The sequence below is a fragment of the Pinus tabuliformis genome, chromosome 8 (genome assembly GCF_031772625.1).
Source record: "Pinus tabuliformis cultivar Carrire ecotype Pingquan chromosome 8, CPIR1, whole genome shotgun sequence".
In the NCBI taxonomy this organism is placed as follows: Eukaryota; Viridiplantae; Streptophyta; class Pinopsida; order Pinales; family Pinaceae; genus Pinus; species Pinus tabuliformis.
The window spans coordinates 854,978,139-855,050,227 of NC_142294.1; positions in this window are offsets into that span (position 1 = coordinate 854,978,139).

Genomic DNA, 72,089 nt, shown 5'->3' on the forward strand with positions numbered 1-72,089 from the left:
ATGGACCTCTGTGGAAAGAAAACAACAAGTGGTAGAATGTTGGGTTGTGTTATATTCTTTCCACGACTAACGTCCCTAGTTAATCGGGGGGTTATAGGGGGGCGAAGCCCCCCCTTTGTTGCGGTGATTGCACAGTGGGAGGGTCAACAGGGGGGTGGCAGACCCCTTACCTTGAGGGTTTGGGGGGGAATGTACCCCCCTCTACGGGGTCCTAGGAAGCACCCTAGGGAAACTTTTTTTGGATCCTATATTAGGTGGGGTGAACCTACCTATGGCTTTGTGCATGGTTTTCGCACATGGTTTTGGGTGCGATGGTTTTTGGTCCATGGTATTGGATGCTTCGGCATGTATATATATGTATTGTAACATTGAAAGGAGCATAATGAAAAATAAGTTGTTAGTCTTGATTTTGGGATCCAGGGGAAAATCTCTGTGTGTATGTGTTTTATGTGTTATGCTCTCGCTATTGTTTATTTTATGTTTTAGAGTTCGTATGCAGGTAATTTCTATACGGGGTTAAAACCTACAAAAATGGACAGATTTAAAAGACGCTTTTCAAAAATGGATATTTTCACATGAGTTGAGATGGTGGCCTAGTCACCATCATTGACTTACATACTGCATTTACATTTACTTTCCTTGATGAATTAATTTGATTTCTTGTTTGAATGGTGAAGGAAAACATTAATGAGTAATTATAGTGTTGGTATTGCTTTTCCATCCTTTTTTGGTGTTTTAATTTTAATGCTATTGGGTTTCTTATTAGAGATCTCTAGTTCTCTTCTTCTTGCAATTCTCCAACCATCAAACCAGGTAGAAACAACCTTTCTTGCTACCTAGCCTTGTGACATATTTCACTAAGAAATAATATTTTACACAACCTAACAATACTTGTATAAATATATTAAATTTATTTTATTGAATTTGTTTTTTACAGCGATCAGAAAACCCATTAAACATGGTTGAAAAATGGACATTATGAATAGAAGTTTATTTTTATCCCAATCTAGGGAAAGCAATGATTACTTATGTGCTATGCAATATTGTTATGAACAAATTCCTCCAAAGAAAAGGATTGTACCTAGAAGAACAACAAACAATGAAGCATATTATATTGAATTGATAGAAGGCTTCAGAAAAGCTAGGGAGTATGGATCCAATGGAATTGTAGTCTTCCCCAATTCTGAACTTGTGTGCAAGTAGATGAAAGGTGTGTATCAAGTTAAAAAGGAGAGATTAAAACAACTTCATGGAGAAGCAAAAAATATTGTCAGTCAATTTCAATCATTTAGCATAAGGCATTGTGCAAATGTTAATAGGATATCTAGTGATCTATTGTATGGGGCAATGCCAATTCAAGATTTGTGCGTGAAAGACGAATTATTGTTAAGAAGTTCTCCATCAATATTTATTGATGGACATTATAAGATATATTTGATATGTGTGTGTTTTTTAGTTATCTGTCTGTCATTTTTAATGACCATGTGTTTTTTTTCAATCCTATACCAAGTGTGCCCCCACTATGGAAGCACAACTTGATGAACTTGACATTTTTAGAAATTTTGTATTTAATTTTCAAAATGTGCATGCTTCAACACTTGTGGTTTTAGTCTTTCAATGTTTTTAAATATCAATTTTAAGATATTAAAATGCATGATGTAATTTCAAGGGCTAAATCAATTAAATTTATGAGGTAACTTCAAGGGTTAACTCAATTTTCTGAAATTTTAATATTTTTAAATAGAAATTTCAATATTTTTAAATGCATCTTGTAACTTGAAGAGTTACAACAATTTTTTGAATTCATGATCTTTTTAAATAGATTTTTTTTTTTAAACTGTAAATCCAGAAGGTAACTTTTTAAATATCATGCATGTTTATATATCTATAGATATCCATATCATGGATGTGCATTTTCCACATGATTCTTCGAGGTGAAAATCAATAGAATCTCATGCATCTACTAGAGTGACATATCGAGGTCATGGATCAAAGATAATATCAAATGAATTGGGATAGGACTACCAAGGATTGGATCGGAGCGGTGTTTTTTGAGTTAGGGTTACAGACTTGCAGAGTTTGTTATCCATGGATGGACGTAAAGGAGGGAGCTCCACTCCCTCCTACAAGTAGGCAGTGGCTAGCACAGGTAAAAAACCAATAGGAGAAAATAGAGGGCCTTCAGATGGAAGGCAAGGAAACAAGGAAGAGGAGTAGGAGGGATCTAAATCTAGGGAGAATAACAACACTACAGAAAAGAAGGTAGAGGACAAGAAACAGGGAGCAAAAGACAAAGCTCAAAAGGGACCAAGCAAGGCCAAAACCACAATCACGCCCAAAGTAGTTTTGAATGATCCTCCTCTGTAGATGAATAGGGACCACATGCAGACATGTGCTATCATTTGTAAATTCATGGGCTTATGCCCCACTGAAAAAGCTTTACAAACATGGATTAAGTACCACTAGAAACCAAAAGGAAGCATAGAACTACATCTTGGGTCAAAGGGATTCTTTACCGTAGTCTTTACAAACATTGAAGATAAGGACAGAGTATTTGAAGGAGGGCCTTATTTTTCTACAGCTGCAGGCCTATACATGCGACCATGGGTTATGAATTTTGTCCCAGAATCAGAAAATTTTACCTCGATCCCGGTTTGGGTTAGACTCTACTCTCTACCTTTGGATTTTTGGCAACTGGAATCCTTATCTACCATAGGAAATAAGTTTGGGCATTTTTTCAAAGCTTCTGAGGCCACCAGAAAGGGAAAATACACATCCTTTGCAAGAATATGTGTGGAGATGGATCTTTCAGGAGCTCTACTAGATGATGTAATCTTGGAAGTGTTTGATGAAGAATGGGTGAAAATAGTGGACTATGAACACATTGCATTCATATGTCGCAAATGCTATGAGCATGGGCACCTATTTAGAGATTTCCCTCTCAGTAAAACAGAAAACAAGAGTAAAACCAACACCATGAAAGATACTAAAAGCTTTCATAAAGTAGTCCACAAAGGAAAAGGGAACAAAAGGGGAATGAAGCCACTGCAAACAGAAAAGCAACTCACTAGCCAAAATAGGTTTCAAGCACTCAAAGGGGAAGAGATGATAACAAAAGTAGATCAAGCCAAGGGAGGCAGTCCGGTGGAGGAGGAGAATGGAGATAATGATGAGCAAACACAAAACATCAATAAACAGAAAGAAGAAATGATGAGTGATGCAAAACTGGAGATGGAACAGGAAATGATCCAGAATGAGATGGAAATCTAAGACCACAAACTTCAGGAGATTCTTGAGAACGAAAATCTATATCTAGAAGGATTCTTGAAATAAGGAACCAGGGAGGGAGTGGATTCGTTACCTATAGAGCAATTCAATAGAGTGCAGTAGTTGTTCATATAGAAAACTCAGACCATAGGACTGGAAAAGCAAAGGGAAAATGAAATACAGGGTAGCAAAGGTGTGAAAGCTATGAAAACCACACCAGGATTAGCACCTAGAAACCCAAGAAAGAAAAGAGGCAGAAAAAAGTAGAATGAGCTTTTGATGGAATGTGGAAATCTAATGATAGACTCAGGTAAGATGAAAGAAATATCCAGTTACTCCTTTACTAATATTTAATAATGAAGCTCATTTCTTGGAATATTAGGGGTCTAGGCAGTAAAAGAAAACAAAGGTTACTTAGTAATAGGATGAAACAAGCAGCTCCAAATGTGATCTTCAACTAGGAAACTAAATGTTCCATTCAAAAAATAAAAGAGATTCACAACAAATGTCTCAATAGATTTGGGGTTCTAAAAGTCAAAGCAGAGAATACAACAAGACGTATTCTCATGCTTTGGAACCCCCTAAAAATTGACATTATCGATGCTGAGGCATATAGGGATTATCTTTCAGTGATCATGCAACCAGTGGGAGATAAGGATATTTACCCTATCACAAATGTATATGGCCCCCAAAGGATGGATGTCAAACTCAAGATTCTAGATTCCTTGAAGGATCTCAGGGAAAGATATGCAAGAATCCCTTAGATCGTGGGGGGTGATTTCAATATGATTAAATTGTTGTCGGAGAAAAAAGGGGGTACCAGAATTCTAAATAAAGACTCCTGTGGTTTTCAAACCTTCATAGAAAATATGAAGCTAGTGGATATAGTAATGAATAATGGCACTTTTACTTGGAACAATAAAAGAGGCGGAGAATCTCAGGTGGCCTCCAAATTAGATAGATTAATAATCTCAGAGGATCTCATGCTCAAGGACAAGGACATAGCTGCTAGAGTTCTACCCTTTGGAGGATCTGATCATTGGCCGGTATAATTGGAAATTAAGAGCAATGGTAACCCTAGGAATAGACCTTTCAGATTTGAAAATATCTGGCTCTCCCACCCAGATTTCAGCAACATCGTAGCCATATGGTGGGAAGAAGATTTGAATATTCAGGGCACACGAATGTTCCTTCTTCGAAAACATCTCAAACATATTAAACTCAGGCTCAAGGAATGGAACAAGAAGGAATATGGAAATATTTTTGTAGCAAAAAAATCTGTTGAAGGAAAAATGCAGGAGCTCAACCAAAACATTCTCATGGAGGGTTTTGATAAAGATAGAAGTGATCAGGCAACCAAAATTCAACAAGAATGGGAGAACTTATGAAACAAGAGGAGATTTTTTGGAGGAAAAAATCCAGGGTGCAATGGCTAGAAGAAGGAGAACGTAACACTACATTTTTCCACAGATCCACTATGGCAAACAGAGCTCACAACAGGATTTCTTCAATCAAGGAAGAGGTAGGTAACCTTCCCAATTCTCATGAAGAAATAGAAGCAATGTTGGTTTATCACTTTCATGGTATTGCACAGGAAACCTGTCTAGACAGAGAGCAATCCATCAGGTATATATCAAGACATATACCCAAGCTGGTCTCCATAGAGGACAAATTCAACCTTAATAGACCAGTGACGGAAGAGGAGGTAAATGAGGTCCTAAAATAAATGAAAAATGGTAAGGCGCCAGGCCCAGATGGATTCAATGTAGATTTCTTTAAAGCTTGCTGAAATGTAGTAAAACAGGACATCCTGAATGTTGTGGAAGACTCCAGGAGGGACAAAACTATATTGAAGGTGCTTAATACAACCTTTATCTCCTTGATCCATAAACAAGAATTGGATCAAACTTATGATACGTTTAGACCCATTTCTTTGTGCAATGTTGTCTACAAGATAATAGCCAAAGTTGTGGAAAATAGACTCAAACCTCTTCTTCCTACCCTGGCATTAGTTGAACAATCTGGATATGTGGAAGGTAGGCAAATACTCGAGAACATCATTCAAGCTCATGAGGTGGTGCACTCACTAACAATCAATAGGAATGCTGGAATGATCATGCAACTGGATATAGCCAAAGCTTATGATAAGATGAACTGAACCTATATTAGAAACGTTCTCATTGCTTTTAGGTTTGATAATGACTGGATTAGATGGGTAATGGCCCTAGTAACTTCTCCTAGCTTTTCAATTATTGTTAATGGATCTCCCTCAGAAACTTTTATTCCTTCAAGAGGCCATAGGTAGGGAGATCCACTCTCTCCCTTTCTCTTCATACTCATGATGGAAGGGCTGGGTTGATCTATCAAGCATGCTAAAATAGTTGGGAAAGTCAAAAGTATCCAACTTTCTAAAGATGTTTAAAACTTAACTCATCAACAATTTGTTGATGATACCATGCTGCAGGGTATCCCCATGGTCAATGAAGCTCTAGCTTATAAGAGAATTCTAAGAGACTTTGCCATGGCTTCAGGTATGGAAGTTAATCTCTCCACATCTAAGATTTTTTCTTTAATACTCACATTGCTATTCAGAGAAATATTTCCAGAATTTTGGGCTTTCAAAGGGAGATCCTCCCCTCAAAATATTTGGGAGTTCCTCTTATGGCCAAACCTTTACACAAGAGCATCTGGGAACCAATGATTAACAAATTGCAAGACAAAATCAGGAAATGGACTATTAGGTCATTAAATTTGGTTGGTAGGTTGGTGCTAACCAAGGTTGTACTACAATCATCCCAGTATTTATGTTGTCAACTCTCCTAGCACCATTACGAGTCCTGCACCAATTCAGAACCATACAAAGTGGCTTTCTATGGGGCAAGGGGGAAGAAAAAAATAAATGGGCCTTGGTAGCATGGGAAAAAATCTGCAAACCTAAAAACTATGAAGGGCTTGGTTTAGATGATTCTGAGATTCTAAGCAAGGTTTTAGGAGCTAAATTATGGTGGCGATGGGTAAAGGACCCAGGCCCAGTGGGCTAGAATTTGGAAAGAAAAATATGCCAAAAATTGGCATAACAATGATCTAATAAGAATGTCAGGACACAGAAAGGGATCACACATTTGGAATAAGGCATGGGATAACTAAGGATTAGTACAAGGAAATAGTTTCTGGGAAATCAAAGATGGAAACCTAGCCCTATTCGAGGAGGACAGATGGCAACGAGAACCTATTTTGTTAAAAGAAGATTTGAGGGATCTCAAGGAAGAGACAAATACCAAAGGGTTATCTAAAGTAAAAGACTTTTGGGATCAAACCAGCAGCATGGGAAAATGGAGAACCTGGAGGAGCTTTGATTTTAGGGATGACAGCCCCCTGAAGGCCAAAGCAGAGACTCTAAAAGAAATGGTGGAACAAAGGAAGATTTTGAGGTCTCAGGGGCAAGACCAGCGAAGATAGGGCAACAATAATGAGGGAGCCTTTAATCTCAAGGAAGCTAAACTCATTCTCCTTGACCTGAACTCTCAGGCTCTAGATAAGATTTGGCAAGGCCTATGGAGACATCAAGGCTGGACGAAAATTAAACTCTTCATGTGGCTGGTGTAGCATAGGAAAATTATAACCTGGGAAAATATTAGGAAGAGGGGTATCTTGGCACCTTCCAGATGTCAGCTCTGTGAAGCCCAAGAGGAAACTATGGAGCACCTTCTCAACAACTGCATTTTCACCTACAGTTTGTGAGATTCTTTAGCCACAATTTTTCCAACAGACTGATAGGGACAAAGGGAGTATCATCAATACCATAAACAACTGGAGAAGAAACTTTTCAGATAATGAAATTCTTAGCTTAGCATGGGCCATCATTCCAAGCTTCATTATTTGGAATGTTTGGAAAGAATGAAATAATAGAATCAAAATAAGCCTTTCCAATGCCTTTTAGAGCAGATCTTAAATCAACTCAAGGAAATGGTCAGCACTATTGTGCGGGCTCTCCCTAAGAACCCACCTTCAGGGGCTGATTTGAGAATTCTCAGTCAGTTGGGGTTACAGAGACTTATTCCTCAGGGACTGGATAGGACCGTATTCTCCCTAGATTCTGAGCAAGATTTCTGGCATCCTCCCCTCAAGGGCATTTTGAAATTCAACATTGATGGGTCTTCTAAAGGCAACCTAGGTACCGCAGGTTATGGAGGAGCATTAAGGGATGAGAATGGAAGTGTCCTTTTTATATTCTACTGTCATTTAGGGAAATCCACCAATAACATGGTGGAATTGATGGCTATGGAGGAATGCTTAGATCTCCTGGAACTAGATAATCGAAAAAATGTGATAGCTGAAGCCAATTTTGAGTTAATCATCAAATTGGTGAAGAGAATCAGTTGGGGATGAAAGTCGGAAAAAGTCTCTAGGAACTAGAGGCTGATCTAGGGCTTTCAACGGATTCAGCAACATCTCCAGAGCCTTCATACAATTCCCTTCAAACATGTCCATAGATCGGCCAATAAATTAGCGAATCTTCTGGCCAATCAAGGTGTGATCAGCACACAAAATAAGATGGCGATGAGCTAGCAAGAGTGGCCTCAAAGTAGGATAAAAGTGATTTGTAATGACCAAGCATATGAGGATAGGTTTGTGTTTCAGAGTAGACCCATGGAGGCGGTGTCCGGTTTATTCAGTGACTTCCGACGACAGCGAGTTGGGTGGCTCTGGCTCTTCGAAGATGGGCAAGTCAGTGGGAATTTCCTCTTTCCTCAGTTCTAGAGGAGAAGAAATTACAGAAGGATGGAACCCAGACAATATTAGTGGTCACATTACCATAGGTTTTCTGCCCATGCATGATATATCGGGTCGGGGGCAGTTTTCTGGCGATTGCGGGCCTCGTAAGTGAGAAATGGTATTTCCATTTTGGAAGAAATTCCATACAGTAGGTGACATGTGGCGATGGGGTCAGCTAAAATACCACCCTCATTGCATGGTAAAGTGCAGTGTTATTGGCTAGCACGATATGAACCTCTGCCATCGGATCCAACGAGGCAGATCGACGGCTGCGATTGATCGTGCAAGTTGGTTGTCTAGGTGAGTAAGTATAGCACTTCTTCACTGGGAAAATTAGTCCTCTACCGTCATTTTGGCTCAGCTGGCTTAATGGTGACGATTAAGGCGGATTGTCTGGAGGTTAGTGAGAAGCGTTTATGCTCCTTTTTCTTGGCGGGAGCAATTTTGTCATAGGCAGGAGGCTAATTGTTATGGTTATGTTGCAGGCTTCATCTTTGTTTTGGCTTTAAGAGTTCAGAAGTTGGGTTTTTCACGGTAGGGGCTTTTGCCTCGGGCCTGTTCTATGTTTGGCTTGTGGGTCACCTCCTTGGTCCACAACTCTTTGTGGATAGATGTAAATTTTGTACTTTATTTATGGAATAAAAGGTCTCACTCTTGCAATAGAAAAAAAATATATCAAATGAATCAGGGGAGGTCCATCATTCACATAGTGATATCTATCATATATATATATATATATATATATATATATATATATATATATATATATATATATATATATATATATATATATATATATATATATATATATATATATATATAGAGATATATATATATATATATAGAAAGAGAGAGAGATATATGTTTTTCCATTTACTTAAATGATAAATAAGTAGAATCATATGTATGTACATATAAATATTGAAAAATGATTTTATATTTTTTTAGATGATTCACTCACAATGTTGTCGCATGTCGGTGGTCAACATTCTCGAGGTGGTCAAGATCATTTTGTTAAATTATACATGCCTATATTGCATACATGTATGAAGACATTTTTTCATATGTTTTTATATTTATGAAATTGTATATATATATATCGATGCAGAGGGTGAAATGTTGGTCCAAGTAGACGTAAGAGAAGTCAGATTGTTCAAGAAGAAGTCCAGACACCAACTACATTTTCTCCACTTGATATTTCAAATGAGCTTCCTTGGGAGACAAACCTGTTACAATGCACATTACAAAAAGTTCAAATCTCATTATTCTAAATTGAGGAAATATCTTGGCAGTTTGGAGCTCCCTATAGATAGTAGAGAAAGCTTAGAAATAGTTACAAACTCTCTAAGCTCATTTCTTGATGTTTACAAGAAGCTTGGGCCAACCACGGATTCATTTATAAATATGATGAGGCATAGAAAGGAAGAAGTGATGGGTCATGGTAAATTGGACGGGGTTAATAAAAGCGTTACAAAAGAAGATTCAAAATCTATGTTTAATTTCAAAGAAGGGCCAAAAACAAAAATGTTTAATGTGCAGTACTTCAAGCATCCTGATATAGCTTGCCATATGTATGATAGGCTCCTTGCAGAGTATAGAAAGATTCCATGGAATGATGAGGTTCCAGTTTATTTTGAAAAATTATTTTATGCAAAAAAAAAAAATTGGTATGAAAACTCATTACAATGACCTTCCATCTGAATATTATGGTACTGGGAAAGGTTTGTTATATAATCGTAAGCGTGCGTTACATGATGCTGAATTGTCTCACCCTCAGCCACCTTTGGTACACCAACCTCCTTGTCTAGTAAATTTGTGGTCAAAGATTGATGTCACTTCTCAAATTAATCAAGAAGGAAGGGATGCCATTATACATAACATACAAAGTGCATTGACTGGAATTGATATCGATTAAATAGGCAAAGAGAACAAATTAATGCACGTGCAATTTATCTATATAAAATAGATGGGGAGATAGATAATATGAATACTAAAGAACTTAAATCATATGCAAAGGCTTTTCATAATGATTGGCAAGACCTAATTGTTCATGAAGAAGAGAGTGTGGGATCGATATGTGTCAATGTTCAGGGTTGATATTTTCATGTAATTTGTAATGTATGTGTTAATGTTTATTCACATACATTTTGTTATATTTCTAGATATAATCTAACAAAAATGTATCATATGTTCACCATTTGTGGTTAACTCATTTGTTGAACAAAAATTTTGATAATGTCACGGTCTTAGGTTCAAGTTCCAATGAAGATATTTTGAGAGATATTAGTTTTTTTTAATAGTTCATGTTGATACGGTTATTATTCTACTTTTATTATATCGGTATATTTTGACGTGACATAATTTTAAAAGAAGTAATTAAATGTATATATAATTAAATGTTCACAGATTTTGATTCCGACCAATATTTTGGACATAGTGCCACCCTCTTCCTCCCTATTAGGAGATGTGCCACAAGTATTGAATATTTCACTTATGTTTTGTTATAAATTGAAGTGCATGTTTTATTGAAAAATGATTTATAGATTTATCTTATAATTATAAGATTTTGGAATTTTAGGTTTGGGGATATTTCCATTGTACAGGGACTTTAGCAATGGAGTTGACAATGGGGATAGGATCATCTAAACAATTTGAAAAAGTCATGTAACGTTTTTTTGATATTGTGCGTTTATGAATTTTTATACATGCAATTTAAAATTTCTAATATATACATGTACATGTATTGTACATGGCATCTAGGAGGGTGAAATGCAAGATGAATACCAAAAGGGCACAATGGAGGGCAAACACCATGAGGTATTGCATGGAATTTGAATATTTTATAATTTTTTTTGATGATATTACATTCTCAATTCATTTTAAAACATTAAAATTTAATTTTAAAGTACATAATCGTCTGTATATATGCAATTACAAATGTTGTGCAAGTTACCCATGATTCAGAGGATAGAATCAAGAGGTTGATAGACCATATATTAGAGCAAGATTGTCTAAATTGATGCAACTTTTTATTTGACAGTTTTTTAATGTTATATTTACTTTTATCATGATATAAATTTTGGAGATATTTAAAGTAAAATTGTTTATTATGAATTGATGCAACTTATTATTTGACAATTTTTTAGTATATATTTTAAAATTTTGGACATATTTTAAATGTTGAACTCTTTATTATGATTTAATACATGCTAATTTTGGAGTTTATGTACATTTTTAATGGTACAATTGATGTATGGTTTGATGCGTAAAACTTGGTTTTACATATTTAAGTTCATGAATATGTAGTGCATTGAAAGTAAATTTGCATTTAATACATGCTAATTTTTGAGTTTATGTACATTTTACATGATACAATTGACGTAAGGTTTGATGCTTAAAACTTGGTTTTACATATTTAAGTTCATGAATATGTAGTGCAATGAAAGTAAATTTGCATTTAATACATTCTAGTTTTGGAGTTTATGTACATTTTTCATGGTAAAATTGATGTATGGTTTGATGCTTAAAACCTGGTTTTACATATTCAAGTTCATGGATATGTAGTGGAATGAAAGTAAATTTGCATTTAGTTGGTATATTTTCCATTCAATCATTCTTATAATGTTAGTAGTTGATTCTTAGGTTTTGTTTAAAGTTGTTTTGTCTTGACTTATTTAAAATGAATCTATTAAAATTGCAAATTACAAAATGTGGTCTACATTTTGCATTTGAATGAATAAGTATAATTCGATGTAGATGTCTAAAAAAATGATAACTTAAAACTTCATTATAAATATGGTACATGTACATTTTTCATTCATGTATAGAAAGGCTACTATGGATGTTGGTTGATTGTTGACTTTTGATATAAAGTTCTCTGAATGAACATTTACATAAGTTAGATAAAATTGCATTATAAAACATGGCCCACAATTTGCATGATGCATGCATGACTTGATGATTTTAAATGTTTTACATATTCTCATTTAGTTGGTACATTTTGCATTCAATCATTCCTATAATGTTAGTATATGATTATTAGGTTTTCTTTAAGGTTGTTTTGTCTTTACTTATTTGAAATGAATCTATTAAAATTGAAAATTACAAAATGTGATATGAATTTTGCATTTGAATGAATCAAGTATAATTTGATGTAGATGTCTAAAATAATGATAACTTAAAATTCCATTACAAAATAAGGTACATGTACATTTTGCATTCATGTATAGAAAGGATACTATGTATTTCATTTCATAGTTAACTTTTAATAAAAAGGTATTTGAATGCACATTTACATAAGTTATATAAAATTGAATTATAAAACATCACCCGAAATTTGCATGATTCATGCATGGCTTGATGCTTTTAAATGTTTTACATATTTTCAGTTAGTTGGTACATTTTTAATTCATTCATTCTTATAATATTAGTAGATGATTCTTAGTTTTTGTTTAAAGTTGATTTGTATTCAAGACTTATTCCAAAGGATTCTATTAAAATTGCAAATTCTAAACTGAGGCCTGCATTTTTCATTTGAATGAATCAAGTATAATTAGATGTAGATGTCAAAAAATCATAAAGATTTGAATGATTCATGTGCATTTTTTGATTATTTTAAAGGTTTTACATATAATTTAAGTTCATGAATATGAAAAAATGAGAGTAAATTTGCATTTAGATGGTACATTTTTCATTAAACCATTCCTATAATGTTAGTAAATGATTCAACCAACCAAAATCACAAATTAACAGAGGAGTAACAGTGCTCGACTCAACCAACTACAATCACAAATTAATAGAGCAGTAACAACGTAGTATACATCACAAATTAATAGAGCAGTAAATCCCCAATACATGTCTACATAACAAGTAGTTTACATATAAATTTGTAAATCAATAAAACACCCAATGACTATCACTTTCACATCATCACATTCTTAATAATGTACAACTTAAGAGTGCACAAAAAAATTACTGACAATGTACTTGAGTCTATGTTCTCAAAGAAGAATCCAAATATCTAAGAAATTGTTAAGTTGTTCAATTCAAAAAATTCTAATGGAATTCCATCTTCAATGATCCGTTCATGGTCAACTTTTGACATTCCCCATTTTTTAACTTTCAATTTTTTTTTATTTAACTTATATCAACATAATGCATGCTACACGCACCTAGTGACTATATTGAAAACTTATAACATTGGGTTGATAGTGTTGAAACTAGACATTACTCTCATTTTGATGAGTTTCCTGGAAAAAATAACCTTTCAGTATAATAGACCCTCTTTCATATATAACATTGTTATTATCATACTCTTCCAATAACTTCATCTTTCGTTCAATGCACCACATCAAATAATACTTAACTTTTTCTATGTTGTTAGTGGGTGAAACTATAGCAAAAACATCTCCTGCGCAATAAAACAAGTCTAAATTCAGATCATAATTTACATGAAATTAACTTTATCAATATGGAATTGATTTTATTATCTATTTCTAGACATCTATCTTTTCAATATTATCTAGATACTTATACACATTGATTTTAAAAACATAAAGCACACACACACACGCGCGCACACACACACACACACACATATATATATTGAAATCAATTGAAATGTTATCTTCTCTAACGAGATCAGAAACTCAATCACCTTCAAATGATATTATACTCTCCTTTGTTTCCATCTCTTCAAAGCTTGAAACTCACATTTTCCCCTTTGTATTTAGTTTTGTATGTTGCCAAGGTTTTACATACATATTGTTTTCACAAACATCATTGGGTTGTGTGTGCTCTATGCAAATAAGACAAAAAAAAAGAATATTTTATTTTATCAAATGCAAACACTTTTTGGTAATCCTTTGTTTCAATTGAATGCAATTTTCGAGTCCCTTTTACTGTTTTAGCTTCATATGTAATCAATCTATCTACATCTTCGACTTGAATATGCCAAAAAAACCTATAATAAATTCAAACAATAGTTTAAATATGTTACTTAAAATAAAATTTATATATCTTGAAGATAATCATTGTCATACTATTTAAAATATTTAATTTATAAATGTTTAAAATTAAAAAATTAATAAAAAAAATCATATATTAAAACTATGTACAAGTTGATTTGTACATATACGTACATACCTTCATACCTCCCTTGATGGGTTAGTCTAATATCTTAATGCAGCATCGCACCATTAGACAAGTTGTTTAGCCGAAATAAGTATGTCTGCAAAGTGTTCCATTTGATATCTTTGAAGTGCTCATTTTATACATGGCCCTGCTCCACCATGTTCTCCTTTTCCATGACCAATCTTAAAGAAATTCCAACAATATTTAATATGGTTTTTCTTATGAAGACGACACAACCAAAAGAACTATTGTGAAGATTTGAATTGACCTACCCATCCATATAACCATATCCAATGTTTATTGAATTTTATTCCACGACATTTCAATGAGTCATAAATATTATCAAAACAATGATGTACAAAATGTATATCATGTGTACTATCATCATTTATATAAAAGTGATATTATTTAATAACATGTCGCTTCTGACTAGTGCTTTCCATATCCTCAACATTTTGTTCAACGTGTCTATATAGAATATGGACAAGCATAGCAACTTGGTCAGAATGATAATCTTCACTTTGTATTTCATTTTGTGCAACAAATGTGTAATTCTCTACAAAATCAAATACTGACAATATAGTCCCTTCTGGAAACATTTCATGGGATTTTTTCAATTCTAGGTCCCACCATCGAGCTCTATGTGAATTCTTGGTGTACTTATAAATTTTTGTCTCAAATTTCTTCAAAAACCCTATAAAGGGAATTTCCTCTTCTTGTAATTCAATCCTTTTATCACTTGTACTATTATTTGAACTAATCGACGTATGGATATATTCATATCTCTTCCATTTTACTTTTAGGTTAGACAATGATTGACCATTTATATCAATAGAATATTTTTTATGAAATGAAGTTAGATTTCCACAATGATCACATTTTTTACCACTAACACATTTCTTTTGGTAAAATAATTCATGACTTTCCCTTTCACATATAATTTCGGATATGAAACCATGGATGGTGGAAGGAGGAGGTGAATTTTTCCAAAATGTTTTACCAAAATTAAGGTGTCATAATATAAATGAAATTCCACATGATAAGAACAACAAAAAGTGTCACATACAGTGATAGGTTTAAAATACCATTGCTTTTATTGCACAAAAGTATTGATTGAGACATTAATTCCAAAATTCTCTTGTATGAGATTATTGAACAAACCTATATGAGTGGTGTCCCAGATATGTATTGTACATTCTTCATACTCATTTCCTGTTATTCTTCGCTACATCACATCCCTTAATTTTGGTGAAACACGTGAATTTCTCATCTAATATTCATATATTAATTTTTTAACTTCTTCTCCCAGTCTATCTTTGTATGCTTGCCTACAAATAACTATCCAAGAAGTGAGCTCATCATTTACATCTATTTGTAACCAAAATTTTCTATTTTTGTGCAATGTTTCTCGTGAGGTCCCTAATATTTTTGCCATAGATTTTACCAAATTATTTTCTTTAGTACTTGATGAAACCACTTCCATTTTTATTCTATACGTGCATTTATATTACTTGTCTTTCTAGATCTTTCAATTGATTTTAAAGCATTATTTATTTTTTGAATCACATTTTCCTTCACCTTTTTATCTTTCATTGATTTTTGAATACCCATTAGAGTTGTAGAGTCTTTTAATTTCTTTAATGTTAAGATACCTCTCAAAAATTGAGTTTTAAATGTCACACTTTCATCTTTGAAGAACTTCTGAATAATGACCTTAACACGATATCGTAAAATATGCTCAGATTTTTATCTCCATAAATGTCAGTGTCAACATTTTCTAACATCTCATCATCGATATTGATTTCATCTGTATATATGAAAATTAAATGTAAATGGGTATAAAAATTCATTAAATAATAAAATTAAAAAATAGATTTTGAATGAAATTTAAATTAATAAATATTTATAACTTCAATAACACACATGACATGTGTAGATATATATATATATATATATATATATATATATATATATATATATATATATATATATATATATATATATATATATATATATATATATATATATATACTTGGTGATTCAACTTCTTCATTTGAATCTCTTCCAACATTTTCAATCTCATCATCAATGTTATGAAGAATATCTCTCTATGTTTACATTGAAAAATATTTTTCAAATTAGTTCATCAAATAAAAAATGAATTTCACAATACACTAGTTAAATTTTAAATGTCATTTATAATATTTATATTTACATACATGCTTCAACTTCTAGTTGATATTGATTTCCCCTTTCAATATTTGTGTGTTCTTCTTTCCTTCTTTTGTAATAGTTTCTCCCATATTCTCTATGCTCCTCAATATATCTTGTTCGATCATATTTTCTGTTCCAATTTCTTTGATTTCCCATGATAATTCAATCTATGTATATAAAAACCAACCCAAAAATGTCAATTTCAAAAAATCTTGCAAAAACAATTCACTTTCAAAATTTAGAACAAAAAGCTCAATTTAAAAAATTCAGTACAAAAGAGTTACCTTAAAAAAGAAATTCAAATTAAAAATTCAGCCAAAAAAATTTTCTTTCAAAAAACCTCTTTAGAAATTCAACGCAAAAAGTCACTTTAAAAATTCAACCTAAAACACATAATTAAAAAATTAAGCCCAAAAAACTTACCTTAAAAATTTAAGCTAAAAAATATCAACTTAAAAATTTAGCCGAGAAGAATTACTTAAAAAATTAAGTTAAAATATCTCACTTAAAAAATTCAGCCCAAGGAACTTACTTTAGAAATTAAGCTAGAAAATCACACTTGAAAAGTTTAGCTTAAAATACTTACTTTGAAAATTAAGGTCAAAAATTTCCTCCAAAAAGTTCAGCCCAAAAAAAGATACACCTTAAAAGTTTACTCCAAATGAGGAAAGTGTGTGAAAATGAAGTTTCAACTCCACGTATTTATATTGTTTGGTGCAAAACATCTTTTCAGAGGGTCGCGTCATTTCAATTTTGTTGCGGATGGAAAATATCAACACATTTTTGGCCGAACTTTCAAAATTAATTTGGCCAAACTTTTAAATAATTTGGCTGAATTATTTTTCCGTTTAGTTTAATGGGCGTTGACAAAAAACACAGTTCAGGCGAGTGTAATTTTAATTCGGCCGAATGGTTTTAACTTGTAACTCTACAACAACTCGTCTCTAGTCACATTTTTCCAATTTCAGAATGGTTAAACTCCATCAAATATGATGAATTTGTTGTGGGAACAAAAACGAAAATTTACAGAACTATATCTTCTATCAGTAGATATAAATTTTATGGAATTTCATATAAGTTTGCTAATTCTAACTAATTTTCTAGGAAATTGTGTGCAAAAAAATTCTTAAGGTCATTATGATTCAGTGAAGTAAAAAATTTGAATCTTCTAAAATAAAATATGAAAAATATGAAAAATTTATGGTTCGTTACATTGGTATGTCTTTTGTAGTGGGTAGTTTTTATATTTTTTGTTTATAACTAATATGTTGAAAAATTGGACACTTAGCTAAAGGTCTTCAAAATCTATAGTTTTTTCATATTGGTTCAATTCAAAAAATTCTACTAATTATGAAGTGCATTAGTTGGTTTCATATATATAATTATATCGAAGTAGAGTCTTTCTAAATTGTTTCAACACATTTTGTTTTTCAAAAATGCCAAGTTAACAAAGAGTACACTAGTGCTTAGAAGCATGATGTGTTATGAATCCTTTTATTTTTTAAAAACACACAGTCAAACAAATTCTAAGTTGACATATCAAATGTGAATAAAAAAAATCCAAAAAATATGTAATATAAAGCTAATAAAAATTATAACAAGTTTCACCTTTATTGTAAAATGAAATTCTAGACAAAATAATTGCTTTGGCTTGCTAAAAGTTAAAGAACTTCTAAAAATGATATTTTTTTCTCAAAAAAGGGAAAAAACTGTAACCCAACTTCACATTTTCACCACACAGCCAAAGGAACATGAGAACCAACTAGAAAAAAAAATTAAAACCAACAACACCATGGCTATCTAGGAAATGGAAAGGCTAGGCAAAACCATCATCAATCTAGTAAATCCTCCACGACCAAGAAACCACATGCAAGTACCATTAATGCAAAAACTAGCAAGGAAATCATACATGCAACTCGATACCTACAAAGTAATTCCATTGTAATCATTGATCCTGTTGTTCCTTGCTTGATATTTTCTTCCCTTTGCCTTCTTCCTCCAAATCCCAAGTATGCCACACTCCTCCAAGAGTGCTTCAAACTCTAAGTGTCCAAGAGTATGAGAGAGAGAATAGAGACAAAGCTCCAATCTAAAACTAACAAAATTCTGTGAACTGATCCTCATAAGAATTTTTATTCATAAGGCCTCTATTTTCTTCATTTTCCATTATTTTCCTTCATTTTTCTCCTCACATGCAACCTTCGATCTTTATCCTTCCATTTTTCCTATTTATAGCTTTTCTTGTAGATTAAAAACCATGTAATGTACTAAAAAACAAGACAAGGATCTACTCTACTCTTTAAATAGCAAAAACCAATAGATTGATGAAAAGAATAATTGACAAGACGAAGATAATCAAAGACTCATAGCACAATTTTTCTATAGGGAAAGCCACTGCTCAAAACCCCAACTACCTATTTCATTAATCACAAATCTTAGTGATAATACAAAGCTTGTTCTCACAACAATAATTCTTGCACAAGTATGATCAAGTCTCTTCCTCACAAGCCCGCACTAACCAACACTTGGCTAATTTTAGCTACCTTCCAAGCCAATATTTCCTTGCACAACTCCTGTGGGGATCATCCCATATTTAGTTAGGAAATCATTCCTCCATAACTGCACAATCCAAAACTACGCCATTCTTTAATTGCATTCATGACCTGCACAACTCGGATCATCATATAACTCACAGTACACTGTCCCTGCACTCTAGTCCCAACTGGGTCTTTCTTTGAGTTGAAATGCATGAGTTTCTCATGTGGGAATCTTCAGTTAGCTAGAGTAGCACTAAGGATGCACTAGTGCACCAACTCATGACTAGACCTCTACTATTTCCACAAACAGTTAGAACTAGTTTAACTCACTATAACTCAGTCAAACTGAGTTATCTAATTACAACTCAAATAAACTCATCCTGGACCCCTATAATTTAGGGAGAACATATACATGAGTACAAAAAGACTTCCAACTCGGAATTCCTAAGCTAATTAAGTCAATTAAACTTAATTAGCTATTTACAAGTTGCTATGAGAATAGAATTCGATTTTAGTTCACAATTTAATTCAAAGAAAAAATGCTGGAATTTCTTGTTGTCATTTCTCAACAATCACTCTCAACAAGAAAGGGATTATCAGCTACAATGATCTTGTCTCTGTGAAACTCAAATTTACATTTTGACAACACCTTTGTCAAAATGTCAACATCTTGCTCATCCGTGGGGATGTAATCCAACAACATAATCTGCCTCAATACATAATCTCGAAGATGATGATATTGGATATCTATATGCTTGGACTAATCAGGAAAAAATTTATTTTCAGAGAGTTTTATACAACTCTAATTATCGGAGTAAATCATCGTTGGATCCATGTGCTAACCAAAAAAACCCACCAGAATCTTCTTCATCTAGAAGGCCTCACATGTTGCTTGACTTGCAGCCATGTACTCTACCTATGTTGAATTGAGTGCAACAGATCTTTGTTTCCTAAGGAACCTAGAAATTTTTGTTGACCTAATACTGAAGATCCCTCCTGATGTTCTCTTCCTATTGGATGGAATCCCTCCCTAATCTACATCGGTGAAGCCTTGAATCTTCACTCCCTTTGTCCGTTTATACCATAATACATACTAAGTAGTGCCCTTTAGGTATATCAACGCATGCTTTGTCACATTCCAATACATCTTGGTAGGCCTAACCATCGCTTGGCTATGTTGGTTAACTCCATAGCACATATTGAATCATGTGTTCACAGAATACATGAGTGAACGCACAAGCTTCATGTAAATAGTAGCTTCCATTATTTCCCTTGATGTAGCATTCCCCTTCATCCAGTTACCTGCTAGAGGAGTAGCCATGTATTTCCTAACAAATTAAATTTCCTCTGCATAGATTTCCCATATTAGTATTGGTTTAAGAGTTACACAAGGTTCCTTGAGCGAATTTAAAAAAAAAAAAAGGTTTTTTCCAAAATTCCAAAATATGCCCAAATTTAAAAAATTCATATCAAATTTGTGTTTCTTGAATTGGATCATGGCTGAGCTAGATCTCCCATCCATGGAATATTGTTGGGATTCAATCTCGATATTGTTTTCAAAGGATTGGCTTGTCTAAAGCCAAGCTTGTATGTAAAAAGGTTACAAAATAGAGTCATGGCTCCAAGCATATCTAGAAAATCTTTCTTTGTATTTTCATGTCGCTAACCTGAGTGTTGGGGGTCTTCCCCTTCCTTAGATCAGTTAGAGTTGGATTACTGAGCTCAAGATGTACTGAAGAACTATACTTTATCAATATCATCAAAATGTCACATTCATATATCTAGTTCTTATTTCCTGTAATGTTAACCTTGATTCATAAGTTAAGTGTTCTCCTTAAATGGAAATGAGTTGATTGGCTAGGGCCTAGCCAAACCAGATCGTTCTCCCAAAATTTTTAACTACGTTCTAGTTACAAGAATATATGGTGTGAAGATTTCCTTTTAACGGTGACTATGCAAATTGTCAATGCTCTTGTGTGCTTAACTTTTTCCATCAATTGATCTTAGAACTGAGGGTTTCTACATGTTAGGTGTGTTCTTTATTTATCAAGAATCATTTTTTACTTTCCTTAGCACAATAATATGTCTTTTTCTAAGAAGCATCCTCTCAAATCATTTTTGGTTTATTGATTAGGCTCGCAAGGTTTGAAAATCTGGAGTTTTTACTTAACAATTTATTTCCAGCATGTGTACTCTAATCTATATACATTGCACCTCTGTGGAGTCATTAGCCCACTTGTGTAAACCATTAAATTCATATTGTGTTCCTTACTGTATTAATCATTCGATTTTAAGGGTATAAAGTACAGGAATCATTGATTATTATTATTTTGATTCAGGACTAGAAGTTAAATCTTTTCGTTCAATGTTGAATTCGTTTATGCATAGGGTGTACTTAGCACAGTGATATAAGTTCAGAGAAGGTAAGAGTAAATAAGATTTTTAAGTGGTAATTTTTAATTTAAATACAAGAGTTCCAGTTTGCACTTAGATCAAAGGTTCCCCATTTATTTTCGCAAGTTATGGTTTCAAGTTGCAATTTGTATTTAGTTTGGGATTTATTTCATATCGCCTCAGTTGAAGATTTCATTTTTTCACTTTTAAAATTAATGTTTGGAAATACATAATTTCAATTTATATTTTAAGGAATGAAGGATTGTTTAGTGAAGATTCATTCTAGTATAAGAACAGAGCCATTCCAGTATAGGAACAATAAAAATGAACTCACTCTGTTTTCTTAGTACATGAATCACAGTATAGGAGTTGACCTACTTTTTGAATATTTTGAGTTTCTCAATTGATTTATTGAGTAGCATGAATTATGAGTTTATTTATTTCCTTTAAGAATTATTTTTTCGTTAAGTCTTTGACTATTATTTCCTAAGTGAGAGTCTAGGTTCTAGAGTAGTGTGTGGTGTCATTGTATTAACTAGTGGTGTGAGAAATTTTTTCACAAAGTAGGGTTTTGTTTTACACATTACTGAAGTCTCTCTCTCGCATTTCCCATTTTGCGAATCCAAGTTTACAAACCCATGAATTGATAATTAAATGTTAGGTTGTTTATTAGACCCACATTTTGGTGTCATTTCTAGGTAGGTTCTTAGGGGATTGACCTCGGTGACCTATTGCTTTAGGTTTGCTTTTTCACCTAGTTTTTCTTGCATGTTTTCATTCTTTCTTGCAAAATTTTCAAAGTTTTTCTAATTTAATTTCTTGGGTGTTGTAATAACCCCCCTATATACTTATCCATTTGATGACATAATATACCAATTGGCTTGTTGAAAATAGGAAAATGGTATTTTGACGAATCATTCAATGAGGAGTTTTGATGTTGCTACAGAGACATACAAATCATCCAATGAAGAACTCACAGGTGAAAAATTTAGTATTTTTCTTGAACATAAAGATAATATTACCAAATCTTTAATTTAAACATTGGATGATTTGCAAGAAGAACAGAAAAGGGATGAACAACCACCATTGATCTATTGTGCCAATTGTATGAAGGAGCACTTCCTTGGAAAGTGTCCACTTAAAAACCTAAAAGTTTGCAGAATTTTTGAAGAGGCTCACGCAATGGAATATTGCCTATCACTGCAACAATTACTAAAGGTACTTAGGAAATCAGGTAAGGAATGAAATCAACTTAGGTATAAATCAAAATTTATCATTATTCAATACTTGGATTAATTCTTATTATTCTAAGCAATTTCATGAGCATGTTTATAATCCTATAGTTTCATGGAAAAAATTTAGTCCTCCTCCAATTGAATAACCTACTTCATGGTTGTGGTGGCCCTCTCCTTGGACCTCATTCTCGAGCCAAATATATCAATGGCCTCAAGAATGGTTTGGATCCTTTTCTCTAGGGTAGTCTCCCATGCAAATTCAAATACATGAGCATCAACAACAACCAAAATATTTTCCCAATGCACCACCAAGTTATCCTCCTACATGGTCGTAACTAACTATGTAACCTTATCCTAATCCATATCCTAACCCTTACACCAATCCATATCCTAGCCCTTATCCTAACCCATACCTTAGCCCTAATCCAAACTCTAATCCATATTTTAATTCAAACCCTCGACCTAACCCTATTCCACACCCTAATATAAACCCTAACCCTAGATCTCACCCTAATAAGGAGGTTTCACAACAATTTAAAACATGTGTTCTTCCCATTGACTCCCCTAGTGAGTGTAATGATATACCTTGGAGGTTGGGGGAAAGGGTGAATTTGGAAACTTCCCCCATTACCATAGAACCTTTACCCCGGGAAGAAGCCTTGATTAAAATACCATTAGAGGAGCAATATTTAATTGAAACCTATTCTAAAATTGTCATTGAAGCTCAAAAACCTATAATTTCCCTTAACCATCCTTTTCAATCTAAAAAGAAGATATTTAAGCCTAAACTTGAGGGATTTTTCTTTTGTCTTTCACCATAGCCTTCATGCCTCCTAGATAGTGATTATCAAGTTGTGGAAGATTTGTATGAGTTGGAGAATCATAAATATGTGGATCCCATTGAATCTTGGTTTCAATCAGTCATCAAGACACCTTATCCCCTCACCATTCAACAGCTCTTGGTACCATATCAATTAAAGCAACTAGTTTCTCATACTTTGGTATGTCTTGAAGTTTATTCTTTAAAACTGAGTGTGAGTATATTTATCATTTTGTTATGCACATGGATACATTGGAAGTACTCCTACACTTGAAGGAGATCTTCCCTTCTCTAAATTAGGGTAGGGTAGTATAAAAACTGAAATAAAATTGTTACAACAACACTCTTAAAATTGCAATTCCTAAGGCACAACTATTGAAATTTCTGTCATAATGCACTCTTGTGGTAAGACTTATCAGAAGCAATTCACTCTTAATGCCTCATATTTTATAAAGTGACTTTGATTATTGGCCAAGATTATTCATTGTGTTAGTTAGGGGAGTTTTTATTGTTATACCTTCCATTTATAAGCTTAAAAACATACTTTTGGCATATTCATTCTAACAGTCTGTCATCCACAAAACCTTTTCAAAGTTTCTGTTTGAAGGTATGGATGAAAATCCTCCTATGGTGGACCACTACTATAAAACCCTAGCAAGATTTCATGAGAACCCTGGCATGGTCAACTCAAGGAATCTTTCAGTAATTATATAAGATGTTTTCTTTAAAATGAGTCTTTAGGGTAGAAGGAACAGTCATTAAAGATTAGTAAGCAAAAGATTTTCACACCATCCTCTACTCTTAAGAAGTATATGTTACTCCCCACCTATTAAGTAACTTATTTAAGGTTAATTTTAATTAGAGTTTCATTTTAAATGATTAATTGGGAGATATCAGGTCTCATTACAAGTCGATCTACCATGATCATGGGTCCTAACGCGAATGGAATTACAGCTACTGGTCACCAAGCGACGGTAATGGCTTTTAGTTGAAAATATGGAAGACAAGAGGTCTCATCATGAGTCATCTTGTTCATTCTTGTTAGTTCTTGTGAATGGAATTGTTGTTATCTAGTTACCAAGCTAGGACAACAACCTTTAATTAATTTCTAACCAAATGTAAATGATTTCAATGACTCTGAATTTATATTCAATAGATGGAACATAGGCATTTCATGGGGTTAAAATTCATCCTTGTCAAGAGTATAGATTCTTGTTGGTAGTAGGGCCATGCTTGTGGTATTACAATTAATTTTACACTGTGATTACTTGGTTTTTTTTTTCTTTTGTTGAACTCATTATCATATCTCTCTTAGAATGGCTTTAAGATCCTTTTGGTAATGTGATTTGGAGTTCTATCTTTCATAAGTGTGAAGGTTTTCATAGATTTGGGACCCTTATTGCAGGGGATTCACTTTGTTTGAACAAGAGGAGCTTCAACTATATGCTTGGGTAATGGTAATATGGTCATCGTGGGAAGGTATCATTTTGTCATATTTTTTTTCCCTATTTCCATCCATTTGAATGCCTTGGCTTCCAAATAATGTCACTTATATTTATAATAATGAGGCTATTGAAAGTGAGGACCTACTGATTTGGACTGCTCTTGAGATGCTTTGTGGAAATTTTGACAGTTGGTTATTTCATTATGACATTATCCTTGCAGATTATCATTTTTTATAGCAACTTTGGTATTAGAATTTATTTGGATTAGTTTTAATGAATAAATAATATAGTACATAGATGAACCAACATGCATTATCTTTTACAACAATCAAATCTAGTAGGGAACATTTGTTTACACATGGTTACAAGAACATTTATGGTTCGATTTTTGTTTTTTTCAAGGAAAAATCAATATAGCAGTTGATTCACTTGCATGAGGACATGCAATATGATCAGCATGGGGGGATATGAGGCCCCAAATTTTTTTTTACTTAATGCACATTTTTATTCATATGATTCCCTACTTATTCCATTTTTTTACCAGTTTATGAACTCTTTCTACATTATTTTAATGCAATAACGAAGATTTGCACTTAGGTTTTTTTTATACAAGAATACTTTCATTATATGCATTTCTAGGATTAATTCTCATTAAAACGTTGTTAATGTAGATTATCTTGTTCTTTCACCGCATAGGGTTCCTGCACCAAGTATACGTTGACCACCTCATCATTCAATCTTTCCACGAAGAAAAATGCTAGTTGGTGGTACAAACATGCATTTGGAATGATATTGGATCTTTTCTTATAGCCATAGGTGCACCTATATTTTATTGACTTGTTTGTGCACGAAATAGAAGCATTCATGCACTAGAGAGAAACCAAGTTGGGGCTTTCATACATCATCACATTTTTGAGAAAATTTGGGAAATTATTTTGCTCAAAATGTTATTTTAACACCTACACATCAGTAAAAATACACCCAGGTCATACAAATGGCTTTTTATGGAATAATTAATGCTTCATCCCCAAATTCACAATAATTTTTAAATTGGGAACTTCCTCCTAGATTTATGTGCAGATGAAATCGAATATCAAAATTCTGGAACATGGGTTTTTATGTGAGTATAATAAATTGAGTAAGATGCAAGTATTTGTCAAAAATACATTAGGGTTTGCGAGATGAAAAGGGGTTTTTGAGGCAAAATTTTAGAGAAATCAAGTAAAACCCATATTTGCAAAATTAGCGAAACAATCAACTTCACGCATGGTTTACGACGCAATGGAGATGATCAGAAAATTCGAAGAGAGGTTCTTGTTGAAAACATGAAAAATTAGGTTTCATGTGAATGAATTTCCTAGATTCTCATTGGTGTAAGAGTTACACAAGGTTCTTTGATGCAATTTTATAAATTAAAAAAAAAAAAAAAAAAAAAAAAAAAAAATCCAAAATTCCAAAATATGCCCAGATTTCCAAAATTCATATCGGATTTGTGTTTCTCGAATTGGATCATGGTTGAACTAGTTCTCCCATCCATGGAATATTGTTGGTGTTCAATCTCCATATTGTTTTCAAAGGATTGGCTTGTCTAAAGTCAAACTTGTAATGTAAAAATATTATAAAATTAGAGTGATGGCAACAAGCCTAGCTAGAAAATCGTTCTTTGAATTTTCATGTCATTGAGATAAGTTTTCGGGGTATTCCCCTTCCCTAAATTGGTTCGAGAAGGATTATTGAGCTCAAGATGTACTGAAGGATGTACTTTATTAATATAATATGAATGGCAGGTTCATGCATCTTATTATTATTTCATGTAATGTTAATCTTACTATCATAAGTTAAGTGTTTTCTGATGAGTTAGTTGGCTAGGGCCCCACCAACCCAGCTCATTCTCCCAAAGTTTCTAACTATGTTCTAGCTACAGGAATAAATGCTGTGAGGATTTCCTTTTAACAGTTATTATGCAGATTTTTAATGCTCTTGTGTGTTTACCATTTTACACTGAGTAATCTCGTATGTGAGGCTTTTCATGTGTTGGGTGTGTTCTTTATTTATAAATCATTATTTCTTACTTTCCTTAGCACAACAATATTTTTTTTTCTGAGAAGCTTCCTCTCGAATCGTTTTTAGTTTATTGATTAGGGTCGCAAGGTTTGAACATCTAAATTTTTTTCTTAATGATTTATTTCCAAAAATTGTACTCTAATCTATATAGATTGCAAATGTGTGGAGTCATTATCCCACTTGTGTAAACCATTACATCCATATTGTGTTCCTTACTATATTAATCATTTGATTTTTCAGGGTATAAAGTACAAGAATCATTGACTGCTATTATTCAGATTGAGGACTGCAAGTTAAATCTTTTCGTTGAATGTTGAATTTGTTTATGCATAAGTGTACTTAGCACAGTGATAGAAGTTTAGAGAAGATAAGAGTATGGAATATTTATAAGCGGCAATTTTTCATTTAAATATAAGAGTTTCATTATGTACTTAGATCAATGGTTTCCCATTCACTTTATCAAGTTATGATTTCAAGGTGCAATTTGTATTTAATTTGGGCTTTATTTCATTATTGCATCAACTCAGATTTCCCTTTCTACACTTTTCAAATTCTTTTTTGGTAACACAACATTTCGATTTATAGATTAATGAATTAAGGATGGTTGAGTGAAGATTCATTCTAGTATAGGAACAGAGCCATTCCAGTACAGGAACAGGGTGGTTCGAGTACAGGAACAAACTCGTTCTGAGTACAAGATTAGAATCGTTCCATCATGAACAAAATTGTTCTACTACAGGAAAAAATCATTCTACTACAAGAACACGGTAATTCTAGTACAAGAATAGAATGGTTACAATAACGAAAATGAACTCACTTGTTTTCCTAGTACAGGAATCATAGTACAATAGTAGATATACTTTTTGAATCTTTTGAGTTTTGCAATTGATTTATTGAGTGGCATGAATTCTGAGTTTATTTATTTCTTTTAAGAATTATTTTTCTGGTTAATTCTTTGATTGTTATTTCTTGAGTGAGAGTCTTTTTTCTAGAGTAGTGTGTGGTGTCATTATATTAACTAGTGGTGTGAGAAGTTTCTACAAAAACTAGGGTTTTGTTTTGCAGGTTACTAAATTCTCTGTCTGGCATTTCTAGTGATGCGCCTCCAAGTTTATGAACTCTCGAGTTGACAATTAAATTTTAGGTTGTTTATTACACCCAACACACCTATCACCATCAACTCTCATAAAACTATAAAAGAGAGAAACTTGTTGAAGTGTTGTTGACACTCAAACCCTAACCCCACTTACTAAAAAATTGGGAATAAATATTAGATAAAAATGTGAATCGCAACCTCTACAAGCCTTACCACCTCTAAAGAACTTGATGGTTTTCCAACACTTAATGTTTCCTCCTCCCATTACTAGCAATTGATGGACCTTGATGATGGAATCTCACTCAAGACAAAGACTCAAACTCTCCTCATGATCTCTGGTGTTGAGAAGGATTTAAAACTCTAACATCTTCTCATTCCTCCATAGCCTTAATCCTTTTCTAGGTTTTGATCTTGAGACAAAATTCAATTGATAGGAATATTTTTGGTTCTCATGCTCATCAACTGAAGAAATACATGATGCGTCTAAAATGTCAAACTCCAAAATACTTCTGAAACCTCTACACCATAATGTTTTCCTATGTTTATAACCTAATATTGACAATTTTGATTGATGTGGGTGTGTTTAATTCTTGGAGCTAGTAATAGAAAAGTCAATTTTTGCAATGTTGGATTGTCATTAAGAATGGTTTTTCGGTGCAATATTTCAAATGCCAACCTTTGAGATGTGAAGGGGTGGAAAAGTCTCGACAAAAATGTTCCTAACTCCATTAGCTATCGATATTTAGAAGGAAATTGGGTTTTTATTGATCTCTTCCACATTATAAAGTTATCAGCTCTATCATAAGCTTGACCCAAAACTCACAATTTGTCATATGCTCTCAACATATTTCACTCCAGCAAATATCACACAGAGAATATTTAATTCGTAGCAAGAAACATCAATCCAAATTCTTAAAAATGTGTTTCAACCTTTTCTATAAAAATCTCATAATCTTGTAGGCGATTACCATTGAAAAAAACTCGACTATCAAATCTCATTGTTCACTCACTATTATAGTAAATAGACATAATTTCCTAAGTAAAACAATTATGTATACATTTAGTTTTCCCTTCACACTAAAATAGAGACAATTGTATCACTGTAAGTTACATAGACATTGATTTCTCATAATAATAGAGGCATGTCACTATGCTCTCAATAAACCAAATTAAAAAACTCAAAATTTCCATTAAGACATAATTGTTACATAATACTTAATGGCTTGGTCATGAAAATATTATCCCATTTACTTCCTCTTGGGAATCCTTCTTGGAGGTTTGGCCCTTTTTCCTCTCGTCTAGAACCTCACACTTTTTCTCTCATCCTCCATACTCTTTATTAATCAAAATATATCTACTACATAGTGGAAGTTTTAACTAACAACAGTCTCAGTCTAGTGATATTTGTCCCTCTTCTAGAAACTCAATGCCACTTTATCCTAATAATTCTCTACATCTATCCCTCTAAGGACACTTCAACATAGCATCCTAAATATACATATTAAAATATTACAATTTAAAGAAACTGCTAAAGAGAACCAACTCCCTTGGTAAAATTTGAAGATCTCCCTTTTAGGCTTGTTCAATAGGGTTAATCTCAAGAGAATATACTTCTACATCAATTCCTCTCCCATTCATTTGAATTTAAACTTCTCATGAGACACAATGAGTGGCTTTCCTAACACTTTGGATGTAGTCATGGAAATGATGTATGCATCATAGTCCATAATGGATGAATCTCATGGATGATATTGATTTCTAATTTAGAAAAGTGAGCAATTTTCCTTTGTTTCCTCTGTTGTTATGATATATTGAATAACAGAGGAAAATTGCCACGATCTCATGGCTAGATTTGTCAGTAAACCTAGTGCTAAGGAGCACCAATTTTGGATATCGTCCATTGGTTGAAGAGTTGATTATTGATGGAAATGAAAATTAGGAAACTGCTAATAATTTTATTTAAATTTATTCTCAATGCTCATGTGTTTCATGTGAATTTACATAGTAGATAATGAATTATGAATCTCTTTTCTTAACAAAGTTTTGGCTTGGTAATTTTTGTTACATGTCACACTATATAATATTCTCTAGTTATCCAAAGAGGGAGGGACTAGCAACTTTACAGTTTATCCCACTTGTCCTTCTTATTAGAAACTAAGTCCACCAGTTTAACTTAAACTTATTTTGTATTCGAGAGAAATGTGAGAACATTTTCCACCTCTAAAGCCCCTATAATTTGGTAGATATTAGTAACATATAATGGATGTTATAATTTATATTAAAAATGATTTATTAATTATTATAATTAATATATAATTAATTATCATAATAAAAATATAATTATTTTTAATTAATAATAAAAATATAATTAATTTAAACTATTAATAATAATAAATTTAATGATAAAACAAAACTATTTAATTGAATTGGGTAGATATTAGTGGATGTTATAATTTATATTAGAAAAGATTTATTAATTATTATAATCAATTTTAATTAATATTAAAAATATAATTAATTTAAATTATTAATAATAATAACTTTAATGATAAAGAAAAATCATTTAATTATAATAAAAATATGGGAAATATTTTAACAAACAATTTATTAACAAATTTCAGTTTTTTTATTTTCCCTCCAATCAAATTATAAATCTTTAAAAACAATTTAATAAAGCTACGTTCTTCTAGCTATATACCATATATAAATCAAAATTCCTAAAAAGTAAAATATATTTTTTTCAATTATCATTATTTATTTTTAATATATTTTAATTTAATTTATAATAAACTTTAAGTAAAATATTTGTAAAAAAAATAAAATCTAATTGTTATAAATTATAATAATTCATCATTATATTATTTCATAATCGTAAAATTTACCATTAAGATGAATTTATTTTAATTATATATATATATATATATAATTTTAAAAAAATACATGAAAGAAATTTAATTACCTCGAACACTTCATAAAAGCCAGATTAAAATGAACTTAACGTGATTTTAATACATTATATTCTTATCATATTAAATTAATAATACTTTTTTTCATTTATTTTTTCAATTACAGCTCTATAATTAATAAATTTTTGAATAATTTTTTAAATAATACAAATTCAACATGTTCATTGAAAAAATTATTATACTATTTTAGAAAAATTATTTTGTTACTTTTAATTATAAAAAGGAAAAGAAATATTGGTTTAACTTCCTTGTCCTTAAATATAAATGTAAAAGAAGTATTATTCCATACAAAATTATGCGTTACCTAGAAACATACCATTCTCGTATGTATATGAATTAAATTGTGTTTTTATTAATTTCAAAATTTGTAATATTTCATTAATATTTTATTTTATAATTCGCCATTATACTATTAAAATTAGGGCGAATCTATCTTTATTTTGTATTTAATGTTTTTGGCACAAGTCGCATTAAATTTTGATATGTAAGTTTCTTTGGCATATAAAACTTGGAAACAAGTCTTCTCCCAAAAATAGTGATACTTTTAACGCTTCAAATAAACTTAAGCTGGTAGATATTAAAATACCTTATATTTTTACAATATTAAATATTTAATATTCCTTTTCCTTTATCTTTTTAAATTACAACTGTATAATTAGTAAATCATAATAATGTAATAATTTATTGAATAAATTTTTTAAAAGTAATAAAAATTCAACGTGTCCGTTGTAAAAGGATAATAATTTCTTTATCTTTTTAAATTACAACCATACAATTAGTAAATCATAATAATGTAATAATTTTTTTAATAGTAATAAAAATTCAACGTGTCTGTTGTATAAAATATAATAAGATTGTAGTTAAATTAGTGATCCGAATTCGATCCATGAAGAATAATCAAAAGAACCATGGCTGTATTAGGTTGGGATAGACATCAAAGAATTCAAAATAGCGATCAAAAAGACCTCAAACCAGTCGTAGTGGCAGCCAGCTTGGAACGACAACGACCTTTGTCAAAGCGCGCTGACTGAGGCCCATGGAGACTGCACCAGAGGTAAAATTAACCCCTAGGAGGCCCATATTAGGAAACATAGGAGGTTTTTGATGCGTGATTAACAGTAATCGTGTATCGCTAGGAGAAAACCCTCAAAATGGAGAAGCCCCGAACTCATGGTCGCATGGAGAGCCGAGAATCAGAGGACAAAAGGCGAAAAGGCTAAAGGACAAGGTGGGACACACGCTCTAAAAAAACAGTGGTATTGATCGGGAGATCCTTGGGTGGTAAGCAGTTTTGGAGAAACTGGGGTGATCCCACTCAGCGCCCGTGTGGCGAGGAGAGGAGAGAGAAAGCCACCTCTCATTGCACGCTAATGGTCAAGCAAGTCAACCATGCGGAATGAGCAGATGGAGTTGGATCTCGGGGATCTAGATCTGACAGTTGACATCGCGCCCAATGACAAGACTTGATTTAATGAGGGAATAAGCCATGATTTAGAAGGATTTGATGTCTGCCTTGACCGCCATGGCAGAGGAAGACTCATTAAACGACATAACCGAAGAATTGAACCGACGAAGCAGGATGGCATAGTTTACAAGAGGACATGTGGCCACTCCCTATGAGCCTGATGATGATGCCGAACAGGGAACTCCCAGCGCAGCTGTAGTAGGTAATTCGACGGAGGTGGAAGAAGAACTTAACAAACATGGGAACGAATGGCCTTAAAGCCATGCACAAGTAAAGCAGAAAGACACCAGAACCATGAGAGCAGCACAAAACACAGAGAGGAAGAACAGAGAACAGAAGAAGATAGTGAAGTAAAAGAAGAAAGAAGACAGAGGGCTGAGCTGACCAAAGGTAGCGTCGAGCACCAGAGAGATTGAGAGATTCAAGCCATCCCCAAGAGGATCTGTCAGACCAGAGAGGTCAAAGAGCTAGTAGGCAAAAGAGTCTGTGCACTCCAGTGGCTTGGGGAATCCAAGAACCACCCTGCCAAGCAAATCTATTCCAGGAGACTTATATTTAGCTCCTGCATTGTAATTCTCTACTTAAGACACAATAAAGTAAGGCCAGCACTAAGAGTTGGACTAGAGATGTAGCCCTAGAGGATAGGGTGAACTCCTTATTAATTTCTTGTGTTCTTGTACTTGTTTGTTGTATTTCTCTGTTGTCTTTCCATTTGAAGTGTCCGTGTATTTGCAGTCTGATCGATCCATTGCTTAAATAACATAGACACACACACCAGCACATCAGTCTGTAATACCTTTATCAATAAATCTTTAAGTGAGGTCACTCATAGGGTGATTATCAGATCAAGTGGTATTAGATCTTAAGGTTGTAACGTTAGACAAGCTAGTGTTGGTTTATCTATTGCATGCTCACTAGATCAAAGCTCAGATTAGGAGAAGGAGAGTTGGTGGAAACTAATCCTGAAATTGGGAGAGTCTATCCTTAGAAGACAATGTCAGAGGAAGGTTCTGTGGGGCGAGACCCTCAATTCATAGAAATTTTCCTAGCTATAAAGTCTATGGTAGAAGAAATGTATAAAGACTTTAGAAAGCACAAGAGTGAAGACTCCTCAGGTTCTAAATAAGATAAAGAAGAAGATGAGTCTCACTTCCAAGACCACTCCAAAGCAAAAGGAAAAGAGGAAAGCTTTCTCACACCTCCTAATAGCCTTGTGCATAATAAGAAAGCATCTTTTATCAAGCTAGATGTTAAGTTTGATTTTCCTATATATGATGGAGAGCTAATTGCTGAAAATTTGGATAATTGGATTAGACAAATTGATGTGTATTTTAGAGTACAGAACATCGACTTAGACAAGAGAAAGATTCAGCTCGCAAGCCTACGCCTAGGAGGCACTGCCTTGGTTTGGTGGGAAGGTAGAACCCAAGCTGATATGAAAAGATATGGTACAAATATCTCTGTGTGGAGTGACTTCGTTTCTGCAATCAATAAGCAATTCTATTCATTGGCCTACATGCAACAAGCCATGATGAGTTGGCAAACTCTTCAATAGTTGAAAGGGAAAAGTGTGCAAGGGTACACTCAAGAATTTAGAAAGAGAGCATTGATTCTAGGGATCTCATTAGACTCACCAGAGACTCTTTTGAAGTACATTGGTGGTCTACATAGCTACATGAGGCATACCATCCTCATGTTTAATCCCACTAGTATAGATGAGGTATTTGTACGAGCTACTCATCTAGAAGCTAGATGAAAGAATGGAAATCTAGAAGTTGGGGGACCATCCCAACCCACTACAAGTAAAAGCAAGGAGAAAAGAAAGCAGAAGTGGAAAACACGGAAGGCTAACATAGCACAGAAAAGAAAAGCTTCATGCACTCACTGTAAAAAGGATGGGCATGATGATGAACATTGTTGGATTCTGCATCCAGAGCTGAGACCTAAGAAGTCCGAGGGTAAGAAGAAGAAGGTTGCTGCAGCTATTCAGAAAGAATTGGGGTCAGACTCAGGAGATGAAACAACTATTGCAGCCACAGGTATAAAAGGTAAGAATTTTGAAGCATCTACTAGTAGTTCTACTCAATCTATTATTGATGAAGAAGACGAGAGAAAAAGACATGATATTTTCCATATTCGAGTTGTTTCCAAACATCAAAAGATTGATACTCTGTTTGATAGTGGCTCACAAGTAAATCTAATTTTTGAAGCAATTGTAAAGAAATTGGGATTAGCAACTACACCTCAAAAAAAACCATACCCATTAGGATGGTTGAATGATAAATCACAGCTACAAGTGACTAGACAGTGCAAACTCAAGTTTTCTTTTGGGTCAGCATTTGTAGATGAGGTTGAGTGAGACATAATTCCTTTGGATATATGTGGAATTGTTTTAGGAAGTCCTTACTTGTATGATAGAAAGGCTATTTTCTATAGAGCTGAGAACAAGTATCTTCTTGTTAAAGATGGAGTCGAATACTTTGTAAGAACTCATAAGCTCAAGAATCACTACAACAAAACCAGCGATTAGCGTCCCTTTTTACTTCTTTTTTTGCATCTAGAGCCCATTTTTGGTGCTATTTGCATCCATTTATCAAATATGGTGCAAAACTTGACACAAAATTTGCATCAAGTTTTGCACCAAATCTTACACCAAGTTTAGCACCAGGTATTGCAATAGGTTTTGCACCACGTTTTGCACCAAATTTTATGCCAAGTTTTGTGTCATCCTTTGCACCAGGTTTTGTTCCAGGTTTTGCATCAGTTTTGGCATCTATTTTAGTTTGACATACTTTTGCATCCTCATTTGCATCCACTTTTTGCACCTACACTTGCATCAACTTTTGCATCGACTTTTGCATCCTTTTTAAAATCATTTTTTGCATCCATTTTTTCATCCATTTGTGCATCACTTTTGCGCCACGTTTTACATCGAGTTTTGTGTCTAGTTTTGCATATAATTTTGCATCTACTTTTGTTGCATCCACTTTTCCATCTTGTTTGGCATCCATATTTACATCCTCTTTTGCATCTATTATTGTACCCACTATTGCATCTAATATTTTTGTGCCAGAATTGGCGCCTAGTTTGGCACCTCCTTTTGCACCCACTTTTGATTATAATTTTGCATCCACGTTTGCATCCTCATTTGCATCTAGGTTTTCATCAACTACTACATCTATTTTTGCATCCCTTTTTGTATCCAATTTTGGACCAGGATTTGCATCGGGTTTTATGTCTCGTTTTGCATCTACTTTTGCATCGACTTCTATTGCATCCACTTTTGCATACAATTTTGCATCCACTGTTACACCCATTTTAAATTTCACTTTTTGCATTCCTTTTTACATCTTCATTTGCATCATACTTTGATTCTTTTTTTTCATCTATCATTACATCCATTTTTGTTATGCCATAATTTGCACCATGTTTTGTACTCACTATTGTATCCACGTTTGCTTCCAATTTTGCATCCATGTTCACATCCTCTTTTGCATCAAATATTGCATCTATTTTTGCATCCACTTTTGTGTCAGGTTTATGCATTGGGTTTTGCATCTCGTTTTGTATCTACTTTTGCATCTACTTCCATTGTATCCATTTTTTTCATCCAATTTTGTTTTTCCTGTTGCATCAATGTTTGCTTCCACTTTTACATCCATTTTTGCATCCTATTTTGCATATTTTTTGTCTATTGTTACATCCACTTTTGTTGCACCATATCTTGCGCCTACCATTGCAACCACATTTGGTTCCACATTTTCATCCACATTTGCATCCTCTTTTGTGTTCAAGTTTGCATCAGATATTGTGTATGTTTTTTCATCCCCTATTGTATCCACTTTTTTTTCATCCATTTTTGCATCTACTTTTGTGTCCGTTGTTGCATCCACATTTGTTTCACCACAGTTTGTGCCAAGTTTTACACCTACCATTGGACCCATGTTTGCTTCCACTTTTGCCTTCATGTTTGCATCCAAGTTTGCATTGACAACTGCATCTACTTTTGCATCCACTTTTGTGTTAGGTTTTTCATGTTGTTGTGCGTCTACTTATGTTGTATCCACTTTTCATCCAATTTTACTTCTATTGTTGCCCCCATTTCTATGTTCGCTTTTGCATCCCTTTTCCAACACTCATCATATTTTCTGCATTGATGATATTCCTTATGGCATTGACAATTATGAACAATTGATAACAATGTTAATAATATTGACAATGATGAAAATGAAGATGATGGTGATGACATGAATTGTGATTATGATGATAAAGACGATAGTGGTTACAATGACATTAATGATGATGATGGCAATGATTATGATGATGACGACGCTAATGACCTTGGCGAATATTCCCAATTTTAGATGTTGTCATTGTCATAATCATAAGCATTATCTTTGGTGTCATCATCATCATTTTCATCTAGGTCATCATCAAAAACAATAATGGCATGAATGATGATGATGATTACAACAATGTTGATAGAAATTACATTAATGATGATGATGGGGATGATAAGAATGACAATGACGATGATAATGGTGGTGATGATGATGATCATCAATCATCTCTCAAAAATAGAGTTGTTATTTCTCTTACGTATATCAATGTGTCCTAAACAAACCTTTTCTAGCACTGATCACATTTTTTGGGTTGATGATATTTCTTACAACGTCTATAATTATAAACAATTGCAAACAATGTCCATAATGATGATGATGATGGAGCTGATGATGATGGCATGAATGGTGATTATGATGATAATGTAATGATGGCAATAACAATGACAAGGATGATGGTGATGATGATGACAATGATTATGATAATGAGAATGAACAATTAGTAGTTTCACTACCATCTTCTGGATACATATTACTATCATACTTTTTAAATTTTTTGTCTCTCTTGAGGTATCTTACTATAATGGTGTTGTCAACACTAGAAAGATATCTTGTTGTAATGGTGGTTCTAATGTTAGCACTAGCAAAGTTTTTGTTAAATTTTGGTTAAAAAAAATCGATTTATGCAATTATTTTGACAATCTATGTAAAAAAGTAAATAACATCCAATTATTTTGACTGTAGTCCCATTGATTATCATGAATTCACCAGTATGAAGACCATCTTCTACATACATATTATTATTAAACTTTTTGCATTATATCCCTCTTATATCTTGTTGTAATGGCAGTATTAGCACTAAAAAAATATCTTGTTGTAATGGTGATGTTAGTATTAGCACTAAAAAAATCACTAAATTTTGGTAAAAAAAGTTTATCATTTATTTATTTTTAATTTGGGAAATTTTTGTTTTAATTTTTTTTGTTTTTAATTCTATTTTTATGCAGTAATATTTTTTTTGGTTGAATTTTGGTAGTAACTAGTTTTTGGTCGAATAATATGTATTAACCATGTTCTTTATGCTACAAGTCTAATTGTTGGGACAAAATTGCTCTTTCAAATAAGTTGCAAAAGCTATTTTACATCCATTGTTGCACCCATGTTTACATCCACTTTTACATCCCTTTTTGCATCCTATTTCTCATCTTCATTTGCTTCTTTTTTTGCATCTATCATTACATCTACTTTTGTTGTGAGAAAATTTGTTCCATGTTTTGCACATACTGTTGTACCCACGTTTGCTTCCAATTTTGCATCCATCTTCACATCCTCTTTTGCATAAAATATTTCATCTATTTTTGCATCCACTTTTGTGTTGGGTTTTGCATCTCATTTTGTATCTTCTTTTGCATGTACTTCCATTTCATCCATATTTTGCATCCAATTTTGTTTCTCATGTTGCACCCGTGTTTGCATCCACTTTTACATCCCTTATAGCATCTTGTCTTGCATCTAAGTTTGCATATTTTTTTGTGTCTATTATTACATCCACCTTTTTTGTGCTATTATTTGTGCCATATCTTATGCCTATCATTGCAACCCACATTTTCTTCCACTATAGCATCCATATTTGCATCCTCTTTTGTGTCCAAGTTTGCATCAAATATTGTTTATGTTTTTTGCATCCCATTTCGAATTTACTTTTACATCCACTTTTGATTTGTCTAGTTTTGCAACTAATTTTGTGTTCACTATTGCACCCATGTTTGGCCCATGTTTACATCCCTTTTTTCATCCAAGTTTTCCTCCTTTTTGCATTCAAGTTGTGTCCCTTTTTTTTTACATTCATTGGAGTATCCACATTTGTTTCACCAAAATTCATGCTAAGTTTTATGCCTACTATTGTGCCCATGTTTTCTTCCACTTTTTCATCCATGTTTGAGTCCTATTTTGTGTTCAAGCTTGTATGAACTATTGCATCTACTTTTTCATCCACTTTTGTTCAATTTTTCTGTCTTGTTCTGCATCTACTTATGTTGTGTCCACTCTTCATCCAAATTTACGTATATTTTTACCCCCATTTTTTTGTTTACTTTTGCATCCATTTTCCAACGCACATCATATCTTTTGCATTGATTATATTTCTTATGACATTGAAAATTATGAACAACTGATGACAATGCAAAGAATTATAACGATGATGATAATGAAGATGATGACGATGACATGAATTGCGATTGTTATGATAATGACAATGATGATAAAGACGATGGGAGTTACAATGACAATGATGATGATGCTAATGACCTTGGCCATTCCTCCCAATTTTTAAATGTTATCATGGTAAAAATCATAATAATTATCTTTGGCGTCATCTTCCAAGTCATCATCATCTGATCATCATTATCATTATTTTCATCTTGGTCATAATCAAGAACAATAATGGCATGAATGATGATTATGATGTTGATGATGAAGATGACAAAAATTATGATAAAACATATATTAGTTATGATGATGGGGATGATGACAATTATAATGACGATGATAATGGTAGTGATGTTGATGATCATCAATCATTTCTAAAAAATAAAGTGGTTATTTTTCTTTCATATATCATGTGTCCTAAGGTTGGTGACATTTCTTATGATACCTATATTTATGAACAATTGACGACAATATACAAAATCATGATGATGATGATGATGATCATGAAGAAGACATGAATGGTGATTATGATGATAATGAAATGATGACAATAATGATCACATTGATGGTGGTGATGATGGCAATAATGAAGATGATGACCCTCCCTCTAAACTATCGAGGTACTCATAATGAGACAAAAAAGTACTCTCAAGTTGAAATATTCATATAAGAACGGATCTAGATTGATAAGCATCAATGATGATTTACATCATCATAGCCAAAATTTTCAAAATAGTAAGGCCTTGACTAACAAGTTTATCTCTCCATTAGATCAGAGCACAATGTTGGGAGGCATAAATTTGGACACCACTGCCTTTCAAGGCACTTACCCCACCAAGATGTTTACCAGGTATGTCCTCACATGATCATTTCCTAATCCACTATCATAATAATTGACACCAGAAAATGTCAATCCTCATGACTATTCTTATCTTGGATTAATGTACTTGACTTATGGCGAATAGTCCTAGTCAATGTCCAAATTCTCAAAGAATATTGGTCCCAGATGTTTATCCAATCCACCATTATCCCTACTAGTGCCTTTACTAGGATTACGATTGTTAATCCTAGCCATAGTACATGACACATGGATAACATGGTGTCTACCCTCACTCCCTCTCAACCAGGGAGGAAACATCCACAAGCATAAGATTTTCTCAAGAATACCCATCATTTTCGTAGAGAATAACATCATTAATTTGTTTTCATCACATGACGACTTTATGATTAAGCATTCATAGATTTGTGGCAAAATATTTCCCCTTTTGTATTTGTGATGAAATACAATAAAAAAGTGAAAGCCAAAATCATTAAACATACACTGTATTGATTTATCTAAGTCTAAACTCTAAGGTTGAAGTGAAAATTCATGTAAATCTTATATCTATGAGTTGTGCCAAACTTATGAAAACCTTATTCCCTAAGTCCTATATATAAGAAAATGAAAAAGAAAGAAAAATAAGGGCCAATAAATGGTAACTCATGTATTCACTCCCTCTTTGGAAAATATATGAATATATACACTCCTAGTCACACTTGATCACATGTATGTGATGGTTAAATCATGAATTCTTCTTTTCTCCTTGCATTTTCACTTCATCATTTAAGCACCTAATTGAGGATCTAAGGAATGTTTGTTTCCTAAGGCTTTCATGTTTACTCTTGGTTTACTTATGTCACACTACTGTCAATTTATGTGACAGAGTGAAATACATAAGTTTGTGGAGTTATTATAGAGGTGTATTGAGTTCGTAACCACACACACATGTATTACATCTCATTGATCCACATGTGTGGGTTGGAGACTCATTTCTTGACAACTTTAATGGAGACTACTTTTTGGCTTTAATGGTATAGCTTACAAAATATCTTGTTAAACATTTCGATTCATTCTTTCTTTTCCTCGAGAAACTTATAATATTGAAGTCACTCCCAACAATCCATGGAGATGGAGAGTATAAATTACTTGTGCTAGAAATAGAATTGAGAAATAGAGGTTTTCCATTTGCGATATTGGAGTCATAGACATTGGATACATGGTAGTAGTCCTCAATTTCAATTAACTAAAATTGTATTGTCATAATGCGAAAAGAGGTAAACATATTGGTAACCTTGATGTCTTAATCATTTCAAATAATAACCATTCCACCCAAGTATCTCTAAGCATCAATCACTACTACTTGGAAATTCCTCCCCCATTTTCTAATTATATGAGGTTGAACCTCACTTAATATTTTTGCTTCTTATATCAACATTATTTATGGGTGCTTTGCATACCATTTTTCTTTTAGGAGTTTGTTTTCGATTACTATTGATGCCCCTCATGTTCCAAGACTATTTTCATCAAAAATTTACATAGAAAGAAAGTATAAAGTGACTAAAAAGAAACATGTCTCAAGATTTAAATGCTTGGACAATTCCACTTCATGACTCCTATATTTCCTTAACCTGGGACCAAATGGTGAACTTGATGGCCTTAAGGGAAATTGATCAATGAAAATCTAAAAAAGAGGTGATTTTTGACTTTATCACATACAATTTAATATACTAAAAAAAATATCCATAACAATTTCATCAATCAATGAATCATTAAAAAAAAATATCCAAAACAATTTCATCAAGCAAAGAATCATTGCATTATAAAATACAATCTATAAACATTTTGGGAAAGTTTTGCTAAAACATGCTTAAAAATCAGCATATTTAATATTAATATTTAACAATAATATGGACAATAACACATTTTGATAAATTAAATGACATATTATCAAGCCTAAAAAATGTCACTAACTGAAAACTACAAAGCATGCAACTAATGGAAGTGACCACTCAAGGCCACCACAAGACAATTAATCTATTAAGACCAAGATTAATGGGGACAAAGATCTATAAAGGACAAAGGAAAACCTACTTTAACTTTATTGTTTTATTAGCCTGGTTCAAGATGAACATTTCAAGATATCATGAAGAACATAATTAGTTTTATTCCATTAAGAAAACCCAAGCACATTCTATAACTTAGCAAGAAAGAGATGTATAACACCCATATCAGCAACACGACACATGACATTAAGTTACTTTACTATATATAATTTAAACTCCTATCATAAAATCACAAATTTAGCATGAATGGAATGTTTAAAATCCATTTTTATAAAAACAAAATATAATTTTTCTTATAGAAAAATATACCAAAAACTAAATATATTTTTCTAGAAAAAAAAAATACTAAAACTAAATATATATTTAAAAAAAACTAAAACATAAGCAAACTAGAATTTGAATTTGACATTCTTGGTCACTTTCGGAAACATATGGTGGAATGTAATCTCTTTATCCTCATCTTTAGCTTTTTCCTAAAAAATAAAAGCATACAAAAGTGGGAAAGAGCCATAAAGCATGGGGAAGCTTTTTCCTAAGCACAAAAGCATCTAAAAAGTGGAAAATTCCTTTTTTATATAAGGAAAGATTATTCACCCAAAATATTTTTCCCAAGTTGAACTAATGAGGAATTTTGAAAATCTTCATAGCCTCCACTTTCCTATATATTAGAGGCTTGGCCATTGAAAAAATGATGGGAATTTTGTGTTGTCACGCTCTTGAGATCTGTCTTGAGAGGGAGAGTTTTGGAGCTATGAGTTGGGGGAGGTGATGTTGTAACTATATCTGATTGTTGTAACTTTCCTCCAACTCCTTTATTCATATAGATCAGTTGTTCTTCCTTCCATATGTTTCTATTCATTCTTTACTTCTTCTATTTAACTAATGTATGCATGGGTTTTTGGTTTATATTTATTTATTCAATAATATTTATATGTTTTTTATAGTTTTTATTATTAAGATATTATGTTGTGAAGGTTGCTTTATTCTCTCTCTTATGTGTAGGACCAAGATTTGGAGCTAGCTAGGAGCGCTTCTTGGCTATACGAAAAACTCCAAGAAGACCTGCATGCGAGGACTCACAAGAATTCATTCTCTTTTTCTTAATCTATACTCTACATCTTGATCTACTAAGAATCCTAAGCCTTAGAACAACCTTTCTCTTAATTGGTTTGTCCTAGGTTTCTGAGATAAACTGAGAGGGTTTTGTTTTCATCTAACCATGCATTAAATCCTACAGCAAAATAATATTTAGAAAATTTAATATATTTCACTATGTAAATGAACTTAGTAAAATGAACCCATAGAGGTGGTCATAAATGGAAATAAAAGTAAAACTCTAAACAAGAAGCCAAAAGTGGATTTAACCATGGATGAAAAATTAGGAGTAGAATTGGATGTTAAAGTAGCCATCAAAACAATATGAAAACAATGACACAAAAAGGTTTTTAAAGTAAAATTAAAAAAGGGTGCAACACTAGACACAAAGAAGGGAACAAAATAGGGCATATGAAAGGATACCGAATTGGGTGCAAACAAGGATGCAAAAATGGACACCAAAATGAGGATGCAAAGAATGGTGTAAAATTAGGATGCAAAAAGGATGTAAGAAAAGACACAAAACAAGATGCAAAATGGGACTAAAAAATGGTGAAACCAAGGATGTCAAAGATGATGCATAACTAGATGAAAATTCCAACTAAAATCTAGGTGCAAAATGAGATGCAAATGTGGACACAAAATGTGGCAGAAAAAAGGATGCAAATTTGGAAGCCAAAAAGGATGAAAAACTAGATACCAAAAAGGATGCAAATTTGGACTTAAAAAATGGTGCAAAATTGGACACAAAAGAAGAAAAAATAGTGCAAAAATGGGCATAAAAATGGCTCAATTTTGGATGCAAATTGAGATGCAACATTGGATGTAAAATGATGCAACAAATCATTCAAAACTTGGTGCAAAAACAAATGCAAAAGTAGATGAAAAAATGGCTCAAAAGTGAACATAACAATAGACACAAAATGGGATGCAAAGGTGGATGCAATATATGGTTCAACATAGGATGCAAATTTAGATGCTCAAAAGGATGAAAAATTGGATGCAAGAAATGGTGTTAAAAATGATGCTAAATTGGATGCAACAAATGATGCAAAATTAAATGCAAAATATGGTGCAAAATAGGATGCAAAAAAGGGAGATAAATAAAATGCAAAAGGGGATGCAAAAAATGGTGCAAAAATGCATGCAAAATTTGGCACTAAATCAGATTCAACATATGGTGCAAAATTGGATGGAAAAGATGGTGTAAAAAAAGGCACAAAAATTGGCACAAAAATAGATGTAAAAATAAGTACAAAATTAGAAGCAAAATATGGCATAAGACCAGATGCAAAAATTGGCACAAATTGGATGTAAAAGAAGGCGCTAAATAAGATGTCAAAGATGGTGTAAAAATCGATGCAAATTATGACACAAAAATAGAAGCAAAGAATTCCACAAAAGAGGAAGCAAAAAATGATGCAAAAATAGATGCAAAAAAAGGCACAAAACTAGAAGCAAAACCTGTTGTAAAACCAAATGAAAATCTTGGTGCAAAATATGATGCAGAAAATGATGGAAAATTTGGCATAAAAAAAGATGCAAAATTTGGTGCAAAAAAAGACGCTTTAAAAATTGTACAATAGAGCCAGATTTAGTGCCAAGTTGCTCATCCCAATTGAGAAAAAAATGCACTAGAATCTGGTGCTAAATCTGGCGCAAATTTCCTGTTTTGTTGTAGTGAATAATTATACTTTCATAAACTCAAGGGAAATGAAAATAATGATAAATTCATGCAAACAATTCTTACTCATGGTTGTAAAGGAAAAGAAACATGATAAAACCAATGTATTTGAGGGCTGTAATGCTGAACAACAAGCTGATATAGAAAAGGTTGTTTCATAGTATGTTTCTTATTTCAAGAACCTAAAGGTCTGCCACCCAAAAAGGGAATATTACATGATATTATTTTGTAGCAAGATGTTCCATTGCCTAACATTGGAATGTACAGGTTGTCTACTTTAGAGAAGGCTGAAATCAAGAAGGAGGTGCAGGAGTTGCTCGAAAAGGAGTTCATCAGGCCTAGCACATCACCATGTGGGTCACAAATCGTTTTAGTGAGAAAGAAAGATGGCTCATGGAGAATGTGCATTGACTACCGAGCACTAAATAAGATAACAATAAAAAATTGGTATCCCCTTCCTCGCATAGATGATCTTTTAGATCAATTAAAGGAAGTTGTTTATTTCACCAAGATAGACTTACAGAGTGGATACCATCAGGTCAGATTTGCAGAAAAAGATGCATGGAAGATTGCTTTCAAAATAAAGCAGGGATTGTATAAATGGTTGGTTATGCCTTTTGGCTTAACTAATGCTCCTACTACTTTCACGAGATTAATGAATGATGTAATCAGACCTTCTCTTGATGATTTTTTTATTTTGTATCTGTATGACATTATGATTTTTAGTAAAACGTGGGAAGAACATTTAAAGCATGTTAAGCAAACACTAGATGTTTTGAAAGGAGAAAAACTTTATGTTAAACTCTCAAAATGTGAATTTGGCAAAACATCTCTAAACTACTTCGGTCATATAGTAGGGGGTGGTGGATTGAAAATAGATCCCTCTAAAGTGGGAGTCATTGTAGACTGGCCTAAACCCAAGTCTGCTATAGAAGTGAGAAGCTCCTTGTGAGCAACACAATATTGGAGGAAGTTCATTTCTAACTTTTCCTCAATTGCAGCTCCCTTACATGATTTAACAAGATTGAACAAGGTGTTTCAGTGGGGAGGAAAACATCAGAAAGCCTTTGACACCTTGAAAGAAAGGATTAGTACAACACTTGTGTTAGCATTGCCTGATCTGTGAAGACCATTTGAGATCCAAACAGATGCTAGTGACTATGCCATGGGAGCAGTGTTGACACAGCACGGTAAACCCATATGTTATCATTCTGATACTTTTAATCCTGCAGTAGTTAACTATCCTACATATGATAAAGAATTGTATACATTAGTTCCAACTGTGAAAAAGTGGAAACATTACTTAATGGGAAAAGGGACAGTAATACATGCTGATCATCAACCACTTCAATATCTGCCCTCCCAAACTAAGTTTCAGAAATCAAGGCATTACAGATGGATGGGTTTTCTACAACAGTTTTATTTAGTCATCAGATATAAAAAGGGCATACATAACAAAGTTGCATACATGTTATCTAGACCCAATATAAATGCATCTACCATACTTAAGCATAAATCTGTACTACATGAAAGCTACATTGAAGAATATGTTAAAGATATGGACTTTAAATATGTATATGCAACTTTCAGTCAAGGCAAAAGAGTAGAAGAATTGGACTATCATATGAAGGACCGACTCTTATACCATTGTGGGAAACTCTACGTTCCACAAACTTGGAGAGTAAAGATAATTAGGGAAGCACACACTTCTCTAATATCAGGTCACTTTGGGGTAAGTATAATGGTTTCACTGCTACAAAGTTTTTGTTATTCGCTGAAAATGAATGAGACAGTTTCTAGATATGTAAGAGGGTGTGCTATGTGTTCTAAAAGCAAGTCCAGCAACAAAAAATTAGGCTTGTACACTCCATTTCCAGTTCCTTCTCACCCTTGGGAAAGTGTTTCCATGGATTTTGTTGGAGGACTGCCTAAATCTAGGAAAGGACATGATTATTTATATGTTGTTGTGGATAGGTTCAGCAAAATGTGTATTTTGATACCTTGTAATAAATAGATTACAGTTGAACAGACTGCAAAATTGTTCTTTGAACATCTATGGGTTCATTTTGGATTACCCACTTCTATTGTATCTCATCGAGACACCCGATTTGTGGGGAAGTTTTGGTCGAGTCTATGAGAACTAATGGACACCAAATCGAAGAAGAGCACAACTTTGCATCTACAAACTAATGGCCAAACATAAGTAGTTAACAAGACAGTGATCCAGTTACTAAGAGGATATTGCAGCAAACATCCTAAGCTTTGGGATGAACACTTGTGTTATGTGTAGCATGCTTACAACAGAGCAAAACATTCTTCTACACAGAGATCTCCTTTTGAGACCTGTTTTGGTTTCACACCAAGGTATCCTTTATATTTTTTCATTGGTAAAGATACCATGTTTGATGGACACAGTGATGTGGACAGGGAAACTAGGTTCATTGAATAGATCCAAGAGATCCACCAGGCAGTACAAGAATAGCTGGAAAAGAGCCAAGCCAAATACAAGGCTAGCCATGACAAGCATCGGATGGAGCATAGTTTTCAAGTTTGTGACCAGGTCTAGCTATATATCAGTAAGGATAGGATGTAAGGTGAAGGTAGAAAGCTAAAGCCTATCGGACATGGACCCTTTCAGATATTTGAGAAGATTGGTGAAAATGCTTTTCGCCTTGATCTACCAGCCTACATGCACATCTACTCAATCGTAAAAGCACATTGCTTGAGATTGTTTGAACCTTCAATGATTGAGGACCCTGAAGAGCAAAGTCAATTGCCTTCTATTGATGACCTGCTACCTGAGTATCTTAATTAATTGTAGGAAGACATAGTGCTGGACAGGAAGGTGAGGAAAACGTGCACGGAGATGTTGAGTAGCTTAGAGTTGGGCTCAAAGGTTCAAAGCCAAGCAGTGCAAAGTGGTTTGAGATTGGGCAAGTGAGAAAGCAATACACTCACTTATTCGATGCTTGAAAACCAACTTTTGGTGGTCCAAAGCTTTTCAGTGGGAAGGCCTTGATCTGAATTGGATCCATGAAGAATAATCAAAAGAACGATGGTTGTACCAGGTCAGGACAAACATCAAAGAATTCAAAACAATGATCAAAAACACCTCAAACCAATGGCAGTGGCAGCCAGTGTGGAACGCAGAGGACCTTGGTCAAAGCACACTGACCGAGGCCCATGGAGACTACATAGGAGGTGAAATTAGCCCTGGGAGGCCCAGATCGAGAAACAGAGGATTTTTTTGAAGTTTGATTGGCGTTAATCGCGGATTGCTGGGCAAAAACTCTCAAAATGTAGAAGCCCCAAGCACATGGTCGCATGGAGAGCCAGAGAACCGAAGGACAAAAGGCGAAAATGCTAAAGGACAAGGCAAGACCTATGCTCCGAAAAACCAGTAGTATTGATCGGGGGCTCCTTGGGACGTAAGAAGTTTTGGAGAAATTGGAGCGATCCCACTCAATGCCCGATGCGTGGTGAGTGGAGGAGAGAGAAAACTGCCACTCATCATGTGCTAATGGTCGAGAAAGTCAACTGCGCAAAATGAGCAGATGACGTTGGATCTAGGAGATCTAGATCTGAAGGTTGACATCATGCCTGATGACAAGACCAGATTTAATGAGGGAATAAGCCCCGATTTAGAAGGATTTGAGGTCCTCTTTGACTGCCACAGTGGAGGAAGACTCATTCCATGACATAACCAAAGAATTGAACCAAAAAAGCACGCTGGTGCAGTTTATAGGAGGACATGTGGCATCTCCCTGTGAGCCTGATGATGACACCAAATAGGGAACTCCAAGCACAGCTGCAATAGGTGATTCGATGGAGGTGGAAGAGGAATTGAACAGACATGGGAATGAATAAGCTTAAATCCATGCACAGGTAAAGCAGAAAGACACCAAAACCCCAAGAGGAGGATGAAACACAGAGAGGAAGAATAGAGAATAGAAGAAGACAGTGAAGCAAAAACAGAAAGAAGATAGAGGGTCGAGCTAACCAAAGGCAGCGTCAAGCACCAGAGAGCTTGAGAGATTCAAGCCATCCCCAAGAGGATCTGTCAGACCAGAAAGTTCAAAGAGGTGGTAGGCAAAAGAGTCTGTGCACTCCAGTGGCTTGGGGAATCCAAGAACCACCTTGCTAAGCAAATATGTTCCAGGAGACTTATATTTAGCTTCTGCATTCTAATTCTCTTCTTAAGACACAATAAAATAAGGCCACCATTGAGAGCTTGACCGAAGATGTAACCCTGGAGGATAGGTTGAACTCCTTATTAATTTCTTGTGTTCTTGTATTTGCTTACTGTATTTGTTTGTTGTCTTTCCATTTCAAGTATCTATGTATTTTCAATCTAATCGATATGTTGCTTAAATAACATAGACACACACCGACACATGAGTATGTGATAACTTTATTCAATAAATCTTTAAATGAGATCACTTATAAGGTGATTATCAGATCAATTACTGTACTACTTTTAATTATATTAACATAAATTTAGTTTATAGAGAATATTCATAAAAATAAAACCAATTTTAATTGTGCTTTTCTTGTTTAGTCAACATTAAATACATTAAATACAAATATAAATAGGAAAAGGTTTTTCGCATAAATTGATGCTTTACCTAAAAAATTATTCTTACATGTATGAATCAAATTATATTATTATTAATTTACAAAATGATGCTTTACCAAAAAAATTGATTCTTACACGTATGAATCAAATTATATTTTTATCATTAATTTCAAAAACATTTGTGACCATTCATAATCATATTATTTCATAACTCATGATTATACTGTGAATCAAATTATATTTTTAAAATTTAATTTCAAAAGCATTTGTGATAATTCATAATCATATTATTTCATAACTCATGATTATACTATTAAAATTAGGGTAAATTTATATTAATTTGTATTCGAAATTAATTAAATATTTGGATATATAAAAAATTTTGGGTAGAAAATTTACAAAAATATGTTCATTTCAAAAGACTTGATACTTTAGACACTTCATAAATATTCAGTTAACATAAACCTAAGTTACTATGTATTCAAATAAATTATATTCTTACTATATTGAATGATTAATGTTTGTTTTCTTTTATCAACTTAGTTCCATCTTAACTCCGGATATATCAAGTGCCAAGAGGGATCAAACCTCATGTGGTGAAAACCTTTTTTTTAGTGCAAAATATGAAGGAAATTTTGCACCTCCAGAGATTTTATCCCTCTCGATATTTAATAAATTTGGAGTTAATATGCATCTAGATTGGTTTCATATATATAAATTCAATACTTAAGATATTATACTTGAAGCTCTATTGTTAAACAACAAAACCTAAAAATATCTTTTGTTATATTGTAAAACCCAATAAGATATATATATATATATATATATATATATATATATATATATAGATATAGATATATATATATATATCTTTGTCTTTGCATGAGTCTAGCATATTAACTATGCCTGGCTTAACTTTATTTTTTATGTTATCATTTGATCTCCTAAATAAAACTTAATAACAATTGTATTTAGACTATTCTTTTATCAACATATCAGGGATATATTCTAGTGAATTTTCATAATCTAAACCAACACTTGACATAATCTAAAGTAAGCAACACCAATAAAATTTAATGCGAACAAAAAAAATATAAATAAAATGTAAGACTGCATGTAATAAAAAAAATATGTGCTCATGTTTCGCTTTACACTCCATAGTAAAATTTCAAACATATAAAATAAAATAAATACCATACAAAAGTACCTAGAAAAATATAATTTTTGAAGGCTATTTAACAAATTTAGTAGGGTTGTTTTTCCCAAGTTTTACCTTGAAGACATGCATCTGCAAAGCTATATAGTCTTCGTGTAGCGTTCCATTTTTAATTGGTTTTCTTTGCCAAATAAGATATAAAAATTGATTAAGGTTAGGATATTTGCGGTGGAAATTATGATTTACTTTGATCTGGCTAAAAGATTTTATTGCAATGTATGTCTCACATTAGCAAAAAATACCTTTAAATGAGCTACTTTGAAAAAGAATACCATAGAGAAAACCAAGTGTTGTGAAAATTTGGAGCCTAAAAACCTCCATTGTAAATTTACCATTTTATCTCAACTTTATTTTAAATATTAACTATTTATTTTTTTATTTTTATTTTTAAGTGATTTGACAAGAGAATGGATTGTGAAAACCTCTAGGTTTATGTAACATTTAATTTGTATACTTCTAAGCTTGCAATTTAAAAATATTTACATTTTTAACTCCTACACATCTAACATCTAATGCCTATACATCTAACATCTACCCCTACACATCTTCTCCCTACTACAGATCTAACATATAATGCCTACACATTTTATCATACTAGATTGTAGAGTGTATAGCATAGGTATATAAATTAAATGATCATTAAATGTCAATAGGCAAGTCATTTTTTAAGCTTTCAAATATAATCTCTATGTATATTATTCGAGGAAAATATTCTAATTTGAAAAATCATGCATATAAGAAAATATTCAATAAAAATATACAATTTAATATTAAAACTAGTAAACTTTTTGTGAGTATTATCATTTTAATCATATGTATGTGAAAAATAAGCAAATTTTTAGTAGAAATGAGTGAATTTGTTTTAGTCAAGAGGCTCATTTAATAGATGAGTATTAGGGGATGTGTAAGTGTGTAAGTCCGAGTATGAGGGGATGTGTAAGAGCATTCAAAAATACAATTTAAATAATAAAAGATTACACATTGTATTTTACACTCTAAAGAAGTTTTCATATCAAGAAATGTTATCCTTCTCGGAGCCGTATTTAAAATTGATCTATGTTGGTTTTAGAAAATGTCCAAAAAAATAATAAATTGGAAAAAAATCAACACACACTTTGTCATACATCTCAAATACTTAAAATTAAATAATTCATAAAAATTAACTAGATTATAACTTTATTTAAAATAATAATTATTATTTTTAAGGATAAAAAAATTAATATACAAATATATATATATATATATATATATATATATATATATATATATATATATATATAGAAAAACATGTAACAAAGATTCTTAATAGATATTCATTCTCACTTTATCATGGAGATTCTTAATCTGTAAATGTGATTTGTTATAATATGATGGGCCAATAATATAGCTTATTAATATCATACGACCAAAATAACATGACTCATTTCATATAATACTTATTAATAGGATACATTTTAATTAATAAATTTAATTAAAGTAGCAAAAAAGACATAATATTTTTGAAATAAATCCAAGACATTGATTTGTCTAGACTATTAAAAGATTTGTAGAATATTCTAAAGTCATCCACTTAATAAATATTGATAATTAATTCAAAATTTTGAAAACTTATTCAAAAATAACACAATAATAAATAAAATATTCCATAAAAATTTAAAAAGAAATTAATAATTTTTTATTAGACAGTTATCCTTTCCTACTAAACCTTACTCCAAATGTTGTAAATGACCCTTCCCCACAATAAATTTTTACAAATATTTTATTACAAAAATATTATTTCATACTAAACCCCCGTATATATGTTGTAAAAGCCCCTTGCACACAATAAACTTCTACAAGAAAATTTATTACGAAATTAACATTTCAAAATACATTTGGGTAAATTCTCCCCCCCCATTGTAGTAGTGGATTGAAGTAAACTTTTGTCATTATTTTAATCTAAATTTATCTAAAAGCAAGGTCAACTATAGAAGTGTGCAAACTGAACTACTCCAGTGATATTTTGAATGATGAGCAAAGTTGTTTTTTCTGCAATAAAATATTCAGAGTAAATGAGTGTTTAATATCATTTTTAAAAGAAATTATAGTAAAGTGTTCAAATCAAGCCATTGATTAAGATAAGAAAGTAGTCCAATCATTTATTTCATATAATATGTAAAGTTGAAACATATTGCCGCACGGTAATATAATCTGACGCCTCTTTTTTAACGAGGGCTATACATGAAAATTTCCATGGCTCAAGTAAACAAAGCTCGTCTATGGTGTACTCGCATTATAGTAAGTTTGAAGAGTGATTAAAAGCTGTGAGATGTGATGGACCCAAGCTAATTGTTATTGTTATTATTTTTTCTTATATGTTGATGATATCATTCTTTTTGTTTCGATGATCTCGATAAACACCTCAGAATCCTTTATTATTATTGTTTCAAGATGTATCTGACTCTAACAAGACTAAATTCATGATAATCAAATCTAAATGGATCAACTATGATAATTGTATTTATGATACAATTACTTGATGAAGATTTCTTCACACAAATATTTAGGTGTTAGCATTGAGAAGGGGATTATTGGAGGCCGGAAAGCTTACTATGAGCTTGAAAATAATTGTAGATCTTTGTTTTTGTATTATAAAAAAAATTATATTCTAGACTCTTGTCACCTTGTTATTTTATATTGATGTGAGGTTTGGGGTTGCAGTATATCTAGAGAATCGTTGATAAATATTGACATAATTCAAAAGCAATTTATAACTTACAACCTTAAGATTAAAAGAAACACTCCCTACCCTATTCTCTTGATTGAAGCTAACCTTTCCCCCACTGGAAGCATGGTTATGTTTAAGTATCTGATGTACAAGAAGAATTTGTATAACATGGAAGCCAAGAGGATCCCCAAAATTACTTCTAACCCTAAGAAAAACCCTCACTTCTGGATCAAGCAAGGCTGACATAAGGATGGCCAGTCCTAGCTTGACCATTGGTAGTTAAAATAGGAGATCATCTTGAAAAATAAGGATAATATTAAAAACATTGTTACTTCTAAATTTAAGGATACATTATGGGACGATGAGTTAGAGGGAAAAAGGAAGCTAATGTATTATAAGGAGGTGATAAACCTCACCTTTCCAACCATAATTATCTTTTGTCTTGGTGAGTGCTAAGAATAAAATGAACATTGCAGAGATAAGAACAATTTCTCATGAGCTTCCAAGTGAAATAAGGTGTTGGCCTATTCCCAAAACACCTTGGGACGAAATAATTTGTTTGTCTCCTTTCTGATACTATGAGAGTTGAAGATGAAAAATATTTTCTCTTGGATTTCCATACCCCCACTCACATCCATTCTCCTTTACCAAATATTTTCCACACTACCAACCTTCTTGATTTGTTAAGTCAAAAAAAGTACAGTGATATCTAAATGTTTATCTCCCTTATTTTTTATCATAGAAATAAAATATTGAAGAACTCATTTGAGTTAATATCTTACTTTCTTAATGTCTCATAGACAAAATTGCTCTTAATAGACGTTAATCACCATCATCATTATCATCATAATGTACATATTTATAATATATTTTTTATTTATCTTAATATATAAAAAATTCAATATATATACATATATATGCAATTTATTTTATTTAATATTTTATTATTTATCCAAATTCCTTACTATTATTTTTTCTTAAAATGTTATCCATATATATTTTATTTTGGTTTCCTATCTGTTGATATTATAATCTGTTTTAATCGTGTTGTATTTATCATATTTTTTATTATATTACTTTTTCTCATTTTAATTTTTAAGAGAGGTAAAATATTTTTTATAATTAAAAAAATATGAAAAAGAAAGGGTAGCAATAAAAACTACAATAATTGGTTCTAAACGTGTAAAAAATCCTAACATTATGATTAATTCAAAAGATTTATATCTATAACAAAATTAAATATTAAATCCAATAATAATAATAAAACATAAAAATAATAAACGAATTTATTTCGAATTTTTAAATTAAAGATTATATATATATATATATATATATATATATATATAGAAACGCATCTTAGCTCCATATCTATCGAGTATCTATATGAATCAAAAAATTGCATTTAGAGAATTTGGATACCTCTGTGCTTAGTAAATCTAGAAATAAAATCGATTCATCATTGATTAAATACAATATTTATTATTATAGGGAAGAATTAAAGATGTTGACATACTTTTTGTTTTTGTTTCCCATATATTATTGAATAAGTTTTTCAAAATTATGTCCATAAATCCATATGTTAATTATTATTGAATCTATTTATTTTTTTTTATAGTTCCCTCATATTGTTATTAAATCCATATGTTAATTATTATTGAATTTATTTTTTTTTTTTACACTTCCCTCATATTGTTATTAAATTATTTTACTAATTATAATGCAAACTAAAAAATGGATATTCTTGATTTGAAATAAGATTTGTTATAATAGGATGGGCCAATAATATGGCTTATCAATATCACATGACCAAAAAAACATAACTCATTTTATATGACACTTGTCAATACAATTTCTTTTTAATTAATGAATTTAATTAAAGTAGTAAAAAAGGCATAACGTTTTGGAAATAAATCAGAGTCATTGATTTGTGTATAATATCAAGAATATTCTAGAATATTCTAAGGAGGTTAAATCCCTTCCATCCACCTAATAGCTAGGACAACCACATTAAAAATATTAAAGCGGTTGATATTTATAAATATAATAAGAAAAACTATTTCACTAAAAAAACTATTGCAACACTACCAATGTACACATTTCGGTGATTAACCATGTATAAAAAGGTTATGGGTCAACTTTAGCTTGAGAAAAAAAAGTATTACACATCTTATTGTAAAATAGACCATTTTTTTAAATAAAAATTTCTTATATATTAATTTATTCATTTAATTAGAGTATGAACTTATTAGAATTGGAATAACCTCAAATCCCGTGGAAATTGGTGGGCTCGGAGCCATGTATCTAATTTAATTTGAGAACCAAATGAATTACACTATTGTAAAATAGATCATTTTCCTAAATAAAATTTGTTTTTATAGTAATTTCCCCATCTAATTAAAATATGAAATTATTAGAATTGGAATAATCTCAAACCCCTAGGAAATTTGTGGGATGAAACCTAACAAACTCTTTGACACACTACAGTCACTAAGTATATATTGAGCATATTCCATTGAGAATCAATCTAGGCTCAATTAAAAAAATAAGAAATAAAAGTCAACTTATCTTCATCCACCTATGTTGAAATAAAAAGCGTTAGGCAATTATTGATAATTAATTTAAAATTTTGAAACCTTGTTCCAAAATAACATGATATAGTAATAAATTCTTAAAATAAGTTTTTTAATAATAATGAAAACTCAACTTATTAATTAAAAAAAAATACAATATTAAAGTAAATTTTTTTTTGCTTCTAATTATAACAAATATCCGTTAGAAATTATTATAATAATAATAATAATAATAATAATAATAATAATAAATAATAATAATAAATATTTCATAAAAATTAAAATAAAATTAATAATTTCTTTCCCAATAAGTGATCACCACACATCTCTCTTTATTTATATATATATATATATAACAAATTTTTTATTACAAAATGATCATTTCATACTAAACTCTACTCCACATACAATATACTTTTACAAATATTTTAGTGAAAATTTATTATTTCATACTTAACTCCCCTATAGATGTTGTAAAAGCGCCTTCCACACAGTAAAATTTATAAAAAAATTATTACGAAATTATCATCTCAAAATACATTTGGGTAATTGTCCCCATTGCATTAATGGATTGAAGTAAACTTTTGTCACTCCTTTGATCCAAATTTATCTAAAAGCAAGGCTGTCTATTCATCTTAAACGCATTGAACAAATCAAGTAAATGTGTGCAAACTTAACTACTCCTGTGACATTTTTAATCATTAACAAAGTTGTTTTTTTCAATAAAATATTCAGAGTAAAAGAGTGTTTAGCATCATTTCTTAAAAAAAAAAAATAGTAAATTGAGACGTTGTGTGTAAATCAAGCCTGAGCCCCCATTGATTAAGATAAGAAAGTAGCTCAATCATTTATTTAATATAATATGTAAAGCTAAAACATATGACCACACGATGATCTAATCCGAAGCCTGGTTTTGCCATACTTCAAAATTTCCAAGGCTCAATCAAACAGATACGTGTTCCGTTGAATATTTGACAATCATTGTCGCTCTGACAGTGATAAGGAATACAATGAACTATTTATAACGAGGCTCTAATCCGAAGCCTGGTTTTCCCATACTTGAAAATTTCCACGGCTCAATCAAACAAAGCTTCTCTATGTCGGACTGCAGCAAGCACCACTGGGCCAACAGGTACGTGTTCCGCTGAATATTTGACAATCATTGTCGCTCTGACAGTTATAAGGAATACAATGAACTACTTTATAACGAGCCTTACTGCAATGGAAGGATCTGAAAAGAAATCACAGTCACAAGCCAGACCACAATGAATTATAAAAAAATGAATTTATTGAAAATTGACTCATCCCAGCATGTTGGGTCAATATTTCGAAGATGGGCAAATATCTCGACTCAGGAAATGTGTTTTATCATTAAAACAAAATATTAACAAATCCCAAGATCGATATTTAGAACCAAAAAGTTGGGTAAACATTTCGAACCAAAAAAATGTGATTTATCAGTAAAAAAATACAACAATTAAAATCAATCTAACCTTGCACTGCAAACAAAAAATTAACAAATCCCAAGATCGATATTTGGAACCAAGGGTAAACATTTCGAACCAAAAAAATGTGATCTACCAATAAAAATAATACAACATTTAAAATCAATCTAACCTTGCACTGCAAACATGATGAGAATTATTGCAATCAAAGCCATGAACAATTTGAAGTTTCTCGTTCCCGCCATTGAGAAAAATGTTTGTATCTCCATTTTACAATTTCTCTGGACTTCTCACCCACCACTAACAGCAGCAGTGCTTGAAATATATTTATAACAGAACGGCCAACTCTGGTAATGCCTAATAAAGGAGCTGGGTTCATAACAGTGCTGCGCTACTGTCAGAGGACAACTCATGTTTCCCAATATATCCTGCATGTAATGCAAATGCAGACCCGCATTCATGTTTTTTCCTTATTTCTTGGGGGTTTTGTTTTTTCGTTTTCATTATATGCTCTTGGGGTTACTAATTCATTGTTTTAGAGTTTGTATTTCATAAGTGAAAAAAATTGAGCACCGCAATAAAATCTCTGAGGTGTCAGTCCCAGTCCCGGATATTTGGATGTATTTGCTGCCTTCCTTCTGTGCACATATCACGCCCATCGGCATATATATTTGCAGGCTGTTCGGCATTCATAGAAGATTTACGTTAATAACGAGCCTCTACTGCAACGCCCATTCTGATTCCAAAGAGATATCTGCAGGCTCTTCGGCATTCATAGAAGATTTACTTTAATAGCGAGCCTCTGCTGCAACGGAAAGATCTGGAAAGAAATCACTCACACGCCAGAACACAATGAATTATTAAAAAATGAATTTATTATACATGTCACATTATACAATATCCTTTAGTATCCAAAGAAGGAGGGACTAGCGGCTTCACAGTTTATGCCACTTGTGTTGTCTTTCCTATTAGTAACTACGTCCACAATTTTACCTTAAGCCTGTTGTTTTGAACTGGGGAAGAATGTTTCAGCATTTTCCACTTCCGAAGCCTCTAGAATTTGGTAAATATCAATAACATGTAATGGGTATCATAATTTATATTAAAAAAAATATTTATTAATTCTTATAATAAATATATAACTAATTATTATAATAAAAATATAATTAATGTAATTTATTGATGGTAATAAAGTTAATGATAAAACAAAATTATATAATTATAATAAAAATATGGTCTAACAAGCAATTTTATTAACCATTTTCACTTTTTCTATTTTCCCTCCAATCAAATTATAAAATTTAAAAAACACTTTAATAAATCTACGCTGTTCTAGCTATATACTATATATAATTCAAAATTTTTAAGAGTAAATATAAACTTTGTAATTATCATTATTTACTTTTAATATAATTTCATTTTAATTTAATTTATAATAAAAATAATTCTTCTCTCATTTTCCAAATTGTTATAAATTATAATAATTCATCATTATATTATTTTGTAATTTAGGATTGTATTATTAAAATTAGAATAAATTTATTTTAATTTTTATATATGAAATTATTGGAAAAAAAATAATTAGTAATATGTAAAAAAAATGATGTAAAATTTGGAAAAAAAAGTACTACAATAAATTTAATTCTCTCAAGCCCTTCAAAGAAACCAAATTAAAATGATTCTAATGTAATGTATATTAAAATGCATTATATTCTTATAATATTGGATATTTTGTATCTTTTTAAATTATATTTATATAATTAATAAATCTTGTAATAAATTTTTGAACATCTTTTTGAGAAATAATAAAAATTCAAAATTATTAATATTAGAATAAATTTATCTTATTTTTATATATTGTATTATTGAAAAAATACTAATTGTTAATATGTAAGAAAAAAAATTAATGTAAAATTTGAAAAACAATACTTACCGCAAGAAATTTAGCCCACTCAGACTTTTGAGAGAAACAAAATTAAAATGAATTGAACGTGATGTATATTAAAATACATTATATTCTTATAATATTAAATAATTAATATTTGTTTTCTTTTATTTTTTTAAATTATAACTATAAATTAATAAATCTTGTAATAAATTTTGAATATTTTTTTGCGAGTAATAAAAATTCAAAATATTCATAGGAAAAAAATTATAGTATCCTAAAAAAATTGGTTTACTACATAACATCTGGAAAAATAAATAAATAAATATTTCTTTAACTTCTTTGTCCTTAAATATACATATAAATATAAATGAAGCCTTCCACACAAAATTATTACCCAAAAACATATAATTCTTATATGTATATAAATTAAATTATGTTTTTATTATTAATTTCAAAGCTTTTGTAATAATTCATTATTATTATATTTTATAAAACACCATTATATTATTAAAATTAGCATAAATCAATTTTAATCTTATATTAATTTTTTTTATGTATAAGTTTCTTTTGAATGTAAAACTTAACAACAAATCTTCTTTCAAAGAAATTTGATCCCTTTTAACACTTACTAAATTCTAAATTAAAATAAATTAAAATTAATTTATATTAAAATACATTATATTCATTAAGTAACTTAGAATTGGTTTTCCTAATAAATTCTTGAATTATTCTTTTAATAGTAATGAAAATTCAACTCCTCGGTTGTAAAAAAATAATAATAATGCAGTAAAATTAGTTAGCTATTTTTAATTATTTTGAAGTAAATAAATAATAATATTGTAGTAAAATTGGTTGGCTATTTTTAATTATATTGAAGTAAATTTAGTTGTTATTTTTAGTTATAACAAAGTGAATATCCATAAAAATAATGGATAGTTTAATTGTGTTAAATACAAATACAAATAGGAAGAAGTTTTCTAAAAAAATTCACAATTTTATTATTTCATAACTCATCATTATAATATTAAATTAGGGTAAATCTATATTAACTTTGTATTTACAGTTTTTAATAGAATTAAATTTTTGAATTTTTGAATATTTAAATTTTTTTTGAGTGTAAAAATTAAGAAAATATGTCTATCTTAAAAAACATGATTCTTTGAACACTTCAATAGATTAAAATGAACCTAAATTAATATGTATTAAAATAAATTATATTCTTACCATATTGAATGATTAATGTTTGTTTTCTTTTATCTTTTTAAATTATAACTATATAATTATACCAAATCCATCTTAACTCTCGATATATCAAGCACCAAGAGGGATCAAATATCTTGTGGTGCAAACCTCCTTTTTCAAGGCAAGACTTGAGGAATGGTTTGCACCTACAGATATTTTATCCCTATCCATGTTTAATAGATCTGGAGTTCTCTCTCCATGATTAATATATCTAGACTTAAGATAATCTAGGTTGCTTTCATATATATAAGCTCAATAGTTAATATAGTCTACTTGAAGCTCTATTGTTAAACAATAAAATCTAATAAGCTCTTATTCTATACCATAAAACCCAATCAAAATATGAGAGATATATTCTAGTGAATTTTCATGTGGACGTTAAAACCAACAGTTGACACAGTCTAAAATGAGCAATTCCAATAAATTTTAATGCAGGCAAGAAAATATAAACAAAATGTAAAACTACATGCATGAAATTTTTTTTTTTTTCATGCTCATGTTTCTCTTCACACTTGAGAGTAAAATTTCAAACATAGAAAATAAAATAAATAACATAGCAAATAACCTAGAAATAGTATAATGTTTGAAGGTTATGTAACAAAGTTAGTGATGTTATTTTTCCCAAGTTTTACATGGAACACATTCATCTGCATAACTATAGAGTTTTCATGTACTGTTCCTTTTTTAAGTAGTTTTCTTTTCAAAATCAGATATGAAAATTTCTTAGGGTTATGATATTTGTGGTGGGAAGTAGGATTTTTTGTTGATCTAGCTAAAAGTTTTTATTGGAATGTATCTATCACGTCAGCGAAGAATACATTTAAATAAGCTACATTAAAAAAACTACCACAAACAAAACCACAGTTGTGAAAACTTGGAGCCTAAAAAATCCATTGTAAATTTACTATTTTACCTCAATTTTATTTTAATTATTAAATATTAACTATTTATTTTGTTTTGTTTTTTTTTTATTTTTATTTTTTAAAGTGATTTGACCATTAGAAAAGAACATTATGAACATGGGTTGTGAAAACCTGGAACCAGAAAACCTCTATCCATAAATTTACTATTTGATGTCAATTTTATTTAAATTGTTAATTTTTATTTTATTAATCTTTTTTTAATGTAATTTGACCATTACATAAGAATACCATGGGTTGTGAAAACTTGGTGTGTGAAAATCCTCTCGTAAGTTCATAATTTGATCACAATTTTATTTTAATTATTAATTATTAATTTTTATTTTACTTTTTATGTAATTTGAAAAAGTCAAAATGTTTTCATAACATAAAATTTGTATAATTATGAGCTCGACATTTAAAAAAATATTCACATTTTAACTCCTACACATCTAACATCTAATGCCTATACATCTAACACCTACACATCTCCCCCATACTGCGTTGTAGAGTGCTTAGCACATGCATATAAACTAAATGCTTAATTAATTTCAATAGGCAAGGTAGTTTTTAAGGATTCAAATATAATCTCCATGTATAGTATTTTGTACAGTATTCTAGGTAAATATTCTACTTTGAAAAATCACGCATCTAAGCAAATATTCAATAAAAACATGTAATTTAATATTAAAACGTGAAAATTTGTATTGAGTATTATCAATTTAGTCATATAAATGTAAAAACAAAAAAAGATGAATTTTTAGCAAAATGAGTGAAAAATTTTGAGTCGAGAGGTTCATTCTACAACCCCGTATGGTGGGATGGGTAAGTTCGTTTATGCATCCATTTAAAGTAAAAATAAATTATATTTTAAAAACGAAAATAATCTCCATTATAATAAGAAAAATGAATATGTTCGAAAGTAATTAGAAGTAAAAAAAATGTGTGAATAAGATGTTTAAATCATATATTTTCAAAAATATTTCAACAAGAGAACTAAATAAACTATTTGAAGATCTATGTTAAATAACTTATGTTGATGTAAACTTCATAAAAAAAATAAATTGTTAAAATAAAATATTCTAATGTTGTATATAATAAAATATTCAATGTGGGTTAGCAATTGTAACATCCAAAACTATGTCATTGAGTTATTACTATCTTATTATTTTAATTATGTAATGTTATGTCTAACAGAAAACTTGGAAACTCATGGATGAGTTACCGAAAGAAATTTTCATAAATAATGATTAACATAAATAAAGTTTATTTTTCAAGAAAGGGAAATTACTTAAACCAACCTCGTGAGACAGTTATGGATAACTACACATTTTTCTATGAAAGGAAAGGATTTGAGGAAGGCTTGTCGGTGGAGAATCCAAGAAGAAAAGGTAATTGGCTGAGCTCCTTGAGGGAATCAAGTTTGAGGCAGGATTTTGCTGGGTAACTGAGAAACTTCTTGAGCTGGGTAAAACAAACCAGTCGAAGTTTTGGTGTGATGCAGCCCAGGCCTCTCCCAGGCCACTACTACCAGGATCTTTCTCCCATCACGTCTCCCATCACGCATATAAAGCTTGATTCATGGCTTGTAATATCAAAAAAAAAAACCATGCTTGGCATCAATCCAATTCATATCTCATTCTCTCATAAACAATATCAACATGTATATTATTGCGCTCAATTAAAGAGTGCGCCCTTACGGTTCTATCTGACCAGGGTTCAATTGTGAAATAACACCATATTGTAAATCTAATTTTACATGGCCGCCGGCCTATGCATATTAATTCACGACCATAAATATTCAATCCGATTCATATGATTTATATTCAACTCATATCATCGCTTTGATATATATATTTCCACGCGCTTAAAAGATACCACAGATTTACCATAGATTGCCAACATACCTCTGTCCCTATGCCGATTTCGGTTAATGAATATATGTGGTAACTGTTCAAACGACCACAGCTGTAACTGCTCAATCTTCTATGGCCGATATATTTGTATACGGTCTTTGATAGGTAGCCAGTTCTACTGGTTGTGATGGCTCAACTGATAACGTCCGTTCCACTTCCGTTGCGCTCTCCTTCAGAAATTTGTTATGCTGGTTTGGATTTAAATGAATTTCCGTTGACCGGAAATCGTAGTTATTTACGAACGATGGCCTGTACGCATTTAATATCAAGGAATAGCGATACGCATATATTACAATTAGAATACAGCATAACAATGCAGCGTGTTAGAGATCTTATGCTTGGCGGATTCATACATACGCTATATCATATAGCGTTGTCTCTACACGAGCCCGCATACAGTGCTATACCCAATCTTCCTTCCCCAACCGAGGCACATGCATAGAAATTTTATGGAACCTTGTTACGCCATCCATACTTCCGCCGCAAGAAAACATACAGCAAGTATGTAAACAACTAATATTCAAATGGATTTTAAACACATGATATGCAGACAATATATCTATTCACATAAAACAAATATTTACACAGGATTTTCTATTCACGGGCCAGATATGCAATTCTATGGCCTTTTACAAACTGCCAAGGCTCCCAAGGAGAAATCTTGCTCACTCCTCACACTCACTCCTCACACATACTTCTTGCCTTCCATGCCTTTGAGGCTCCCTAATTTATTAAACTTAGCATGATAAAAAAATCCTAAAATCAGTCAACTAAAGCTCATGCAATGCATACATATGGCAAAAGCATCTTTTTAGCTTTATTCTGTCTTTTTCCTATTCAAAAATAGAAAAGCTATCCTTATCACTTAAAGATCCACATCCACTCCTTTATGCCTAAAAGCTCTCCTAGTTTTATTTGAGAATATTTAATTAACTATGGTGACAACCCACAAAGGGTGGAACTCTAAAACTGACTATTAGTCTTGATGTTTAGAGTGAATCAATCTATTTTGTACTATCACTATCTGGAGAGGAAGCACTTAGGGGGAGATTGGACGTAATTACCAGACTCACGGCTGGGTGGTGAGATCTTCCAACAAGGATTAAGCAATTAAAAGTAAAAGAGGAAAACAGATAAGTACCTAAATGTACCCTATTAGTGTTTTCATTCAAATAAATTTGTTTAACCTCGAAATATGGTGTAAAACAAGTCCAATTTAGAGATTATGTTCATTGTAAATTATTTTATATAAACAATGTTATGCAATCACTTTCTGAGACTTTTTATGATATGAATCTTGTTAAAAATACTATTATGAATACAATCTAGTGAAATAAATGTTATGGAAGGTATTGTTGCGAGTGAACAATTTAGTAATCATTTACAGACTTGAATAATATTGTGACAAAATATGAAGGCAAATCCTAAGAATGTTTAGAAATAAGCATACATGAAAACGAAAATAAGAAACTGAGATATCTGACTATATAGGTTGACCATGTAAACCAGGCAGTTTTCATAAATACATTGCAAGAAAGAGTGAAAGAAACCATCAATAACAATTAGACAGAAACTAGATTACAAATGCCAGGTGAAACTATGCAAAAATTAGAGGTCATTTCTTTGCTTTTCAGGCTACAAACATATATATATATATATATATATATATATATATATATATATATATATATATCCACACAAGTATTCAAAACGTTCACTATGTTCCATAAAGGAAAACAATAATACTCGCAATAGAACATACAATACTTTAATCAGGCAAAAATCTCATTTATGCGGGACAAGGTCTACAACCCAAAATTGTGTTTTGAAAATAGTCACTCACTACATAGGAAACTCTTACAAAATTAACACAATAGATAAAGTAGCTATAGAATTCTTCCAGTCACGCCAACTACATTTAATCATAAACATCAAAGTAAAGAAGAAACCCAGTTTTCTAAAAATGATACAATACAAAGAACCTTGCTTCGTAGAGAAAAAGAAAAAATAGTATGTTTTGTTCTGGACTCGAGAGAGGAGTTTCCATTACCCACAGTGATTAAAATCCCCAAAACCTGACTAATATTTGAGGCATTATCTTAAGGGTTTCAACCCATTAAATAAAAAACAAGAAAAATTTGGTCATGACTGTGAATATATACTAAACCATTCAAGTAATAACCAGTCCACGAAGAGGATGAATGCCATTCCTGAACGGATGGCGATTTTCAGCACTAGGGTTTCAGCAGACAGCGCAGCCGCAGCTCCCGTAGGTCTGCCATGCTCCCGAACAGCCAGAGGCTTGCATGCTGGTCACGCCATGACTGAATCTTCCCTCTCGCTTTGGGACGGATTCGCTGAGGAGACGATCAAACAGGATTCAGCACACAGCAAGATTTCGCCGGGCTACCCATTCTTCTGGACGCAGATCGTACACCGCACGGCAGTACCAGCCTCTCATCCAGGGGATCACATTCTAAAACAACCAATCATCGCCCAGACTTGTTCTAATGCGCTCCCCTCTGCAAACGCATTGCAGAGGCCTGGCAGATCCGTCTGCATCTATGGAGAACAGAGGTGCTTGATGTCCACGCCCCATCCTAGCAAGAAAACGATCCGATCACGCGAGCAAGGATTGATCTCAAATGACAGGGTCGAAGATCAGGTTTGGGGAGGGAACATGGATCTGGATCCATGATTTTCAAGGATTCCTCAGCCCTCGGCGGTGCAGATCGGGTCCTCTTACACGCTGACGCAGTGTTTGTATAGAGAATCCACAGATCCCTCTACAGCAGATCTGAAACTCTATCAAGGCATCGGCCTTCCCGCTCCTCAGATCAGTTGGGGAAAAAGGCCTGCAGAATCATCCGCAGCTTTCCAGATCCAAATCAGGCTCCTTTCAGGGAAAACTATGCTTCAATGGGTTTGCCCGGCGGATCCAGTGCGGCATCTCAAGCATGCTTTGGACTTCAAATTGGGAATCCCTTTGGCAGACCAACGACTTCTTTACCAAGGTAAACATCTTGAGGATCCCTTTCCTATTTCTTTTTACGGCATTGAAAAAGACGCAACTATTATCCTTTCCCTCCGTCTTAGAGGAGGAGCTGGGGGGGAGCCTTCCTCAGCTAAAGCTTTCTCGTACAAAGATGCAGTCCATGGCAAGCAGGCTGAAAAGTCAGAGCCACCAATACAGACTTCACCCAAGCCCTTTTTGGTTGACAAAATGGAGGAGATCCCATCAGTTGAAGTCTCCTACCCTGAGCTTGAAGACGAAACCCAAAAATTTGCTGAAAAAGCCATCATCTGTAGATTCAATGGGCTCTGGCCGCGCTCACAGGATCTTTATGACTGGATCAAAGATAACTGGACTGATCGTTGTAAGGTTTATTTCTGTGCTAAAGGGTATTTCATAGTGTTGTTCGATGACCTAGAGCATTGCTACAATGCCCTAGACGAAGGCCCTTGGTTCATGGGTTCGGCTGGTCTCTTCCTAACTCCTTGGTTTCCCGACTTTGACCCAGCTTCAGCAGTCATCACCAAGGCTCCGGTATGGATCAGGCTTCCAAATCTCCCAGTTCACCTGTGGCGTACAGAAGTATACAGGCAAATAGGCAATGCCCTGGGTAGTTTTTGGAAGGGAGACTACGAGAGAGAGAGGCAGGGTCTCTATACATATGCCAGAGTTTGTGTGGAGATTGATTTAAGTAAGGGATTGCCAGAGTACATCAATCTCAAGATCAAGGACGCTATCTGGACCCAGTATATAGAGTACGAGAACACTGCCTTCAGATGCCGTCATTGTAACCAAACAGGGCACCTACATATCTCTTGCCCTTCACTGTCAGCAAGAGCAAAAAAGGGCCTCTTTGCTCAAACTAAGCCTAAGCGTTGGGCCCCCTGCCCACCGCCGCCAACCAGAAGCTCCAGCCCCCCTAGTATGGAGAAGGTTCCAAGTATGGAAAAGGAGGAAAACCAGTCAGAACCAGATCAGATGCCGCAGACGATGGTTCAGCCCACGAACATTATGGAGCACACCCATGTCTCAGCAAACTCGCAGAAGCGTCCCCATGAGACTTCCTCCTCGGATTCAGAGAAGGAGTCCCCAATGCTAGAGAACTCCAGTCTCCAAGTTGTTCTTGCCCATACTCCTCCTGAGGGCTGGACAAAAGTTAACAAAAAGAAAGGGAAAAAACATTGTGGTGTAATCACTGTCCCGCTGGGGTAACAGCCTGACAGTTTGTATTTGCTATCGAATCTTCAGGTGTAGCAGAGTTATTCTTCCTTCCGAGACCGAGTTGACGAATTTATCATTTCCGGTCTATCGGTCTCTTGTCTTTCTTGTAGCTCTGTGATTGTATCTCTCTTCCGGGGCTGAGGTTGATGTATCTATCATTTCCGGTCTGACGGTCTTGTGCCTTTCCTGTTTGTACCATATTGATTTCTCTTAATAGATTTAGTTTTGCCGAGAAAAAAAAAAATAACCAGTCCACGAAGAGAAATTGCATCTAAAAGAGCATAATCTTGTTAAAGAGGGGAGACCAACATGGAGAAAGAATGGGTGTCATAGGTATATTAAAGTAACCAAACACACAGAAGCATGAAGAAACAATGTAAACTTAGAAACGGGAACTATAAACTAAAGATGAGAACTTTAGCGAAAAAACCCAAAACAAACATGAAAAACAGCCTCAAAACGAAAAATGGCAATGCTAGAATAAATGTTTTTTGTCAACATTTTTTAAAAATGGTAGTAAAAACTAATGTTTTGTGTGAAAACAACACACTGAAAATAAAAAGTATTGATTTTGTAATAACGTCTTGTTTTTGAGGTACATTTTCAATATTTTTTCGCGATGATGTTAAGGATAAAATGTCACGACTCAGAAAACCCTTAAAATTTTTATAATTTTTCAACCATGGAATTAAAACCAAAGATCATGACTACAAAAAACCTTAAGTTTTCAACATATTTCAACCGACGCATTTTGAAAATTTTCTATGACTAATTTTTTTTTAAATGAATACTTGAATGAAAGAGTCACTATACGAAAAGTAATTCGTTTTTCAAATGCTAAAAGTATAACAACTTCAAAATTTTACCCTAAGACAACTTGACATATTGCAGCAAAAATTTACAATAAACCGTCAAATTGACAAGCAGTGTAGGCGAACTGACCCATTTTAATGAAAGTCTAAAGACCAGCCATTAAATTGACACATTGTGGGGTCAGAATCAATAAATTATAATGAAAACTTTAAAATCAACTATCAAATTGACACATAATGGGATCAGGTTGAGAAAAAACAAAACACGTTTAAAAAATAATAACGAGTAAATAAAAAGATATATTAAAACATTAAAAAAAACAATTTAAAAAAATAAAATTATAATGTTGATAAAACAAAACACTAAAACAAACACAAAAATTTCAAAAATAATAGCAATATATATATATATATATATTAAAGTATAATAAAACTACAAACATGGGAAAAAAATAAAAAATATGTATAAATAATGAAAAAAACAAACATAAAAATGAAAAATAAAAGTAAAAATTATATTAAAAAAACAACTGAATCAAAAAAAAATTAAAATACAAGAAATTATTACTAAGATAAAGTAAAATAAAAAAATAAAAAATAAAAATGATCCAAGATAGTAAAAATAGAAAAGAAAAGAAAACGAAATAAAACAACATTAAAAAAATTAAAATTATAAAAACTTAAAAATAAACATTAAAAATTAATTATTTAAAATATTTAAATATAATAGTTATCAAAATTTGAATCATAATAAGATTAGAAAACAGAAATCTTTAAAAAAAAAATAAAAAAAATTAAAATTAAAAAATTGGCCCACCATGGCCCATCGCCGCAAGTCCAACATGCCTTAGGGGGTGGAGGTTCAATTCTTGGAATCGAGCGTCCACCCCCTAGGGCCTATTGGGCCATGAAGGTGGAGCCTTAGCGGGACATTTTTTTTGAAAGGGTTATCTTTTATAAATTATTTATGATTTTTTAATTAATTTTTTTTGAATAGGTTTCATTATTTAATTTTTAATGTTTTTTTCCTTTAATGTTTTTTTTTAATGTTTTTATGACTGTTTAAGGATTTTTTATTTTGTTTTTTTTTAATGTTTTTATGACTGTTTAAGGATTTTTTATTTTGTTTTTTTTTAATTATCTAGTATCATATTTTTTTTTGTTTATTTTAGAAACAATTCCTAGTATTTTTTTTATATATAATTTAAAAAAAATAATATAATTTTGTTTTCTTTTTACAATTTTAATTGTCTTTTTTTTCTTTTTTCATATATATATATATATATATATATATATATATATATATATATATAATTTTTTTCCATGTTTTTAATTTGATTATATTTTAATATATTTTTCTTTGTTATTAATTTCAAAAAAAAATGTTTGTTTTGGTTTTTATTTCTTAATATTTTTGTTTTTGTTTTTTTTGTTTTAAGTCGTGGTTTTTCTTTTTTAAAATGTTTTAATATATTTTTATTTACTTGTTATTATTTAATTTTTTTTTTCTTTTTTTTAAACGATCTCATTATTTGTCAATTTGATAACTGATTTTAAAGTGTCAAAAATTTGCCTTAAAAAACCATGTTGATGCTAAGTATTAGGGGTTTACGCAGTGCATTACATTAGATATTTTTTTTTGGGATTCAACTGCGTTAAGTAAGTCATTAACGTATGACCATTTCCATGAGAGGTAGTCGTAATTGACTAATTTCTCATGATTTTTGAATTGTTCACTTAGCACTCATTGCATCGGGTGATGCTCACAGGGGTGAAGAAGTGGGATTGAAACTAGTGAAATGAATCACATAGCATCAATCGTCGCTTCCGAGGCTTGCACCCGGTAACCAGGACTTCCCGGGAGGTCACCCATCCCAGATCTCCTCTGGCTCAAGCGCGCTTAAATGTGGAGTTTTCCCCACAATCAAGCCCACTTAGCTTGCTACCCCATTTGCAAAACCTTCGCAAGTATTGTGCCTCATGAACCATTCAAGTAGAGATCCCTTCTCTCTTTTTGAATTTAAGTATTAGGGGTTTACGCAGTGCATTACATTAGATATTGTTTTTTGGGATTCAACTGCGTTAAGTAAGTCATTAACGTATGACCATTTCCATGAGAGGTAGTTGTAACTGACTAATTTCTAATGATTTTTGAATTGTTCACTTAGCACTCATTGCATCGGGTGATGCTCACAGGGGTGAAGAAGTGGGATTGAAACTAGTGAAATGAATCACATAGCATCAATCGTCACTTCCGGGGCTTGCACTCGGTAACCAGGACTTCCCGGGAGGTCACCCATCCCAGATCTCCTCTGGCTCAAGCGTGATTAACTGTGGAGTTTTCCCCACAATCAAGCCCACTTAGCTTGCTACCCCATTTGCAAAACCTTAGCAAGTATTGTGCCTCATGAACCATTCATGTTGATGCTTTTCAAAATCCAAATGAAAATTACCAAAATTTAAAAGCGATTATTCACACATAATACATTAGAAAATTTAAAGTATGAAAATTAAGAGCTCTAAAAAAGGGGTTCATGCCTCATCAACACTTTTCAAAATCAACATGAAAATCATTAACAATTTTTTTTAAATGTTCATAAGAAAATTTAAAGTTTCTAAAATATGCTCCAAATAAAAAAAGGTGTATTCTGAATCATAACATTTCAAAATCGAATGATTTTTTTGTTGCCTCAAAAAAACGAGTAATCGTATCAGTTCCCATTTGAAAGTTTACATTGTTAAGAGAGACCAAGTAAAACACTTACGTGTAAAGTAATCAAATATTGAAGGGTTCATTAGCGAAAGGGGTTATATCAAATACAAAGGAAAGATAAAACCAATATTACATGAGGAATATCTTACCTAATATGGCCCTCTGAGGCATCAATGCCATGAGTACCCCAACTGCTACACCAAAATGAACAGGACTATTAAATTCACAAACACCCTTGCAACGACAAAAGGAAATGGTGTCCCTATGGAAAATACCTTGCACCCTGAGGGTTGTAATACCCCTTTAAAGCGATAGCCCATGAGGAAGAACGTCGCCAACAAACGTTCCATTCAAAAAATAGATGTAAAGTTAGCTGATAAACTTAGACAGGAAGAGGTGTAGGGTTTTGTGTGTAGGGTATGGCCTTACCAAAAGTTGACCTCGTCAATTGCTCAGGAAACCCTACGTTGTTACAAAGTTCCTTCCCTACAAAACTCTTCATCCAAATGTGGTTAAATGTGGAGCTTCGCGAGCAGTTGGTTACCTCAAAACCCTTCGTTGAACCCTGATCGTTGGATTGGAAAGTTGTGATCAAACAATGGGAAATCGAACAAGTGTATATGGCGGGAAGTAAAGTGAGTGGAACCTTCGTAAGATTTACAATGAATTCAATTAAAAAGATAACTGCTATAAAGTTGAGAATATGGCCATAAGCCAATCCCCATTAGTGTTCATTGATATTATAATAGCGACCCAACATTTTCTATGTACGAAGTTGGTATTAACATTGATATCCAACCTTGATATTTATATATAGTCTATAGATTTTTAGGGTTAGTATTTTATTTTTCCAATGTCTTCAAATAGTCTTAATTTTCAGTTTGAATAAGTCAAACTTATAGTCACTATTGTTGTCATAAGTTCAATAGTAATTATCCGACATCATCATTATTTTAGTCATCAAGTGGTCCAATCAGAGCATGAAGAAATATTCAGTCATTGGGATTCATGGTCACATATTTTTTATCAGTGAAGTCATGGGTTATGTTTCAGTTATGTTTCCATCAGAAAGATATCTTGAGTTCATTACATTCGAAATTCTTCTACTCAAATAAAATGGAATTTTCAGAATCCTATTTCTTTCCCCTTTCTAATCTTCCCTTGTTTCCCTAATTCCATAACCTATATCTCCCAATCTCCCATTGTTCATTCATAAATCCCTTTCCATATCCCGTATTTGTTAGCCATAT